Source organism: Notothenia rossii (assembly GCF_949606895.1).
Source record: "Notothenia rossii genome assembly, chromosome: 1".
In the NCBI taxonomy this organism is placed as follows: domain Eukaryota; kingdom Metazoa; phylum Chordata; class Actinopteri; order Perciformes; family Nototheniidae; genus Notothenia; species Notothenia rossii.
This window is the reverse complement of record NC_136912.1, coordinates 25,561,764-25,628,420: the sequence shown is the minus strand read 5'-3', so window position 1 is coordinate 25,628,420 and position 66,657 is coordinate 25,561,764. Positions and strand designations below refer to the sequence as shown.

Sequence of the window (66,657 nt, the reverse complement as noted above, 5' to 3'; positions counted from 1 at the left end):
AAACATTCCCAGTAGCATTCGTTCAGTCCAGTGGATAATATGGGCTGGGGAGCACACTACAAACTAAACACAAACCCAAAATAAATCCCCCTTTAAATTAAACTGCAAATCTGAGTGGAAGTCACTGCCAAGAACAGTGTGCTGACTGTGGGATACATTTCAAATTAAGATCGAGTCAATACGACCAGAAAAACTCTATGGCTCTTCTAAGTATAATTCCTTTCAATGCTCCAGTCACACAAAATCTCAGCATGCCCTGCATCCTCCACTCCAATCTACTGCAAGTGTAACAAATGTCCTTGTTTTTTAACTATCATAGGGCTTCTTAATTCACTTAAAGATACTCCAACTCCAACTGTTATTTGACTCACAATGGACAACAGAAGTACTAAAATGGATGCAAAGAATCAACAAGTGGAAAGTAAGCTCTGTCAACACTGACACAATCTGCACTTTACAACGCTCTGTTTGTACATGTGCCTTGACCTGTTGCTATCTGTCTGCTTTGTGAATATGTATTTTATTTTTGTTTTTATGTTATATATGCTTTTATCCTAATATAAGCATCTCTGTTGAATGTTGTTTTACTGATTGCATTTACCTGTTATTTGAAGTGAATTTTTGTTTAGGATGACTTTCAACATCTGTCCAGGGACTACAGACGAAAAATAGCCTGTTGGCTAACTCTGGTGCATTTACAGAAATGTCAATCAATGTGCACTGTCCCTGTCAAATAAATATATACATAAAAATAAAAAATAAAAATAAAACACCTTGTTTTCCATGTTAGGATCTGGCATCTACAATACACCAACTTGTAGACAGTTTAACCAGCTATTCTTGTGTGTTATACAAGAAGCAAGTATTGTTGCCTCAAAACAGAGATAAGGATCGAGCTATAGAAGGTGGTTTGTAACTACAGACTGGCCTTTAAACAGACTTTGATGTGTGAAATTAATGGAGTTCCCTGCCGATGTCTATTAACATTCCTTGACCTGCTTTAGGGTTGAGAACCTACACCTGTTTTACCAAGAATGTCTGCAATTGAAACCATCACTCTAGTTGCCATCAAAAAGCAATTGCTGCCTGGACTCAAAAAAAGAGAAAATTCCATTAAATAAAAGTAACATGTGTAACATTTTAATTTATTGTTTTTGTCATACTGTATGTCTGCAGTTGCACACAATCATTACAACTGACACAGTATACCTAAATGTGTGTACGGTTTCTTTACACAGGCATCAGGCAATTTGCAAGTTGATGAGTCCTGAAATCCTGTGAGGTCACTAAACTCATAATGGCACTCAGCTACAGCAGCCTGGCCAGTCAGTGATGATTTCCTAAATACCAAATATACCAAAGGGAAGAAAGATATGCAGCTCAGAGGGCTCACTCGCCATTCAGGAATTGGGATTCCTGAGTTTTAATTTGTCACTTCCTGCTGGCTCAGAACATTTCCCAATAGAGTATAATACTCAGCACAGGAATTTCATTTGGGTAAATAGGGCAAATCTACTGAATCTGCATTAGCGGTGACAAGATGCTGTTGCCTGCTGAGTCTTACCTTTTAGGATGGGGCTATTTTCACTACAGCTCCAACCACGCCTTATGTCATATTTCATATTACAGCTGAGTGTAGGAACTATGTATTTCATCTTTTTTTAAAGTAATTGGTTGCAATTCCCATTAATTTGCTCTCCGTCAATCATCATCTGTGTTTTCGCCACAGTCCTCATGTCCGTTTCATCAGTTGCGAAGCCTGTATGCCTCTGTTTCCACTTTCTAGCTCAATCAATCTGTACCAGGGTGCTTAGAGTAAATAAAGACTAGCACACACATACATACACACACACACACACGGAAACACACACACACACACAATTTCTTGCACAGTGTCTTCATTATAATTTCTGGAAACTTCAGCGTGACTCCTGACTCCACTGTAATCTTCAGAGCAATTCATTTGAAGTACAGCAGGAAGTGAGAGTGATAGCATGGCACTGGGGACTACTGCCGCTACTGCTGACAATGTTTGCTACCTGATAGTAAACCAGAGAGAAGAAAAGAAGGGCAGAGAGACAAAGGGAAATAAATCATAAATCAGAGGAGAATAAGGGTTGCATCGATGGGACGGAAAAGGCCCAGTCTCTCTGCATTAGCATTACCTGGTTACGTCTGCTGATTCACCAGACATGCAATCTATGGGTCATCAGTACAGAAAACAAAAATTGATTTATCTGATGTTCAATAACAGGCAAAAATAATCGCAGCAGCCATTTAATTTATTGTGCAACACAGTCTCACATAGCTGGAAATGATAATAATTGGGAGACCATGGTCACTGCATTTCACGAGTCATATTGAAATAGAGAATACAAAAGTGTGTTTGTGAAAAAAGAAAACATTTGAAAACACAAAATACAGAGATGAGGTTGTAAAATAAGATGGGAGAGAGGAAAAAGCTGGAGATGGTTAAACTGATGAGTAGAAAAAAGAGAAAAATGAAGGCGCAAGAAGCACGAGACATGTAGAAGATACACCTTCACGTCACCTCCTGCCGCAGCATCTGGGGCCTGTCAATGCTGCTTGACTTAAAATATTCACACACACAAGCCTGTAATATGCACACACATACACACACACACACACCTTAAAACTGTATGTAAAAGCAAGGGGAACAAGGGAGATATACCACACCAACACACATACACATTAATGTGCTGTCACATATGATAAATGTCTGTTTCTGCAGCCTCTGTGACCCACTTGAAGACGACCACTTCTACCTACTGGCACTAATTCACAGAAAATATTACCTATACACTTCCTATCCCTCGTCTTTTGTTGTGTCTCTCTTCTTCTCTCTTCACTCTCCAATTTACCCCTCCATTCTGTATTCTTGGGTCTGTCTGATCTCAATGAAAGTAAACCACTTCCTTCGACTTTTCTTTGATAGTTTTTGTCCCTCCGTCACAACTTCTCCAAACATCAGTCCGTTTGATGTCATCCCAGAACAGTTTTTCTATTTTGTGTTATCGTTTAGTCTAACAATGCATCACTGCTGAATTACCTTGTAGGAAGTCTTCAAAAATATTCCCTTCAATTTGTATGCAGTATACTGAAACGCCATACAATAATGTTCACAGTTGCTCCATGTTTTCCTTTTTGCCCACAAACACAAATTCTCATGCATACCACTCTCTCTCTTGCTGCCATACCTTTTCCTGACCACCTATTTCTCCCTTTCTCTCTCTCTCTCTCTCTCTGCTACATCTGTATCAGTTATATAGTATGTGCCCTGCGATCTGACTCACAAGCCCCTTCCTCTCAATCCATACTACTGACCCCTGCACTTCTACACCCCTTTTTTTGCATCTTTTAGCTGCATACATTCATTCCTTTTTTTCTCAGGTGGACATGCTGCAGCCAATTCACTGAACAATACACCCTGCCTACCCACACACATACACACACTATTACCTCGCTGTGTATGTTTTGTACAGCACTCATTCTCTACCGGCTGTTCTTATGCTTTATCACTGTGTTCTTCTCATGCTCTCCTAGGTATGCCACAGCTGAACAAGAAATCTTCTCCCCAACAATCCCTACATTCTCTTGTTAACTCCTGTTGGCTTATTCTTTGCTCCTGTCTTCTCACAATATCCAACTGCTCTGCCTGTATTTCTTTATTCTCTCTTCTGGGCCTGCATTGTGACAGGAGAATCATGCCAACCTTGTTTTTCTATCCGGAAAAGAAACCCCCTCTTGCCCATGTTTTAGCTTTTTATCGGCTTTCAAAGCATCTTGTATCATATTTCCCTCCCTCTGTGTTTGCAATCCATTCGTTCCTCCCGGTTCTCCAGCCTTTCTTAGTGTGTTGCCGCTACAGAGGATAAACTAATCAAAATGCTGAAGGGATTAGGTTTACCGATATGCTTTGCACACACATGCTCACAGACAAACAGAAGCATAGCGTTGAAAACTTCTCACCTTGTTAGTGAATGGGAGTCAAATAATAGGACAATGCTGCCATCTGCTGGAAATGTATTGAAACATCAAAGCTATTTTTTCTCACAAAATACATTTTGACTTCACACTAGGACAATCATAGTTGTAGATAATATACAAATATTGTTGGCTGAATTCCAATCATGGTCACTCTGACTGTAACAATTGCAATGAAAGCAGTCATCGTTGTGCCATTAGTTACCAGTGCTTTTCCTACGATGACAAGTCCAAATGTCTGCTGTGAGAACTGTCTATCTGCCTTTCTTAAGGAGACATTTGACATGTCACAGTGGGAAAAGCATATGTGAAATTCATGACAGTAGCAATGGCTCAGTCAGTACCAAGTGTCAGAGTAAGCTATTCCAGCCAGCCCAGCATGGAATGCAGCTATCATTCATGCTATGAAATACACCTTTGCTTTTTCTGTGAAAAATGCCTATTAGAAATATAGCATCAGACCACTGCAATGAATTATAACAAATGCTAAACCTGATACACATTCTTAATTACTTGTATTATTGTTTTCCTAACAATATGACATTGACTTAACTAATACTTGTAATCAGTGGGCAGAATCTTGATCAATATTGCACTTAATCTGTTTCCATACTTCCATACAACTGTATAACAGAGATGGTTTTTATAAGTTTGTTCTACTTGTTTATATAGCATTAGCTAAATGGCGTCCACCAGCAGCCCAAAGCAAGAAACTTTTTGTTGAGTTGAATCAATGTTTTGAGTTGCCTCTAAGCAAAGAGGTTTCTGGTAAGCAGCGATATATTTTTGTTTTAGGTCCAGACCTTGTGAAAGGGCAATGAGAGTTCTGCAACTCGATATAATTGCATAAATAACCATTCTAAACATGAACAGTGTATTTTTCTATATTACATTGTGCAAAAAACTTTTACTTCATGATGATAGTGTAACATGTACTTGATCAAAACAATGTTTTCACTGCGATTGAAAAGCTGTTTACTGTACTATGTTTTTGATCTTCAGATAGTGGTTGGTTTATTCAGATGTTTCAATTCTCTTAGTTCATCCTCCCAAATACAGCCTTGTGTTGCTTGTATAGTTGTCTGTTAAGTAAAGGTATATTTAAAATGTCCTTTCTTTACAAATTCACAAAGCTTATCTGTGTTTGGACCCATGTGAGATTGTTTTTGTCTAATATGAAATAATACAAAGCATTGATCCATTGCTTATGTTTGAAACAGGAAGTGTTGCATCTCAACATAGCAGTGTCTCTCTGAAGAGAGAGCCAATTAGAGCTGATCAGCAACAGCTGTGCCACCTGCATGATGGGGTATTTAACCTGACATGTGGCACAGACAGCATTTTCTCCTGTTGACTGAAGCGATGGGAACAGTTTGGGCCTTGATTATTTGTGTGCTGACGGTTTGGCTTGCCAAAGGTATTTATTAGTGATGGGCAAATTAAGCTTTGAATAAAGCATCGAACCACTTATACAATTGTTTCGAAAATAGGTTAATTTATCGAAGCTTCAGTTTCCTCTCCTGGCGAAGTGCAAGGCTGCAGTGGGATTAACATATTTTTGCCTTGAAACATATCCGATGCACCCACACACTGAGACTGAATATCATGTTATATTTGCAATTTAAAGATTGATAATTGTGTGTATTGGGTTATTGAGAAGAGAGTGCGGGAAAAAGTGGCATTGGTTTGGTGTGCTTGCGTAATTATGGCAGGTGGTGATTTTGTGGGATGGGGAACACTCGAATATCTTTATTGAGATTGAGATACATTATTCTTTTAATTTAGTATTTTGCTAAAGGCATTTTCTTTGGCCGGAGAGAGCCTTTTATCAGTTATAGTATTAAAGTTGAAAAGTGGGCAATGATTAAAAGTTCATCCAATCCAGGACTCGAAACAGTTGCACGGGGTGCGTCGAGGCCTGCGGGCCGCCTGCTCTATCCACTGGGCTATCTATTCTTTAAAGTTGTAGACATTCTCATAATTGTGGGCACACACAGACTCACAAATGTCTTGCAAATGTTAAGTAAACAGCAACTTTAGTTCCCTTAAAGTCGTGCAGAAAATAATTTAATCCCAAATGTAAATACTGTGACACCAAGAATGCAATAAATAGCCTAATATGTGCCTGTTGACAAATACATATCTTTTTTTTTCTTTTTCTCTCAGTTCGACTGGAAACCAGTGAAGATTAATCAGAGGCATCAGTTGAACAAATGCAACTTTTAAACGTTTTAAATGTCCTTTAACGGACCAAAAGTGCATCAAATGGAGAGCGATAACAATTCACCACACAGGGGCACCAACAAACCTGATGGCTGCTGACACTTTCGAAGAGGCTTTAAATGAAATTGTGGCTGCTGTGGCAGACCTCCCGATTACCTTGATCGGGAGAAACCTGACTTTCTCAGACAACCTGACCGTGAGCGACAACGTCAAGGTGTCCGATGCCAACAGCAACCTGACTTTGACACGACACACAGGTGGCTGATAATAACAATGGTAATCCCAAAGACAACGAGTCGCATGCTGGCCATGGAACACGGAAACTTGAGGAAGAGCGACGTACTGTGTTGGGCAAAAAAGTTACACATTTTACAAAAATAATAAACAAGTTTCACATTTTACAAAAAAATACACATCCTGTTACAGTTCTGAGTATTTAGCAGCCAGGTATACATTGCACCGTGTTGGCATAGGCCTATGTATTGCACATAGATGGAAATGTTACCACAAGAGGCGTTTTATAGTCGTGTGTGTGTGTGTGTGTGTGTGTGTGTGTGTGTGTGTGTGTGTGTGTGTGTGTGTGTGTGTGTGTGTGTGTGTGTGTGTGTGTGTGTGTGTGTGTGTGTGTGTGTGTGTGTGTGTGTGTGTGTGTGTGTGTGTGTGTGTGTGTGTGTGTGTGTGTGTGTGTGTGTGTGTGTGTGTGTGGGGGGGGTGTCTACTAAGTGCTGTGCTCGTTATATAGCCTGAACGCCGCAGGAATGAAGGGCCTGCGGTCTCTCAGGACAGCGGGGGTGCAGCAGCCTGTCGCTGAAGGAGCTGCAGAGTGCAGACGGGGAAGGTTTCTCAATCATCTAATTTTCCCTCCTCGACTCCTATCCTCGTGTCTTAGTCCTGCCCACAGGAGATGCGAGCGGAGGAGTCGAGGAGGGGGACCGAGGAGAGAGGAGTGGAAGCAGCAGGCGTTTAGAAAAATTAGAAATCCTCTCCTCCGAGCGGTCATTTTAAAGAGACGTCCATTAATGATGACAGGAGGCACAGCAGCATGTCTGATGGACAGATGTGTTCATGACGACTTATATATTTACTTTTAATTCATTCACAGTGTGGAATAATGAGACAATAACAGGCTACAGATGCGGACATACACACATAGCCTATATTTATATAAATATATACAATTTCATAATCAAACAAAAGTATGAGAGCTCACTCTCATAATAACGTAACACAATCAGAGCCAAAAGTTTTATTTACAAGTAGGCTATTAAAAGTAAGCATAGGACACCAAACCAACTGAGACCTGTCTGTCAGCCGCATCTACGCACTGTAGCCTACAACAACACACCCCTACACACTGTACAACACACACCTACACTGTACAACACGCACAGCTCCTAATACATGGAGTAAAGGGCACCATCACAAAGCAGTACTTAACAATAACACCAACCGTAATGCTTCAGCCTCAAAACACCATAGACTGTAAATGAGTCATTCTACAGAAACGCACACTTTTGGAATAGCAACATGTCTTAAAAAGTAGTTAATTTTCCTACATTTAAACTTAAGTTACAATATTGGTTAACCCTTTGACTTTATGAATCCACATAAATGAGAGCTTAATGATTAAAAACTAAAATGTACTTTGACTTAAAGAATGCTTGTGCCATCTTTTTGTCACTGGTGTTACTTCATACCTTTAACAATATTAAAGGCTTTTTATAAATGTTTTTTTCACAATCTATTCTGCACATATACTGTAGTCAGAGGCACAGTAGGATAATTATAATGCAGAAAATTAGGAGATTATGTATTTATTTATTTTAATCAGGTTTGTGAAAAGTGTGATTGTGTGACGTTTGCTTATTAACACCATCATATATTTTCTATAATAATAACAATATTTGAAGGACAGTCATACAAAAGTAATGATAGTATCCTTAACATCCTAACTCTTGAATGAAGCAAAGTTCAATTGATATAAAATAATTTACAAGTCAAATGTGACACTTTTGATTTCATATGACCGAAAAAAAACACAGTAACACCAGTGACACAAAGAACACTAAAGATTGTTTTATTCAATATTAATTACTTATTTGAGATAGAAAATTGTGTATTTAGTACAAACCAAAGATTATCACTGACATTAAGTCAAATAACTTTAACAACAGTTAAAAACACATTTGAACTACTCAGGAAACTACTCAGGAAATCACTCAAATGTCCATTAAAGTACATTCTCAAGCTCATGTGCCATTGGCTGCTACTACTACTATGTTGCTGGACTAAAGGGGGAAACTTAACTTGGAACTGTCCTCTTTATGTCTGTAACACCAGGGGCTTCGTTTTTATCCAGCTGCCCCATTATGAACTCCCAGAGTTCCTGTTCAATCTGAACTGATCACTTGTTTACTGCCAACGGCTCTGGGATTAGGCACATGATCTGATCATCCCCATACCAGTTCACATCTTCTCTGGGGCTTGGCCAGAAGAATCTATTGATGCCGTTCCGGTGCATGCACTTTACTTCAGGGCCGTATTCACCATATACATTGGGGGGGGGACACATCCCCCCCAATATTCAGATACACACAAAATGTCCCCCCCAATAAATAGCACCAAAAAAAAAAGTTTTAATTTTTTAATTTTTAATTAAAAATAAAATTGCTATTCTATGACTTCTTTATTTTGTTTATTTGTATACTTGAAAATCTATATTTTCTGTTATTGTGAACTTCACCAAAATGATTTTTCTTTTCATATGTAAATTGGTTCCTTATTTTGTACCCGGGGGTGTATTTCGCTGTTGCACGTCTGAGTCCACCTTCAGTTAGCTTGATGCTCCAAGCAGGTCAGTCATGTTTTAATTTGCCCTCCATCAGTTCTGGTATCTTTTCTAGTTAGCCCTAAAGTAATCTATATTATTTTATTTCGTAATAGTAATGTTAATGAACCCTCCGGTTTAGCTTCTTTGTGTAAGTAACTTGTAGTTCTGATGTTAAAACCGAACTTTTCAGGAATAGTAGCTAACTAGCTGTGGGCTAGCTGGTTTCAGTTGTTAGCCAGGGTTTGGCGGGCTAGTGTCAGCTATGTGGAAAATGACGGTGTCGTTTTGGATGTAATCCAATAGATATTTATTCATGTGGATTATTTCTATTTTATTTTGTAATTTGTAGGGTGTGGAAAGATTTAAAACGTTGATGTGTGACACCTATGGAATACCAAAGGTGCCAGAATTAATTAAATAATAAATACTCTACAATTATTATGAAATAGTATTTCATAATCGTCAGAAGCATTTAAAAGATACTCACACGCAGGAGGTATGCAGTGTGCATCATAGCTTGTGCTGGGTTTAGAATGCTCAGAATTGCTAATAAACATGTTTAATTATCTTATATCCAGCGCTGCTGACCCGTATTCATCGCATCAGCAACTGCAGATCGCAGAGGTCAAGCTGTAAGCATGAGCAAGAGGAAGGGTGGCAGTGACATTAGACAGTTTTTTGGGCAGCCTCAGAAAAGAAAAAAAGTAAGTTAAGAGCAGTGAGAAAGTGAGTATTGTTACCAGTCAGATAGCTTGTTTACTGATAATATTTCTTCCATGTTCACTCTGGTGTGTTCAGAGTAAAGAGAGAGAGGGAGAGAGAGAATGTGAGCATGGCGACCAGACAGGGAGAGTGTGCGCTGGTGACATGGAGGTAAGTCAGAAAGGAGCTATATTGATGGTTAAGACAGAATAATGACAACATAGCCGTCTAATGTTAATGTACAGACTCCTGTGTCCCCCCATGTATAATGTGTATCAACAGTCTTTCTTGTCAATAGTTTACTGATATTTCTTCCATGTTCACTCTGGTGTGTTCAGAGTAAAGAGAGAGAGGGAGAGAGAGAAGGTGAGTATGGCGACCATACAGGGAGAGTGTGCGCTGGCTACATGGAGGTAAGCCAGAAAGGAGCTATATTGATGGTTAAGACAGAATAATGTCAACATAGCAGTCTAATTGTTAAAGGGGACCTATCATGCAAAATGCACCTTTGTACGTCTTTTAAACATGAATATGTGTCCCCGGTGCGTCAGGGAACTCACCAAGAGTCAGAAAACACAACCCTCTCTATTTTTCTCCGTGCCCAAATCTCTAAAAAAGTGGCTGCAACGGATCTGAAAAAAACGGATCCAGATTGAGCACCGTCAGGACGGTGGCACTACGGCTATTGTGCCAACTCCACCAATCAGGAGGAGACAGCCACTTGCTTTGCCGTTCTAAAGCGCTGGAGAAGCTGTAGAAGCTGTAGTACATTTAAAAGGCCAAAAGATGGTGCTGTTCTCATTGAATCCAAAATGTCAGGCTCAGTGTTGATTTGAGCGAAATGAGGAATGGCTAAAATGCATGATCTGTTTTTTTTGTTTGTTTTTTTAAAGTATAAATATGCCTTATATAGGTATGGTCCTACACTATATTATTCAAATATAGCATGATAGGTCCACTTTAATGTACAGACTCCTGTGTCCCCCCATATGTATAATGTGTATCAACACCCTTTCTAGTCAATAGTTTACTGATATTTCTTCCATGTTCACCCTGGTGTGTTCAGAGTAAAGAGAGAGACGGAGAGAGAGAATGTGAGCATGTCGACCAGACAGGGAGAGTGTGCGCTGGTGACATGGAGGTAAGTCAGAAAGGAGCTATATTGATGGTTAAGACAGAATAATGACAACATAGCAGTCTAATGTTAATGTTAATTTAAGATGAGATCATCCTCATATGTATTTCAGATAATACCATCAAGCAGGGAGAGTGAGTTTGACAATGAGAGAGAGAGCAGCCAGGCAGGCAAAAATGACGGTACAGGAAAGGAAGGGGAGGAGCTTGGACTTTGCCCAAATCATCCAAATGTGAAAGTCATACCCAGTCAAACCCTATCAAATAGAATACTCTACTTTCAGGAGAAGTGGTTTGAAGATCATACATGGCTCCATTACAGCCCCTCTGTAAAAGGGGTCCTCTGTTTCTATTGTGCTAAATACTTTCCAGCACAATAGTCTAAGCTTGCGTCAAAAGCAGATTTAGCGTTTGTGAAGACTGGTTATAACAATTGGAAGAAGGCATTGGAGAAATTTAGTGTGCATAAACACAGCCAGTGTCACAAATTAGCTGTGATGACTAGGATTCAGGAGCCAGAGCCTGCTAATGTGCAACTTTCACGTGTGCTTGAAAGACGGCAGCAACAAGCAAGAAGAAATCTGATGAAGATTGTTGAGGGTGTGAGGTACTTGGCGCGGCAAGGTCTGGCTTTTCGAGGCGATCAGAAGGAGAGTGGGAATTTAAGCCAGCTTCTAAAGTACAAGGCAACGGGCGATGCAGAACAATTGACTATATCTTCGCTTCTAAAAATGGTTAAATGAATAATCTTTTTTCTCAAAGCAATGATAAACCTGTGAGTTGGATGTAGAAAAAGTCAGAATCAATATAGATGTTTTTAAAGTAAATTCAGTTTGAACATAGTAAAAAAATGTAAATGATAGTGTCCGTGCAAAAAATAAACCATTACTTATTGTGAAAACCACTCTTGAATGATGGGATAGTAGACTAAAAGCTTTAGGAATCCAAACTATAACATATAATAAGTACCCTGTATCAAGATTGATGCAAAACAAGTATTTCCAAGGCACACCTTTATATGATCATTATAGTTATACAAAATAAGAGAATAACAGAATAACAGGTATGAAATCATTCCAACTCATACTACAGTTTAAAAAGGGAGTGATTTGTAAAATATGCATAAAGAAAAAGTAAATCTGTTCAGTTCTGTTTCACATGGGTGTTGTTGAGATGTATCCATAGATTTAGTCCCTAATGTTGCTCTCAAAGTGCACCAGATTGATGCTTTTAAATTCAACATTTAAAAAACAATCTTCCCGGGGGAGCATGCCCCCGGACCCCCCTAGAGGAGGTTAGGTCCCCCGCCCGCCCACACCCACCGTCAAATTGTCCCACCCACATTGAGGATGCTTCTCAGTTTCGTGACTATTGTTGTGTTTTGCCCCCACGGGCAGGGGCATGGGGTTAAACAGGTTTTAAAGTATCCAATGTGTTAGTGATTTTTTTATGTATTTTTCTTTAGAGTGGCAGGAAATTAGTATTCAAATTTTTATTGAATTTTTGTTCCCCCCCAATGTTGACTCCATGAATACGGCCCTGCTTTACTTTAACATTGTGCTCCTCCACCTCCAGGATTATGCCTGGGTAGGGCAGGTCATCATATCGCACAACACACCACTGCCCACTGTGGTGGTGTTTGATGACATCTGGTCTGACATCCAGAGCTTTCTCTGCGTGTTCCGTTGCCACTAATTTAGCCATACCTGACAAAAGGAACAATAACAATGACAATAGGAAGTTGTGATCATGAAATGGGTACTAATGAGTTATACTTTATGCATAACAACTTCTTTAAAAGCTTTTACTAAAGCTTATTTACACAAGATAGTCACTGGTGTTACTGGTCGTCACTGGTGTTACCATGAGGAGCAGTAACACCAGTGACGGTAACACCAGTGACCATTTTCATGAAATGTGTATTTTACAAAATGGCAGCTACAGTACCTCAAACCACATGTTGCTAATCATGCTAAGCTCACTAAAATATGTAATTTAATCAATTTGTATTATATATTTTTTACATTTCTCTTCTTAAAAAATTGGTCATACCAGTGACTCTAACTAAATGTCTCGTATGAAATTATGAGATAAATGAGAACATTTCCAACATTTGAAAAAAGACAGCAGACTGACAACGTACCTTTCTTCACAGTTCTTCAGGAAGTAGGACGTAGAAAGTAGGAAGTGATGTCACAAGTCTTTGGTTTTTTTCAGAATAGGGATTTTTGTTAAGCGGTAACACCAGTGACATGACACCAGGGGACAGCTATTTCCATTATATTATTTATAATATTTAGTTGCTATTTTATTTTTTTATGTTATCCACTTCATAAATGTGATAGTGGTGTATACATTATTCCATTTAAAATTGGAGAGAAATATATTTGTAAACTCTAAATATGCCCCTAAACCTTAATACATGACATTGGGGACAAGCACTTTTCTTGTACTTGGAATTTCATATAAATGATTAAAAACAAATATTGCCCAATTCTTGGCTCAAATAGGTATAATTGTTCAAAGAACATTTTACATTATTCAAATATATAAATTAAATGTGACTACAAAGTATGTTTAAAGTGTATGCTTTCTGCAAAGGCTGGTGACAGAAAAGTGTGCGTTTCTATAGAATGACTCAAATATAAGGAAAACACAGACACTCATCTCCGAGGATGCCGCACACATTGAACACAAAAAGACTCTGAGCATGCGTGGTGTAGTTTTTACTTCACCCATTCATTTTGACACCAGAGAGAGGGGCTTGCCCCACATTGCTCAACACGGCTCAATAGGCACACTGTAGACACTAATCAGAAGAACGGAGACTAAAACAGCAATGTAGAGATGAATCAGATGACTAAGCATGATCTTAAAATGTATTTTTAAGATATATATCTTTTGTATATTTTTGGAATTATTATATTAATTACTTTCTGCTGACAATAGGTGACGAGTCGCCTCTGATTGTAACAAATAAAAAATGCAGGACTACAAACTGAGTTTATCAACATCATTCTTAATAGCCTCAAACTGAATTAATCTACAATTTGGCCTTAATTGAAAAGGTTATTGTGTTGGAGACACACCAAAAGAACACTGACATATTTCATGCTATATCGTGTGAATGTGAAGTATATAACTCTGTGTGGTTAAAGTGTGAAAGAGAGCATGATAGAACATGAAGGTGTGAAGAAAGCTGTGCGAACAACTCTGTTATGAAACTTTCCTGTGCTTACACATTATTAGAAACATAAAAATATAGTCCAGAGTCTCTTTTTTGACAAAGATAAATGTAATCTTATCATTAACCCCTTATAACCACTCTCCTTGTTAATCAAGGAATATACAGATCTAAACTTCAGAAACTACATGAATGTATTGAAAAAGTGCAAATTGTTTGTAACATATGTATAATTAAATGTTTTAATATGTTTTGATGTCAAAACATAATAAAACATTTTAAGTTATTCCCGTGTCACACAAAAAAACACAAGTTAGGCATGATTTATATACATTTAAAACTACTTTGATACTACACTACAAAACTAACAAAATAGCATTTACATCTCCAAGACAAAGAACCAAGTATATAAATGCAAAAGATACAACACATACTCTACAGTATATAGACAAAAGTATGTGGCCATTGTAGTGCTGAGAGATGGGAGTCAAAGGTGGTGTGTCAAAAGACAAAGCTAGTCTTTTATTATACATGGAACAGAAAGTAAACAACTCAAGCCCGGGAAATCACTCACCTGAAAAACCGGAAGTGCTATAAACTAAAATATCCTTGCGGAACAATACCCCCGCCCATAGTTCCGTGGGTGAATTATGTCAACCCACCACACACGCCCCCCCAGAATAGTCAAAATCCTCGCATCGGGGAGGAAGGACCACCCGACCCCGCCGGGTAAGGACCAAAGGGGCCGAGGAGGGCGGGGCCGCTGGCGAGGGCAAGGGCATTAACGAGGGCGAGGGCACGCCGACAGGGGACGGGGCATAGGAGGACGAGCACATATGAGAAGGCTTAATCCTAATTAACTAACTAATGAAAACAAAATCTGCCGACCGTAGTCCGGGGGACACCCGGAAAGCTGGGTTGCTGTGCTGTGACGTGGTGACGGGTGTGAATGTCCCGGCGGTCTCCAGAAGGGAGGAGCGCTGCCTGGCCGCAGACCAGGGCACCGTGGGGGCCGGAATGAATACCACGGGGACTCATAGCGTCTGGCCATACACGAGCTCCGTCAACGAGGATTGCAGGTCTTCTTTGCGCACCTGAGGCAGAGCATAACTCACAGAAGCTTATCTACCCAGTTGCCGTGGATCGGTGGAAACGCTCACATAAGCCTTTAGCCTGGGGGTGATAGGCGGTGGTGCGGTGCAGCTTGACCCCCAAACCCTCGGCAACAGCGTTCCAGAGCTCCCAGGTGAACTGAGAGCCGCGGTCAGAGGAGAGGTCAGTCGGGGTCCCAAAGCGCGCCACCCACGTGCCAATGAACGCGTGGGCCACGTCAGAAGATGCCGTCGAGGTGTTTTCCCTCATGTGTCTGATTGTCTGATTGTTTTCACCTGTTGCCCTGGTGTTTCTGCCTCCCCTGCCCAGCTGTGTCTTGTCCTGTGATTACCCTTCTTTGTATTTAGTCTTCCCATGTGCTCCTGGTCGGTTCATTGTCTTTCCTACCACCCTTCATGTATGTCACGGTTAGTTTTGTCTGGATTCTACCTCGTGTTACCTACTCTTTGGATTCATGGTTTTGTTAAGTATTTTTCATTGTCAACAGCTTTTTTTTGTAAATAAAGCTCGCTTTTTGTTACATTTTTAAACCCGCTTCCCTTTTTAAACTGCATTTGGTTCCTACCTTTTCCCTAATCGTAACAGTATTTCCGAGGCATACGTTTATATGATCATTATAGGTATAACAAAATAAGAGAATAAATGAAAAACAGGTATGAAACAAGAATACAGTTTAAAAGGGGAGTGATTTCTAAAATATCCATAAAGAAATAGAAAATCGGTTTACAGTTATGTTTCATATTTAGAGATGTGTCCATAGATCTCTAAATGTCGTCTCAAAGTGCACCAGATTGATGCATTTAACTTAAAAAAAAAAAATTAATCTTCCCGGGGGAGCATGCCCCCCTAGAGAAGGTTAGGACCACCCCCACTGATAAAATCGCACTTTACCTCTGCCTACACCTATATGCCGTGAGCTGATATTGAGCCTTCATTGTAACAGTCGCGGGTATACTGTGCGTGGAGAGTGTTACAGTAGAAAAGTCAACTGTAGCCCGGTACGTTAATGGGAAACCCTACATGTTTGAGCACCCTCTATGAAACGTCAAGCTACCCCACAGCACCCCCAAAAGAAAATCTCTGGCAGCGCCACTGTGTGCTGTCAAAAGCTGCTTCATAATTTCGGTTTCGCAATCTCTGCTTGAATAACATGTTTGTTTGCTGTGGTCCACCACACAAACACTCATTTACAGGCACACCAATTCTTTGACACCTCCACACAGTTTTCCGATACGCTTAAGACGTATGAATGTGGGCGTAAGTGTGAAAATGTGTGACCTGCCTGTCACGAAGGCAAGGTATAATATATAAAGTTCTATGAGTCCTGAACACATGCTGAGGGCCGGTTGTCTGAAACCTTTGACCTGAGGACTTCACCTAGTGCACAACATCTTCCCATCCTTAAGGCTGGTGAGTTGAGATTTTAAATCATAATTTGATCATAACTTTTTTTCTGAAATAGTTTTTTTGCATTTGCCATGCCACTGTCCTAACCTATATGTGTTACTGGTACAAATGATGATGCAGCTCATTGTTTGTGACTTGCTTTGAGTAGCTGCTTGGATTCAACAGATTTCCTGACTGCAGTGATGGAGGGCAACATGTGGATCTTTGCAACACTGGGTCTAATCATATGCTGGGTGATGCCTGTTGACTCCATGGCGGTGAGTTGAGCATGTGGAAGTGGGTGGACATTCCCAAGAATGGCAGGGAAAGATATTTACATATTTACCATGATTTTTGGGTGCAAAAGTACTAGAAAATATGTTCTTCATTAAGAGATTTAGTGAAATGTTAAAATAATGCTTAAGATAGCATAAATCTTTATCCTAAGGATACTTGAGGAAGCAGTGATCTGTGGTTTATGCTTTTAATATCTGTGCATCTGTTTTGATTAATCCTCTATTATGCACCTGAACAGGTTAGGGAACAAATGATCATTAACAGTGCATTTTGCATTAACTTATTAGTTAATGGACATACAATTTATTTTGCTTAATATTGTATTCTTGAGAAACTACAGCAACATGGATATTGCTCAAGTGTAAGCATGTGCTATGGCAGTGTTACAGGGTTCCCACGGTACCTGGAAAACATGGAATTAATTTTTTCATTTTCCAGGTATGGAAAAGTCATGGAAACTGAGCAAAAAGTGAACACTTACATGGAAATAGAAACAGTTGTCCTGGAAATTTTTATTGGATGAGGTGTAAAATAGTAATAAAATGAAACTACTGAGCACAGAATTAAGATGACTTTATAAAAACCCTTTACATGTGAACAGCTTTTACTGTAGATATAAATGGATGATCCCATGTTGTAGAGCTTTCATGTTGGATCGAATTCAAGGTCTCCGTCCTCACACACCAGTGTATCTATGGAACAGCCCCTCCATACCTCAAGGAACTCCTCACCCCCCTTACCTCCGTGCGGACCACCCGCTCCAGCAACTCAAACCCCCGAGGACTAAGCTCCGTACCATGGGAGACCGGGCCTTCTGCTCGGCTGCCCCCAGTCTGTGGAACGCTCTCCCCGACCACATGAGAGCATCAGAGACCGTGGAGGTTTTTAAAAAAGGCCTCAAAACCCACCTCTTCAATAGAGCCTTTCCCTAGACCTTTTATTTATTTATTATCACCCTTTTATCTTATTTTATTCTTTTTACTTATTTATTTTTATTTATTGCTTTTTATTCTTTTTACGATGTTAGCACTTCGGGATTTGAATGCAAATATGAAGTGCTTTATAAATTAAAGCCATTATTATTATTATTATTAGAGCATGCTCTTGGCATCCTATATGGTATATTGGATGTTGGAATTTGATGCAGGCAACTTGGTGATATGGACTTTAAAAGTATAGTTTCGGATTGGTGGACTTCAGGAATAATAACGTTACTCGCGATCTCAATAGAAGGGTCAAATACATGCTTTTCCCAGCCAACACGGGAGCCTTGACATCTACAGTGAAACTTCTTATGCAAGTTTATCCTCAAATGTAAGTAGCTGTGTTTTAACTGTGGTAAACTTGGGTTTATCAACGTTAGTTAGTAAGCAGTGCAATCTTGCTAACTAGCTAGAATTTGGATTTGTTAATGATGGTTAGCAAGCACATGGAGTGCAATCTAGCTCGCCAACATTCAGTTTGCTAACTAACTAGCTAGTGTTGGCTAGCTTGCATTGCGAGCTAACTACAAATACATTTTCACATTAGGCTGTGACATTAGTTCTATACTAGTTGACATGAATAGTCTAGTCTTGATACATTTTGTAACATTCATTCTTATATCTACTTTTAGCTATTTTGTGATTTTTCGTTTTTTTCTTAAAAACAATTATACTAATAAATAGGAAGATTTGGGGTGAGACATTTTTGAAAAACCATTGATCATGCCTAGACTGATTCTATACATCTATACTGTTAAGATAAGCTTACTAGTGGGGTTGCTGTACTGAGGAACCACAGGGGAACCAGCCTTATGTTTTCCCTTTTAGGTTCATTAGTTTGATTTCCAAAAGATTTTACAGAGTAAGAGTAGGCATACCTACCCCTTCTACGTTTCATTGACTTTTCCTAAAACCGTGTTATTCACCACATTTAGGGGAGTTTGTTTTGAATTTGGATTCGTTAATGATGGTTAGCAAGCACATGCAGTGCAATCTTGCTAGCCAACATTCAGCTTGCTAACTAACTAGCTAGTGTTGGCTAGCTTGCATTGCGAGCTAACTACCAATACATTTTCACATTAGGCTGTGACATTACTTCTATACTATTTGACATAAATAGTCTAGTATTGATCAATTTTTTAACATTCATTCTTATATCTACTTTTAGCTAATTTGTGATTTTTCATTTTTTTCTTTAAAAAAAATGATACTACTAAATAGGAACATTTGGGGTGAGACATTTTTGAAAAATCATTGATCATGCCTAGACTGATTCTATACATCTATACTGTTAAGCTAAGCTTACTAGTGGGGTTGTTGTACTGAGGAACCACAGGGGAACCAGCCTTATGTTTTCCCTTTTAGGTTCATTAGTTTGATTTACAAAAGCTTTTACAGAGTAAGAGTAGGCATACTACCCCTTCTACGTAAGACTCATAATCTCAAATGTGTGATGCATTACAGGAGTGAGTGACAATGACACGCGGCAGATTCAAGTCACATTGGAAAGATGACTCTCAATACAAGGACTGGATTGGAGAGGTACCAGGAGATGTCCACAAGGCTTATTGCAAGTTTTGCCCCAAGTCATTTGACATCAGCAATATGGGGGTCGCTTCCCTCAAGAGCCATTCAAAAGGACAAACCCACACCAAGTTAGCTGGACAGCTAAATAATGAAAGAAGAATGACAGATTTCTTGACTACAAAAACAGGAGAGGGAAGAAGCGGTCCAACAAGCCAGGATATCGAAAGTGACAGTCAGGTGCCCAGTACCAGCAGTGAACAGCCTACGGAAAAAGGCTCTGGAGCTCAGGGGAAAACATTTTTTTCAAGCCAAGCTGTATTTGAAGTAGAGTTTCACTGGGTCATGAAGATGGTCAGGTCACACTTCTCGTTCAATTCCAACTCTGACATTTCAAACACTTTTGCTCAGATGTTCCCAAACAGCAAAATTGCCAAACAATTTACATCTGGCGCAACAAAATCGGCTTACCTTATATGTTTTGGCTTGTATCCTCATTTTAAAGAGCAGCTGATCGAAGACGTAAGAAAAGCAAAGTGTCATGTAGTGTCTTTTGACGAATGCCTTAACAAAGTGACACAAACAGAACAGATGGATATCATTCTGCGCTACTGGAGTGAACGCGAAGGGAAAGTAGCTGTGCGTTACTTCACTTCAGAGTTCTTAGGACACACTCAGGCAGAGAAGCTCTTGGAGAGTATCAACAGATCCCTGTCACCTCTGGACCCCAAGAAGCTCCTGCAAATATCGATGGACGGCTACAGTGAATTGGAAGTTCTTAAGAATATTCCAAGAGGACAAGAGCAAAGAGGACCCAGATGCACCAAAGCTCATCAACCTGGGAAGTTGTGGTCTGCATGTTGTGCATGGAAGTTTCCAGACCGGAGAGAGGGAAACAGGTTGGAAAATCGGAGATGCGCTGAGAGCGCTTTGGCAGGTGTTCCATGACTCGCCAGCAAGGCGAGAGGATTTCAGTGAGCCGAATAAAACGGCAAGATTTCCTCTGAAGTTCTGTGCCACTCAATGGGTTGAAGACTTCCAAGTTGCTGAGCGGGCAATCGAAGTGTGGCCAGCTGTGATGGCGTACATCCACAGCCACAAGAAACTTCCGAAGAGTAAAGTGCCAACATCTGCGTCCTACTTGACAGTCAAGAAGGAAACCGAAGACCCTCTTTTCCTGGCTAAACTTGAGTTTTTCGCTTTTGTTGCAAGACAGCTGAAGCCTTTTTTGAAGGTATTTCAGACAGATGCCCCAATGGTGCCATTCTTGGCAAAGGAGCTCCAAAGCACCCTGACAGGCCTGCTGTCATGCTTTATCAAGAGAGAAGAGCTGGCAAAGATCAAGACACCTCTCCAGCTCACTAAACTGAACCCCCAAGAGAAGCAAATCCATGTCCCACTCAAACACCTGGACATAGGATTTTCAACCAAGCAGGCTTTGCAGAAGGCATCTGAGAAGCTCGAGGAAAATCCAGTGAAAATCGTGGAGTTCAAAAAAGAATGTGTCTCCTTACTCGCAATGACCTGCAAGAAAATTATGGAGAGAAGTCCTCTCATGTATCCAGATGTGCGGCATATGAGGTCCCTTGACCCTGTGATGATTGTGACGGAAACCGAAAGTACAACAGCAATGTTTGAGAAACTCCTTCAGGTTCTCCTCAATGCTGGATGGTGCCCTGCCACTGAGTGTGACAAAGTCCTTTCTCAGTATAAAGCATTCTCACCCGATGTCAACACAAACCACAAAGCAGAGTTCCAAGAATTTGTTTACAGCTACAGACTTGAAGAATTCGTTGGAAGATATCTCAGTGGCAAAGAAGAGTATGCAGAACTGTGGAACATCATGCAATGTCTCTTCACGCTGTCTCATGGACAAGCTGCAGTAGAAAGGGGGTACTCTGTTAACAAGGCTATGCTTGTTGAAAACCTACAGGAGAAGATGCTAATAGCAATGCGCTTGGTCCACGATGCAATGGCTGTTACGATATCTGAGAGGACCCAAACGCAGGACACGGCAGAGTGTTCAAAAAGGGTTTATTAGTGAACAAAAGGTGCGGGAAGGATAATCCGGCAGGAGTGGCGAGGAAGTGGAGGCTGGTGACGACAACACGGCGGTCAGAGAATGATCCTGGAGCACAGGAAGAAAACACGTTAGCGTCAGAACATCCAGAAATAAGGTAGCTGATAATGCTGAGTAGCCTGGAGGTTTACCACTGTGGTTTAACAACGATCTGGCGCCGACAGGTTGTGGAGCCTCTGCTGATATGCCGTTGTAGATGGCTGATGAGAATCAGGTGTGAGGGTGAACAGCTGATTACAGCAGGTGAGCCGGGAGCCAGAGTGACAGCCACCACGCCCACACAACAGGCAAAGGGAAAACATCCCCAAGGAGGCGGCTGGAAATGGACAGCCACCACAATGGCTGGGCACACAGATGGAGCTCTTCCAAAAGACCTCAAGCAACACTGCAGAGGAGCAAGGACAAGATATGAGATGTATCTGGAAGACCAGAAGAAGTTGAAAGAGCAAACCACTAAAGAGAAAAAAAGAAAGGAGCTCTCCCAGGAAATCCAGAAAGTGAAAACAAAGCGGCAAAAAGTAATGACTAGCGCTGAAACAATGGAGAAAGAAGCACATGAAATGGCAGTCATGGCAGAGAAGAAGCACGATTTTATACTGCTGTCAAAATCAAATGCCTATCGGAAAGGGGTTGCTGATAAAAAGGAAGAGGTGGCAGCTCTAGACAAAGCCCTGAAAGAGCTGCAAGAGTCTGTCAATAAGTTAAAGCAATGAGGTATGCGCAATAGCCTTTATGGATGTATGAAAGATTGTAATATTTATTGGTCACCCTCCTAAAGACAAATATAACACCATTTTAGCTTATGGAGATGACCAATTTTAACTCAAAAATATCATTCTGTTTCAGATTTTCAGACTGTAGAGAGGAGGAGGAAGAGGAGTGGAGAGGGGGAGGAGCCAGGAGGGCACAGAAGGAAAGAGGGAGGAGGAAGAGAAGAGGGGTGAAGATGAAAGAGGAGAAGAAGAGGGGGATAAGAGAGTAGAGGATGACAGAGGAAAAGGGAGAAGAGTGGAGAGGAGTTGAGAAGAGTAGGAAGAGAAGACAGGAGCGGACACAAGAGGGGAGGTGTGGAGAGAAGAGGACAGGATGAGATAGGAGAGGAGTGGAAGAGAGAACATATATAAATCCCAGTGCTCATGTGTTTCAAAGTTCCAGTTCAATAAATTGTTGTTCATCTACAGCTTGTTGCATTATTTCATGCATTGATATTATCAATAAGACATAATATCTAAGCATTTACAATGTAGACTTGACTGGCACATCTTTCAAATCAAGTCAGTATTCAGGTGTCCTAGGGGGTTGTGTGTGTGAGGGGAGGGGGGGCGCGGATGGGGGCGGAAAGCTTCAGGGGCCTATCGATCATCACTTAATATGGTACCTGGAAAATCAGGTGGTAGCGTGGACATTTTTTTCAAGGCAAGCGTGGGAACCCTGTGTTACTTACCATTATTCACTGATTTAGGTTCACTCAATCAAATATGTGATGGTGGGTGTGGCATCACAACGCAATAACATCCACCACAAAACTTTTTTTTAAAGATTGTAACAAAGTTCTCCTCTCTTTTCCCATTTTAGATAAGTTTTAACTTCACTCTGCGAGAAGCCAACATCCCATTGAGCATGGTTGAAGATTCGGTTGATGACATGTATTTTGGCTGCAATGAACAAATGATGACAATTGTGAAGGACAAATTCCTTCCAGAAGAAAAATCTGAGAAACATTTTGGAAAACACTGGAGTGCGGCACAATCTTGTGCAAAAAAGAAATTTAATCAGAGAGAGGATAAGGCTCTAACCATAGATCACATTAGTGCAATCTGTGTTTACACAGCTAACAATGTTTACGAGGAATTTAATACTGCAGTCCGGACAAAAGGGAGGTCCTATCTCTCCTTATTCAAATACCACTATTTACATTACCTGCTGACATCTGCCATACAGATCTTGAATAACAACGACTACTGTCACTCTACTTTCAGACGAACCAAATATATATTTACTGGCAAAGTCAACCAAATAATTCGGTTTGGCTTCTTTACCTCAACATCTTACAAACCATATTTGACGCGCTTCGGTAGTGAGACCTGCTTCAAAATTAAGACCTGTTTAGGCGCATCTCTGAAAAAGTATCCACTCCTAAATGATCATGAGGCAGAGGTTCTCATTCCTCCCTATGAGACATTCAAGATAACTGAGATAATCAAAGGTCGGGACAAAATTCAAGGTCTGGGGGATTGTGAAGTTGTCTTTGTCTTGGTGAGTGCAGGGACCAAGAGCTCTCTGAACTGCAATGTTGTGCATTTGAAATGAAGCTGTATTGGTCCAAAAATGGAAAATGCGATGTCCATCTTTAAACCTTCTAACTATCTTTTCATAAATGAATGAGTTACACAATGTTAAACATGGCTGCTTAATTGTAATGCTCAGGCTTTGTTCAATCATTGTAGATTTGTTTAATCCACTTCTCCAGCAATGTGGTATATTTTCTTTGTCCAATTACTAAGATACTTTTAAGACTTGTATTGTTGTAATTGTCAAGAAGAAACCTAAAATAACTGCTTCTGTTTAATACTACTCATTAAACTGCCAAAAATCCAATATTGTGACTTCTGTTCTAATTGTTTTGTCATGTTTTATTAAAATGTTTCCTCTAACATTTACACCCTAACCCTATCAGCTGGTAGTAAAAAGCGTTTTTTACAGTCACATTATAAAATATATATTTTAACATGTTATTTTTGTATGTAAATAAAGAAGGTGTGATCTGTTGGTATGTCAGCTTTGGCAACGCTGGGGGGTATACTACGAAGCAGGATTTTCGCTTAGCCGGCTAACTTCAGGGAAAACTCTGGGTTTCCGGTCCTACGAAGCTGCTTCTCTTTTTAGCAGGCTAGATCTCCATGGTAACTTATACCGTGCGGCTAACCTGGGGGGTATACTACGAAGCAGGATTTTCGTTTAGCAAGATAACTTCTGGGATTTCCGGTACTACGAAGCTGGTTCACTTTTTAGCGGGCTAGATCTCCATGGTGACTTATCCTGGAACCTAGTCTGTGCTTCGAAGCAGGATAGGTTCCAGGATAAGAGATCAACACGGTTAAAGCACCACGCCTGCTGACCAATCAGAACTTGGACACAGTGTTAAACATGACTGCTTAATTGTAATGCTCAGGCTTTGTTCAATCATTGTAGACTTGTTTAATCCACTTCTCCAGCAATGTGGTATATTTTCTTTGTCCAATTACTAAGATACTTTTAAGACCTGTATTTTTGTAATTTTCAAAAAGAAACCTAAAATAACTGCTTCTGTTTAATACTCATTAAACTGCCAAAAATCCAATATTGTGACTTCTGTTCTAATTGTTTTGTGTCATGTTTTATTAACATTTTTTACTCTAACATTTACACCCTAACCCTATCAGCTGGTGGCAAAAAGCGTTTTTTACAGTCACATTATAAAATATATATTTTAACATGATATTTTTGTATGTAAATAAAGAAGGTGTGATCTGTTGGTATGTCAGCTTTCGCAAAGCTGGGGGCTATACTACGAAGCAGGATTTTCGCTTAGCCGGCTAACTTCGGGGAAAACTCTTGGTTTCCGGTCCTATGAAGCTGGTTCTCTTTTTAGCAGGCTAGATCTCCATGGTGACTTATCCTGGAACCTAGTCTGTGCTCCGAAGCAGGATAGGTACCAGGATAAGAGATCAACACAGTGAAAGCACCACGCCTGCTGACCATATCACCTCCCATCTTCAGAGCAATCAGACTATTATAACTATTATTATACTATTATGTTAAGAAAGCTTAATTAAATATCTTCCACAACATAAGTAACCGGATCAAAGTAACATTACGTAGCCTACAGATGTGTCCCATTATTATTCATATCACATCATAATGTATCATATATTTCCTTATCTGAGTCAGCTGAGCCGTATCTGGCCGTGCAACACTCACAGTGTCACATACTGTATGCAGAAGTATTATTTTAAGCAACACATTAAGTTGACGAAACACTCGAGTCAAATGTAATTAAAGTCAGATCCACTCGTGTCTTAGACGGGGCAGTGATATCATAAACCTGTTAATGTACGCATTCAAACACTTTTTCTTTTACCAGCTGTATTCACCTTGCAGGTGCAACTATGTGGCTTTTATCCTGGATAAAGTATTTAAGTCATGGGTGTTTAAAGTTTAACTTCTTCATATTTGACTAATATTATAGTTGACTTTTCATTCAGGAAGTATGACGCTGCGCTGTCAGTACGCTTCTCCATGTTTGTGATTGGTCGAATGCTCCAGATACCACAGTAGTAATATTCATCCCGCTTCCAACACATTAGTATGCATAAAAAAGTGACAGGTCACACCTCCCCAAATTATGCAAATGAGCTAAGTCCCGCCTCCCCTGTGATCGAGGTGTGAGATCTCAAGGTGTGATATCCCAAGTAGGTGTGAGATCCCTCGATAGGAGGGGGGTGATGTGTATTCACAGGTGTGAAAAGCCTCCATTGTTGCACCTTATGATGTATAATAAAAAATAAATAAATGCTGTTTCAATCACATTCATTAGTATGCATTAAACTGACAGGTGGGCCTGCCCCAAGTGTGTGTGTGTGTGTGTGTGTGTGTGTGTGTGTGTGTGTGTGTGTGTGTGTGTGTGTGTGTGTGTGTGTGTGTGTGTGTGTGTGTGTGTGTGTGTGTGTGTGTGTGTGTGTGTGTGTGTGTGTGTGTGTGTGTGTGTGTGTGTGTGTGTGTGTGTGTGTGTGTGTGTGTGTGTGTGTGTGTGTGTGTGTGACGGTCTCCCCTAACCCCCGCTGTGGACCGGGGATACATCAAATCTTGTTTTAGCCCCTAAAGAAAAGCCCACCATAATCATAATAATTAAAAATAGTATTACTGTATGTTACCACTTTCCTTCTTCATCAGACAGCGGGGTGACTGTGTGAGCCTGTGTGAACAAGACTGAACTGCTTTTCCTTCCGGGAAAAGATTGTCCCACTCTTGACCTAACAATCAACATCGGCACCTCTGTTGTTTCCCCGACTCAGACTGCAAGGAATCTGGGTGTGATCCTAGATAACAAACTGTCCTTCACTGCAAACATTGCTGCTACAACCCGCTGCTGCAGATACACGTTTTACAACATCAGGAGGATACGTGCCCACCTGACCCAGAAATCAGCGCAGGTTCTGGTCCAGGCTCTCGTCATCTCATGCCTAGACTACTGCAACTCCCTCCTGGCTGGTCCACCTGCATGTGCCATCCGACCTCTGCAGCTCATCCAGAATGCAGTGGCTCGTCTGGTCTTCAACCTTCCAAAATTCTCCCACACCACGCCGATCCTCCGCTCCCTTCACTTGCTTCCAGTAACTGTTAGAATCCACTTCAAGACACTGGTACTTGCGTACCATGCTGCGAATGGATCTGGCCCTTCCTACATCCAGGACATGGTTAAACCGTACACCCCAGCACGTGCACTCCGCTCTGCATCGGCCAAACAGCTCGCTGCACCCGCACTGCGAGGGGGACCCAAGTTCCAATCAGCAAAAACACGTGTGTTTGCTATCCTGGCTCCAAAATGGTGGAATGAGCTCCCCATTGAAATCAGGACAGCAGATAGCTTGCTCATCTTCCGACGCAGACTGAGAACTCATCTCTTTCGACTCCAATTCGAGCGATATAATTACTAACAAAGCACTTATATACTAATAAAGGACTGGCTTATCTATAGCCAGTTGAGTAGCACTTGAAATGTTTGGCTCTATGAAACCTGATGTACTTATATGATTCTGTTATCTTCAAGGTTGTATTTTCCTGGTCGAATGTACTTATTGTAAGTCGCTTTGGATAAAAGCGTCAGCTAAATGCAATGTAATGTAATGTAATAACAATGACAGCTTGTAAAGGATGGTGCTCGTCTTTTGTATTTCCAAGTGGGTGGGGACATCTCTGAGTCTAGTAAACTGACATCGCACTGGTTTTCTTCCTCTCCCATACCCACTTTGTTGGTATGTGCTGCAGGACCATCCTGATAAGCTCCCCAGTGTGTATCAAAGTCGTCTAAAGATTGTATTTAGAGAGCCTGTGTATATAGTTATAAGGTCAAAGGTGTTGGCGAATAGGATCATTTAGTTTGATGGCTATGATAAGCCTGTTGCATTATCCTTCTGCACCTATTGGAAACTGATGGCACTGGATCAAAGAAGGCCCCTGTTTAGTTAAGTTAACACCAGTGTTTCCAATCATGTGTGTATGGTACATCTTTCTGTCAATCATGGCAGGACTGGGAAGAAGCTGTTTGGGATTGAAAGCAAAATATGCCCTTTGGGTCATACAGTAGGAGATAAACACAACTCCATATGCTTAATATTTGTAATTAAAATATGCTGGATGTGCAACAAGTAATTTTACCATATCAACTTTATAAGGTGATAATTTATGTTTACATGAAAAAACACAAGTGATTGCTCCACAAATGTTCTACTATATTCCATTCTTTATTTGATTATTTCTTCATTATGTATTAAGATCACAGTGATTATATGCAGTGATAGTGCATGAGTTGAGCATGGAAATGAAGAGAATACAGTTTATTATGGTGTTCAATGGCACAAAACCCAGGTGATACTTATCAGCTCAGGCCTATTGTGTGAGACATGGAGGAGGTAAGCCATTTTTTTAAAACATGTGCATCATACAAGAGCATTAAAAAGGTTTCTCAGGATCCTTCATAAATGCCATCAGTATGATATGACAAGGTGGGCCCAGAAGAAAAGTGAATATTGAGTGTTTGTTGTTCTACAAGGGCCCATTGTGTTGTGAAATGGTATCCCAGTTATCTTTTGAAATCAGCCGGCAAGCTTTAAGTCAGGGTTAGTCACTGGTAATATTTACAAAAAAAAAATGTTAATCCACTCCTGTTGTTTTCCGTTTGCTTAAGTGTATTGTGTAGTATATAAGCTCACAAAGATTGTTAAAAAAAACAAAAATATTTCACTTTGATACGTCTACAGTATATGAATGTCATGTATGGCAGAGGTATGTAAAATATGTATAATAGCACACAGTTTAAATTGTACACTTGCTTAGAAACCAGTGTACACTTTAAAAGCTCCAGGATCTTAAATGTGGTTTGAGAGGATTCATAAAATGTATACTCTTACAATGTATGACTCTTAAGATTCTCACATTCACTTCTATTATAACACATCTTTCAACCTTACATGACCTTGGAGGAAAATAAAATTGCATGAAAAGATACGTTATATGAGCATCAACAATCACAGCATAATGTTGTCACTAAGAAAAACATAAATGGATTAAACATGATGTATCCTGTACCGTAGCTTCATCAGCTCAGTATGATTACATGTTTCTCTTGTTAATGTAGTTGTCATTTAAATATATGTATATATCATGAATATTTGGGAGTGTTTTGTTCCTGTAGCTACGTGATAAGCTTAGCAAGTGTGGTTTCTTGAAACCAGCAAAGGTTACGTCCATTACATCAAGCTAAGTGGGAATAGCAGCACATTGCTGTATAGCAAAGCATTCATGCTAGCGGCTACATCAATACTAAGGCACGAAGTTTCTATAAAGCATGCTTGATTAGAAGTACAGTTTTATCTTTTGATCCCTGTAGTATCATCGTGTACAGAACACTATCACATATTCATGCTTCATCTCATTAAACATGTGTGTACTTACGGCATAGTATTTTGAATATCTTCAAATTATTTTCAGGAAATCATGTCTTTAAGTTATTCATCCTGGTTGTCACTTGTGAAAACCTTGAAACTCCAATTATATATAGTTTTGTTTTTACGGACCCAATAAGTATTATAATTGCAAAAGGCCCAAAAAACTACAGTATATTTGTTCCCTTCTTAAAAAATATAATGTTTCTTTAACATCTCCTGATTTTCAGTTATTGAACAATGTTTCCATAATGTGTCAGCATAATTATGCGTCCTTCACTTTTTCATCATAACTGCCGCTGCCCTTGTAGGCCCCCACGTAGCCACTGTCGTCTGGGACGTCCGCACGCCCGACCTTTCCTTTTCCTTTGCCTGACTCGTCAAACCGTTCCTTGTGTGCTCCAGTGTACTTTGTGGTGTCGGTCAGTCTGTCCACTGCTGCTGCCTTTGCCACTTTCTAAAAACAATATAAGAGTTAACAAAGTGGTAATTTCAATCAAACACAACACATGCGCTTTTCTATTCATTTATTTTATTTATTCATTTGTTTAACAAGGACAGTGCACATGAATCAACATTTCTGTAAATGTGCCAGAGTTAGCCAAGAGGCTATCTTTCATCTGTAGTCCCTGGACAGATTTTGTAAGTCACCCTAAAGACACATTTCAAATTGCAATATTTATAAAGTGTCAAAATAACCAAATTATATTGTTATATTGCTTTGGCACCGTTCAGTGGTTTAACCAATAATGGCTCCAGCAGAAAACAATGTACATTACTGTTTTTGCCATGGCACAGATCTGGTAAGATATGTAAACTTCATAAACAAAGATTGAAGTCCTTCTAGTTTATTACCTTAAACTTACTTAATTTGTTGGTTGTTTATTTTAGTGGGGGTTGTGTCAAGAAAGCAACGTAGGCAGTTGCATTGTTGAAAGGTGAGGTGTGTGGAGGTTAGATTTGATTAAATACTCACAGTGACTCCGATGTTGGCAGGCTCCTTGCCAACAATGAGACTATAGAGCTGCTGAAGAGACTCCTCTTTCCCTTTAAAACGTTTGGGAGCCAACTCTGTCAGGGCCTGGTTGAACTGCTCAAATGTGATTACACGAGCTGACTTGGCCCTGAGGAAACAAAAAACAGGTTTCCAAAAGTTTTCTAAATTAAAGTAACAAAATGATATAAATCATGTGTTGTGCCTATTATTAAAACGCCATTAGGCTATAAAGGAACGGGGCTACAGTAGCTATAGATACTCATATTGCCAAGAGGATCAATCGATGACCCCCTGACTGTTTCCTCTGCACCACCAATGAGGTTAACATGCAGGGGTTTTGTGAAATGCTTTTATTTAACATTTAATGGATTCCCATGAAATGTAGTATAAACATGGTGTCGAGAGGATGAATTGACTTTGATGATATCCCACCTCCCATCCAGCATCCTGGGGTCATCAGGTACATATTTGTATTTGCTCCATAGTTTGGTTTATGACCAAAACTACCATCTTTCTTAGCATGCTAAGATTAGTATAGATGCATTTGTTTTAGTAACAAAACAAATTAGTGACTGCATATTTTTTTGAAGTTCATGCTGGCATATGCACATCTTGGCTGTTTTAGCTATGCATAGTTGGGCTTGACTGAAATCGTACTTGTTTTTGCTGAAAACGATGTCAACATCTGTTGTGGTGACGTTCTTGCCATCGATGATTTTGCAGTCCTTGCAGAGCTTAACAAAGTTTTTGCCGTTCATCTCTTTCCCTGTGGCCTTACTGTCTCCATGGACCGCAAACTTCTGGAAGGCGGTCTCCACCTCTGCTACTGACACTGTGCCCTCAGCCATACTGACAAATACACATACAAAATACATAATGTTCACATATCAGTATAAAAAGCTCATAAAAAAGATGAGAAAACGCCCTAACGTAGCTGATTTTCACTTCCTATCCTTGTGAGGACATTTTGTAAAATTAAAGAACATAAATTCATGATGACTGAATTAGCTGATTGGTAGTCAGCTTGCCAAGAAATGGCTTCCATTAAGGTCAGTTTAAGCGAACGTTTCACTCTCTCTCTCTCTCACACACACACACACACACACACACACACACACACACACACACACACACACACACACACACACACACATACACAATAAACGCAGACACACTTTCACATCCATCATTCATGATCGTGTTACTCAAGCGGCTCTCAGGCCAATTTCATTAAATCAACTCAATTTCCAAATGGCTCCTCTGCTGTTCATTCTGAACATGTTCCTTCTCTTTCTGTTCTCCTCTTCTCTCACATACAGTCAATCGCACACCGACACATACTTGTCCATAACTTGTATCTGCTTTTTGCTAATATTTACGATTTACATTTGGTTAGGTTGAGCAATAAACAGAGATAAAAAACAGATGTATGCAGAAATAAAAAAACATTTGACCTTTAGTTCAATAAATATAAAACATGTTCGTAAATGTCACTGAGGTTCAGTTTGGCATTTTGGCATCGTTTTATGTACTTTGTAAATTACATTGACTCTTTTTGAAAATCTAATATTATGTTATTATTAGATTTACTGCATCTAAAAAAAATTCCTCAGAAATATAACAAATTGATTGTCATTCCTGAGGCATGAAATAAGACATCTAGTGCATCTGTTAAATATTTAGTCATGCTCATTTGTTTTTGCTGCCATTAAAATTGCCGTGTTGTTTTATTAGCTGCTCTGAACGGTGATGCTGAAAAGAGAGAGTAAAGCGTACCTGCTGCCGTGAATGGAAGGATGCTCTCAAAATATTCAGGGAAATCCTGATTCGCGTACAGCTGCTCGACCTCTTCGTCTTCCTCCTCCTTCTTCTTCTTCTTCTTTCTTCTCTTCCGCTACTTCCTCCTGCCACTCCCAGGCTTTCTCACAATGACGTCACAGATGGAGAGATACAGAGAGGGAATAGGAGAGAGGGAAGGGGGAGGGGGGAGGGAGAGAGTACCGACCAGCACAATGACATCATGGGCACTCAGCTCTTATTAGCTCCTCGCACTGAGCACAGACTCCGTGGATAGATTTATCATCTTCCTTTCAATTAACTCGTTTATTCATTTTGTCTCATATATTTCAAATGTCCTCTTGTAAAGTTCTGGGGCAGGTGCTTCATCATTTAAGATTAGTACACTATCCATTCATCCCTCTATACACAACTCATCACTATCTGTCATGCCCGCTCTCCATTGTTCTCCCACCCTCTTTCTTTCTCTCTTACTGTCATTGCCACAAGAGCACTCTTGTCTGGATAAAGATGAGAGCGGCCTTTCAAAGGACAAAGAGTACTGACAGCATGAAGCTGACACACTACAGGAAAGATTATCCCTTCTCTTTGCTTGACACCAATCAAACTGAATACAAATACAAATGTTCCACCCTGATGACATACTGTAGTGTGATCTAGATCTTGATCCTATTCCTGCATAATCATGTATATGCCACAACTGTAAAACACTTAAACAATACTCTTCCTTTAGTACTTACTAACTATCGACAACTATTTTACTAAACATCATCCTGGCATTATTTACATCTACAGTAATTGATAGAGCATACTATTCTTACTAAGTAAATATGGTAGTCATTGAAGGTGACTGACATTTGGAAACATCAATCACTCCACAAGTACTCATTTGCATTAGTTATTCATTAAATCATCATTGCTTTAAATAAAAACATATATATATATTTGTATAATATTCTTTCAGTAATGTCAGTATGGCACTGCCTTGTTTTGATTGTTTTTCAGGTTTTCAATGTGCACCTGTGGTTACCCACATGGGATGTTCAGATGCACGGATGTTCGGATATTTGTTTACAGGATAAACAGCACATGTTTTGACATCATGCACCACCATGAAACTCGCTGTGCAGTCAAATGGAAAACACAAATCACTTACTGGTTTCTGAGTGCTGTGTTTTTATCCAATTGGCAAGCACCTTGTGCTGACATTAGATGGTATGATGAACCTTGTTTTGTAAATGTATAAAATGTTGATGCTAAAACGGGATAAAGTGCTAAAGGTCATTCACATTTGAGTACAACATAAATATAAATGGTGGAACATGTTGACACCTCTTAAATAGGATTTCTCCACCAAGGAAGTTACGTTTTTGGTTCAGTTTGGTTTTGGTTGTTTGTTTTTTCAGCAGGATCACGGATAAAAGCCACTGGCATGATATGTCATAATTTCCTTGGTGGATAAGTCTAAACAGGCAAAGGGAGAAACCATTCAATGTTGGAGTTGATCATAATTCTTTCGTTATGGAAAGCTCCTTAGCACCGGTCTGCACTTTAGGGTTGTCTGGGTTTTAGTTTTTCTTTGCTGACAACTTGACCTTACTTTGTGAGTCAACCTGACATTCTTGTTTGTTTAGCAGATTCCATCATGGTTGCAGACCTCGGTACTTTCACTGAGATACTTGGAAAAGTGTTCTGTGGGAAGACATCACCTTGTATTTACACAATAAACAAAGCCTTCCCTTCAATAAATATCACCAGAGAACAGCATTGTCTCTGGTTTGCAATGAAATTGTCGAGTCACAGTAACCTGTGCATGGACTCTCTCTGGACCTAAGAAACAACTTTATTTACCATCGCTTTGCACACTAAGTTATATTATTTTTGGGGGTTTGACCTCGGAAACAAATCAAGTTCATCTAATATTTGTCTGGATCAACATCATCATGGCTGAGTCTGGTTTCCCTTTACCACCAGAGGACTTCTGTGCGCTGTGTGCGGACACACTAAGAGACCCGGTCACCATCCCCTGTGGAGACACCTACTGCCTGGAGTGCATCACGGTCTACTGGGACCAGTTTGACCACATGGGTGTGTACAGGTGCCCACAGTGTCGCGCCACCTATACACCACGGCCTGCACTTAAACGAAATCTCCCCGACGTGAACAAAGAGACACGACGCCAGCTCCCGGAGCTCACTCCTTTCCCCTACATGCAACGAGAATCTTTCTGCGATTTCTGTGTCGGCCATCGCAAAAAGGCTGTTAAGTCTTGCCTCATGTGCTTGGCCTATTACTGCGAAACTCATGTCAAGCCACATTACGAGTCATCCACCTTCAAGAGACACAAGCTGGTCGATGAGATGGGCCACCTGGACAGGAAAATATGCCCCCAGCATGAGAAAGGCCTCGAGCTGTTCTGTCGCACGGACCAAATGTGCATCTGTGTTCTGTGTACGGTCAGAGAGCACCGGAGCCACAACATTACCTCAGCAGAAGAAGAGCGCAACGAAAAACAAGTGAGTCTTAATTCTAAGTTAGTCAAGCTTTGTGACTCTGCCTTTTATGCACTGAATAAGATGAATGACATACTATGGTTGACAGAAGCCATCTAATTGCTGTTCTTCCAACAGAAAGTCCTGGTGGTCACGCAGTCTGAGGTCCAGTACATCATTCAGGAGAGGATGAAGGAATTGCAGGAACTCAGACATAATGTGGAAGTTCTCAAAGTAAGATTAGACATTTCCTGATTAAACATTACTGTTTTTGTACATTTAAAGATAGACATGTGATTTTAGATGATATACAATATGCACATATGAGATATTTTACAATAGTGTCCATGATAAGAGCATTTTGTGTAGAATTGTCATTCATCATGTGGTCTTACATTTGAAAAATATGTTTTTCCCTTTCAGAGTGGTGCCCAGCGAGCACAGGCAGAAAGTGATAAGACCTTTCATGAAATGCTGCAGGCGGTGGAGCGCTGGAAGGCTGAAATCCATCAGATGATAACAGCCAACATGCAGTCTGCGATGTCGCAGGCTGAGGGCTACGTGGACCGTCTGGAGCAGGAGATACAGGAGCTACAGCGCAGAGACGCAGAGCTCCGGCAGATCCTCGAAACAGAGGACAACATTCACTTTCTGCAGGTGCCAAAAGATCTTTCTGGTTGTAAAAAATAAAAGTATTCTTGTCTTTGCACTTCTGGCCTGTTTGCACATAATTCAATCAAATATGCACTTAATCTTGATGCTTTCTTTCCTAATAATGCTAACAGGACTATTATATTGCAAGGTATTTTACTTATATTGCTAAGGTTACGGTTCTTCAAGTAAAAGTGTAATGCATTTTACTTATTATATCTATTAAAAAGTCACTCTTTAGTCCGTCTTTTGGACTGTTTACTGGAGCCCCTATCTCCCGTTCAATAGAATTTTCCGACTCTGTGCATTCCTCCTGAGGCCATGGTGCCCAAAGTGCTCATCAACCCTCAGTTCTCCTTTGGAGAGATGAGCAAGACGGCCACGGAGATGAAGGAACATCTGGATGACATCTGTAAGAAGGAATTGAGCAAAATCTCCAAAACAGGTTTGTTTTTATTAGATCATTTTTGACAAATATCTTTACGCTATGTCAACTTTAAAGCAGACCATTAACAGGCTAACATAATGCTGTATTTCCTTCACAGTTAGTGAAACCCCAGTGTACATACTTTTGCCAAGAAATGGAGACAAACGACTCAAAGGTACACATCTGTTTATTGAAAGATGCACAACTTTACCTATAAATACATGTGAGATTACATAGATGTTATAAACAGAGCACAAGGACGATGCAGGTGTTTTACAGTTTTCAAACTTATATGATAATGTTATTCCTGTATCTCAAAATAATGTGGGTGTCCATGTTTTCATATCCATAGTTCCTTCCAGAGTTGATTTTCAGGAGCCAAAAACCAGGATGGACTTCTTAAGATGTGAGTAGCGTTCGTAGTTGAGTTCCTTGAAAACAACAATATGCTTTTATGTTTAGTAATGTAGTTTTATCAGGGTGTGACTTGTAATTTTAGACTAATTCTAAAGTTAGTCTTTAACTTGATCTGGTCTTGGTCAATACAAATAATAAATGTGCATTGTGTATGTATGTCTTTGCTCAGACACGTGCAAGATGTCCTTTGATCCAAACACGGTCTATAAAGAGCTGGTCCTGTCCGAGGGCAACCAGAAGGTCATGCGGAAGAAAGCAGTCCAGTTTCACCCAGATCATCCAGAACGCTTTGATGGTTACTCGCAGGTGTTGTGCAAGGAGCCTTTTACTGGTTTCAGATTTTACTGGGAGGCAGAGTGGAGTGGCGAGTTTTCCATCGGGGTGGCCTACAAGAGCATCAGTCGCAAAGGGAAGAACTCGCACAGCCTGCTGGGCTACAACGACAAGTCCTGGAGTCTCCTCTGCTCCGATTCAGGCTACTCTGCCTGGCACAACAAAGTAGACAGAGACCTTCCTGAAGCTCCCAGAGCCACACGGATTGGTGTGTACCTGGATTATGCCGGAAACACTGTGGCCTTTTACTCGGTATCAGAGACCATGGCACTGATCCACAGATTCAAAGCTCAGTTCAGTGAGCCTTTGTATGCTGGTTTTGGTGTGGGCTCGTCTGTAACCCTCTGCCAGCTAAAGAAAAATGCAAAGCCTTACTAAATTAAATAAATAAATGAGGGAAGTTCAATTCGATCGTGAAGGGTCAGAAGAACTAAAGCTGTCAACTGGATAAGAGAGAGAGAAAGCAGCAGAAAGTCATCAACAGCAAGACGAACAGATACAAAGCTGCTACCATCAAGAAAACCCTTTTATGTGAATTGGTATCCATACACTGGACAACGTAATCACTATCAGCCGAGAAACACAGCAACATGCCAGCTTGTACCCCAGAGCTTTACACCTGAGAAATATCAGAGTGGACGGGTGCAAGGTATTATTTCAGACAGATGGAGCTCTGCACAAGAGGACGTGTATTCAGGGATATTACATTCAAGAACGTAAATAGGTCTGAAATGAGACTGAGTGATAGTTGGTGGATGACAAAATGCAATAAGCCCGAGACACTAAAGAAAATCTCAACCAAAATTTAATTTGAACTTAATCACAGGGTTTAAAAGCTGAAAATAAGTCGTCCATATTCTCTAAGCTAACATGATTTGCAAGAGAAATTATCTGAAGAAACAACGCTGCTTTACATGTTCGTAACAGACGTGAAAGCACGTCCATGGCCCTATTATGCAAACTTGCAGGTGTTGGAGGCAGTCAATAGTAAAACTAGTAAATAAATGTTGGTGACCGCTATAATAAAAACATTAAGTGCAATAATAACAGTGTATATCATGACAGTTGACCTAAAACTTTAGTTAACATTTATTTCTATGGCAGCAATGCAAATTAAATACAAATATATAATGAGATTAAAGTCACATTTTCATTATGCATGGATATTATAGTATACTTTTTTATTCTGTTTTATTTTATTGTCTCTCTTCTGTACAGTATGTGCTCAATTATAAAATGGTATACAAACATACCGAATGTCAAATGTTAAAGGTAGGCTTCTGTTTTTTGGAAACGCAAACAGAAAAAAAAAAAAATGCATTGTTTATTTGCTTGAGCTTCATTTTTTTTTCATGACATACATTTTATTTTACTCTTTTGAGATGTTGCATTTTTATAGCATATTAAACTATACTCACTGCTCACTATATTATGATTATTTTATGTGACATATTTTTGCTATAATGTGTCTATGATTGTAATGGCATACTATATTATCGTTTCAAAAATCAGCTTGGAAACATGTTGAGCCCTATTATGATAAATAGGTTGGTTGATGCATAACATTTCCATGTATTCATCCTGTTTACTGATTGTTGTTTTGGATTGGATTTCATTGTTCAAACACCAACCAACGTCTGGAGCTGTGCCTCATTGCAGATCTGCTCTTCACTGCTGCTCGACCAGACTACTGCTCTCTGCTCAATACCAGGTTTGAATCAAGGATTGTATAACTCTATATTTAAGGGGTTTGTTTCTTAAGTTATGTACAGTATGCTGTTTTTTGTGCCAATTGTTGAGAAAGGTTAGTTGTTGACAAAGAGCCCATAGGCAAACATTTCCTTTCTGTTTAAAAATGTATTTTCCTTTTCTTCTTACAGACACAAAATGAACACGACAACCAGCTCATTCTTTGGGATACTAGACATAGGTGCAGCTGCCTTTAACAACATTGTGGGTCTACCTTTGAATGTTTATGTCCTGTGGCTGATAATGGCGGGGACCAGAGAGACTTTGGCCTCAGACTTATTTTCTCTCAACGTGGCCATGTCTCAGATCTTTTTTGCTTTATCAACTATCTGGTTTTTTGTTTTTGTAAAGTTAAATGTATTCTGGTCTTTAAAAGCCTATTTGTTTTCACGAGGCCTTTTCTATACAGCCCAACCTCTCTTCTTATGTTGCATCTGTGTTGAGTTCTATGCAGGGGTCGTCCACCCCGTGTTGTTTCTCCGGTTTAAACCCCTGAGGTACAGAGTGGGCTGTTGTTGTGTTATCTGGCTTATTACCTTGGTTTTCTGCTTCTACTTGTTGTACTTTGTAGATCCTATATATCTTTTTGCATTTTTCATCCAATTTATTCTTATCTACTCGATAATTATTTTCTGCTGCTGCTCAGTTCTCAGGGCCCTGAAGCGGCCCGGGCCAGGAGAAAAAATCACAGAGAAGAAGAAGAGCAATAGAATGAAGAGAAGGGCCTTTAAAATTATTTTGTTTATCATGATTTCCTTAGGCATCAACTTCTTTTTTTACATGGCTGTAATTCCAATGCAACTTAGCTTGAATTTTGGGGACTTTGCAGATGCTCTAACAATAAGCACCTTGTTGGGTTTAATGACCGGGTTTATACAACCTCTCCTCTACCTCCACAGGGCTGGAAAACTTCTTTGTTGCAGGGGACTCTAATGATCACTTTTAATGTCTACTGTGTAAAAACATGTAAGATCAATATTGTAAACGGAAGTCTCCGTGTACCTTAATTGTTCTTGAGTCTTGTGGTGGCATCTTTTTTTCAGTCATGTGATTTTTCATTGTGAAAATAGTATAGATTACTTATTTAAAAATGTTTAAATAATGTGTATTTTTCACCTATATTAGGAATGAATGAAAAGTGATTTATAATAAGGTCACCAAAGTCCCAACTGTGTGTGAAACAAAATGTATTGTAATCCTAAAATGAGATATGTCAGTTGATTAGAAAGACTTTATACAAATCTTTTTTTAAATGTATTTTCTTTTATGCAATGAACTTCATGTACACTCAATTTTTACAAGCTTTCTTGTTTTCACATGTAGTGGTTAATTATACATATATAATGGTTGTACTGTATAATGGTTTCCAAATAAAATAACTGCCATTACACATTGTTTGAACAACTGATTTCCTGCAAAGTGTAGTGTTTTCTAGTTCAAAAGGTTCAAATTGCATTCAGTTTACTTTATAAAAGGAAAAAAAGGTGAAAAATGTGGGATGTTGTTGATTTAGCGTTCATAAATAAAGGTTACCAACTGTCTTGGACACTTGTTTCAGTTCAGATTCATTTGCGTTATTCCCCACTGGATGGCACTGTTTCCCTCTTTGTTAGTTTAAGCCAGGGGGGTCCAAACGTTTTTCACTTAGGGCCACACACAGAAACATATACGAAGGGCTGGGCCCCTAGAGGTATTTTGCCTCATAAGTTCGGTTATAAGTTGGAAAAGTCAATCCAATGTACGTAAATTATTCTTGACACTTGAAAATGTTGTTAGAAGAAAACTGCCTACATCAGAGCTCTCCAGAGGGTTTCAGTTATGTTGTTAGTGTTACGGTGTGTGTAGGAAGCAGGACCCAAATGCAGATTAAAGTGACAAAAATAACTCCTTTATTTCAAGGCTATGCGATACAAACAAAGACAAAACAGAACACTCACCGAATAACTAGTCATTGCACAAGACGAACCGACAAAGACAGACAGAAAAACCAGAACTTAAATTCACACAAGACTAATCATACAAACAAGACACAGCTGAGGAGGGAGGAGAAAAACCAGGGACACCAGGTGAACAATCGGGTAAATTAGAAACACCAGGGAAACTAACGACATGGAACCACAGACAGATTTAAACAAGACAAAACACAACGCAGACAGAAAACCAAAGACAGATCTAGACAAGACACAACGCAGACATAAAACCAAAGACAGATCTGGACAAGACACAATGCAGCCAGAAACAGGCAAGACAGGAGGTGAAGACCTTTCAAAATAAAACATGAAACAAAAGACAGAAAAAGACAAGACAAAATACAATACAGACAGATCGTGACATTACCCCCCCGCCTCAAGGGACGGATCCCAGGCTTCCCAAAACAGTCCAATAAACATAAAAAAGAACAACAACAACGTCCAGCAGGGTGGGTGGAGGGGGACTGGAGGAGGGACACAAATATAGGGCCACCAGGGTGGGCGGAGGGGGTCAGGAGGACAGGTTTGGGCTGACAACCCAGGAGCACGGCAGAGGACCAGGAAGGGATCTCGGTCGGACGGCCCGGGGGCAAGGCAGAAGCCGAGAAGGGGCACTCGGGCGGACGGCCCGGGGGCAAGACAGAGTCCAAGGATGGGGTCTCGGGCGGACGGCCCGGGGGCAAGACAGAGTTCAAGGTGGGGGACTTGGGCGGACGACCCGGGGGCAAGGCAGAGTCCATGGAGGGGCTAAGGCCACCGCGGGCGAACTCAGGGGGCCGAGCATGAGGGCGAGGACCGCGGTCGGGAAAGTCAGGGGGCCGAGCATGAGAGCGAGGACCGCGGCCGGGAAAGTCATGAGGCCGAGCATGAGGGCGATGACCGCGGCCAGGAAAGTCAGGAGGCCGGGCTTGAGGGCGAAGACCGCGGCTCTCAGGGGGCCGGGCTTTAGGGTGAAGACCGCGACTCTCAGGAGGCCGGGCTCGAGGGCGAAGAACAGACAGCTCCAGAGGCCGAGCAGAGCCTGGTGTGGGCCGAACAGGAACAGGAGCCGGTGGGATAGGCCTCGGCAGGATCCCCCACAGAAGAGGACCAGGTGTTGGTAGGACCCCCGGCGAGACAGATGATGGCTGGGCCTCCAACGGAACAGGACAAGGGGTTGGCAGTACCCCCGGCAGGACAGGTGATGGCGGGGCCTCCAATGGCACGGGACATAGAGTTGGCAGGACCCCCGGCAGGAGAGTAGTCGGCTGGACCTCCAACGGGACAGGACACGGAGCCGGCAGGACCCCCAGCGGAACCTCCATCGGCACAGGTCATAGGGTTGGGAGGACCCCCGGCAGAAGAGTAGTCGGCGGGACCCCCAACGGGACAGGACATAGGGTTGGCAGGACCCCCGGCAGGAGAGTAGTCGGCGGGACCACCAACGGGACAGGACACGGAGCCGGCAGGACCCCCAGCGGAACCTCCAACGGGACGGGACATAGGGTGAGCGTCGGCCGGTACGCCGACAAGAGACGAGGTGCTGGAGTCGGGTCCATGGCTGGAACTGGGGCCGGCACCATGGTTGTATGGGCCGGTTCTGGAGCCGGAACCATGGCTGTGGATACCAGAACTGAAGCCTGGATCATGGCTGTAAGGTCCTGTTCTGAAGCCGGAAACATGGCTGTAAGGTCCAGTTCCGGAGCCGGAAACATGGGTGTAAGGTCCAGTTCTGGAGCCGGAAACATGGCTGTATGGGCCGGCTCTGGAGCCGGAACCATGGCTGCAGGGCAAGGTACCTGAACACAAATCCATGGCTGTGTGGGATGGTACTGGAGCACGGTACCATGGCTGTGTGGACCGGCACTGGAGCACGAAACCATGGCTGCAGGGACCGGTTCTGGAGCAAGAACCATGGCTGCTGGGGCCAGAACTGGGTCTGTAACCATGGCTGCTGGGGGCTGAACTGGTTCTGGAACCATGGCTCTTTGGGCTTGTGCTGCTAACCTGGCCTTGCGACTCCTTCCTTTAGGAGCCGTTTGAAGGCTCCGTGGACCTCCAAAAGCCAGACGAGTACCATCGAATGGCTCCTGCACTAGAGCAAAAACTGGGGAAGAAGCAGGGGCTGACTCCAGACGGACCACACCGATGCGTGTGGTGTCATAACTGGAGTTGGGAGGCCTGGGGCTGTCAGGCAGGGGAAAACACACCGTGAGGAAATCCAAAAGCCAGGCAGGTAAGAATTTAACTAAGGCTGGTTTCTCCATGGTTATCCGGCGCGCCTCTGCCTGAGCAACTTCTCGCTGCTGAACCCTGGACGCTCCCCTCCATAGATCAGAGCAGTGAGCCAACGAAAAGGAAAAATCCGATATTTCCTGCTCCAAAGGATCTGCTGGGCCCATATTTGGTCGGTTCGTAATGTTACGGTGTGTGTAGGAAGCAGGACCCAAATGCAGATTAAAGTGACAAAAATAACTCCTTTATTTCAAGGCTATGCGATACAAACAAAGACAAAACAGAACACTCACCAAAGAACTAGTCATTGCATAAGACGAACCGACAAAGACAGACAGAAAAACCAGAACTTAAATTCACACAAGACTAATCATACAAACAAGACACAGCTGAGGAGGGAGGAGAAAACACAGGGACACCAGGTGAACACAATCGGGTAAATTAGAAACACCAGGGAAACTAACGACAGGGAACCACAGACAGATTTAAACAAGACAAAACACAACGCAGACATAAAACCAAAGACAGATCTGGACAAGACACAACACAGCCAGAAACAGGCAAGACAGGAGGTGAAGACCTTTCCAAATAAAACATGAAACAAAAGACAGAAAAAGACAAGACAAAATACAATACAGACAGATTGTGACAGTTAGCAGCTCACCCCAAAACAGAAGCTTCAGATTGCTTATAAAAAGAGGAAATATGAAGGGTATATTTCAAGGTTGTTATGTACATTTGATATTGGGCTATTTTCTTATCAACTTAGATTTGTTAGAACATGTTTTCAACTGTAATTGACTGAATTTATTTGAAAATTGGGCTTATTAACACATGAATATACTGTTTAATATATTTGAACATATATATTTAAGAAGTAAGACAAGCAGAAGTTTATTATACTTAAGTTACTATACTTTTTTAATTTGCTGAGTGAGGGCCGATTCAAAATGGTCCGCGGGCTGCATTTGGACCCAAGAGTTCTTATTAACATCTTTCCATTACAAAAATGACATGTTTGTTCCAATATTGTCAGTATCCTGAGATAAACAGAAATGTCCTGTATTACATTTCATGTAGTGAATCCGTTGTTTTAGTAATATTATAATTGGTTGTCACATAACAGATACAGAGCCTACTAAATAAAAATCCATCCTTTTCATGTTTCCTTCCCCATAGTGTGTATGTGTCAATCACCTTTGCTGTCGTATCATACATTTCAAGAGCATGTTTAATTTGCACAGATTTAATTATACATGCAAAGTTGATGCAGTTTTAAAGCATTTCAATACAAACAGTCATGTGATTTACTTTAAACACAAGTTAAGTGGAGAAAAAAAGACCACTGCACTGTATTTCAAAACTAAGTACAAGGCATATACTTTAGCTAATCTGATACCAAATAATTACTAACAAAACAAATGGCTACTATGTCTTTTTCATGAGATACAAGTATTAGCATAGCTAGTTTTTCTGCTATTCAGAATTGTTGGGCTCTTGTTTGCCCACTATTTTCAAAACAATTCTCAAAACTTTGAATGGAAGGCCTCTCAGTAAAGACTAAAGCAGATCTGGAAGCTTACTTGTGTTACATTATTCGTTACAGAATAGCACAGAAAAAATAAAACAAAGGTATGCTGAATGACAGTAACAGCACATTCAGTGTAGTTACCATCAAAAACTATTTACACATAAATCCTTTTTTACAAGGTGTTTCCCAGCTCTTTGCAGGTAGAGAAGAGGATAGATAGCCCCGAGCCAAACCATTACAGCATATGCCAAGGGCTGCCAGATAAAACGTGTGTGCCACTCCATTTCCCTCACCATGAAGAACATAGTGACCAGGGGCACAAGGCACAAGTTGGATCTCCGCCTCTCTCCTTCCCCTGGAGATGGCTGTTTCAGAGCCCTGAGAACTGACAAGCAGCAGAAAGAGTTGACCGTAAAAGCCGCAAAATAAGAGCTTGCATACATGCCCAGTGATTCCGGACGTTCACTGCAAAAGAACATTTCGACTACACCAAGCAGGATGTTTTCCAGCCAGATTGCACAACAAAGGCTCATCGTGTACCTCATGAGTTTATCCCTGAGGTACAGCACAGGGTGTACGACTGCAAGGTAGCGTTCAATACAGACCGCACTCTGGAGTTGAACCCTGACCGTGAATATTAAATTGATGAGTATGAGCACTTTCTCTGCAACCATATAGTAGGAGAAATGCCTTATGGCCATTAAAGGTGGCCCCAGGAATCCTAAAAGTAGCTCTGTAAAAACCAAGTGGAACTCAGACACTTCCATCCTGTCTGTCCAGAAGACAGGAGATGATACCATCAGCCACAGAACCCGGCCATTAGCAGGCAAAGAGATTAGGATATAAGGCAGAATTGCAGAAGATTTGAAAAAAAATGTATTTAAATAAGTAGGATATGTCAGAAGCGTCCTTTAAATATAGTTATCAGGGTCAAAGTGTGAGATATGTTGCCAACTTTCACATATCCTTCTTTGTATGAGAAGGAAATGCTATCTTTATTTATTGGCAATACCAAAAATGTGTTGTTTGCAATCATTCACAAACCAGTAACCTCTCTTTGCCTGAGACACACAATTGTACTCACCAAATAAGTCTGCACTCAAGTTCTACATTTGTCAAGAATGGTCATTATTCAAATCAATTGTAACATTTTCTATGACGCTCATGTCTATAATGCATTAGAACCTGATAATATTGATGTGTAATTATAGTTATGCATCGTATTTCACAAATATGTATTACTTTACTTTACCTGATGACCATTAAAAGTAACTTACGATCAGAGTGTAATGTTTGATAATTTCCTTAGAAATAGTAAAACATTAAATTGTACAATGTAATTTGAATATCAGTGTGATACCTGTTCTTACTCACATAGGAAGTGTTACAAAATGATCCACAAAATGAAGCCAGCAACTCCGGTAATCTATTTCAACCAATTAACAAAATATGTTAATTTAATTCATACATTGTTTTAGATATTAACTTGAAATGTAAAGTGTACACATTTGAAAGCACTAACCTTCTCGTGGTCTGAGTGTCTTGCAGTTGATTCTGTACACTGCAGGAACTCCAGCTCACAAAACACCTGTACAGTATCACCTGGGCCCAGGAGTTCAAAATGTTTAATCCCGATCTGATCCGATCAGATTTTGGGTAGTTCAAAACCAAAAAACAGGATTAGGATCACTTTGATATGCAATCAGATTAGGAAATCCAATCCAAGTTTTAATCTGGATACAATCTTCAAAATGGGTTGTTCAAACCGACAACACAGGATTGGGATCAGTTTGATCCCAAAAACCTGGATTATCCTGATCCCACCCGAGGGGTGGATTTCCAGTGGATTACCAGAGCAAAATGTACTGTACAATTTATTTTAAAATATGTTTCAATTTAAATAAGATGGCAAAGTTTGTTAACTGAAATAATACACAATTTTAGCCTTCATGGGAAATACATGTTATTTTTCCATTCTTGTTCACGTTTGTGGTGGCCTATTTTGTTTTCAACCAAATGTTGATGAAATAAATGTTTATGCTCATAAAAGTATCACAACAAAGATTGTCGATCACAAATGTAATTTAGATTAAAGTAAAAATATCTTCAACAATAAAAAGTCGATCATCTGTCATCACCTTTCAAATAAAAATATATAATTAGACATTATAGATGTCTCTGCAATGTGGTCTCTTGTCTTCCTTGTATTATTTTTCATGTCCACTAGATGGCGATCGGTAGGATTAAAGCACTGATATTCAGGATCTAGTCATCTTGAAAAGTACTAATCTGGATCAGGCTGATCCTATCCTCAATTGCTTTGAACTACAGGGACAGAATCTGGCCGATTTGTCTGATCCTGGATCACAAAAAAATGGGATTTCAAAATCTGATCGGATCTGATTGAGATTAAGAGGTTTGAACTCCTGGGCCCTGGATCACTAACCAAATAATGTCCATGAGTATTTTGCTGGTAAATTCATATGTGTACATGATTTGACTAAAGAGGGTAAAGTATTGATGAGCTGTTGTTGAGATTACAATTTACCAAGATAGAATAAGAAATCATGGAAATATGGAGTTGTATATGCAGGAAATGCGTACAATGCAATACAATTTATTTGAATATATAAACAAGGTTAAATGTTTTCAGATTGCTATGCCAAAGCTACTGCAAGCACAATATACAGTACAGATAACGTGTTATTTTTCAGTGTAATTGTTGGATCCCATGCTCATTAAGATTTTCTAACTCGCAATGACTTAAACATCTCTGTCTTTTTTAACAGACCCAGAAGGGCCATAATGGTTGTTGTGCAGGTGTTTGCACTTGTATCGGAAATTAGACCTTTTAATCCACCACAGTAAAGACTTTCTAAACAAGTATTAAAGGCAGTTGTTAACAGAGATGATTTCAGGGATTATCGGTTGGTGTGTTCATGGAAGCACAAATTCAAATTGATTTCAAGTGTAACAATAAACAATATGGTGGCTGGTGATGACATTTGAGTGTGAGAATTGTGTAATTTCTCCAGCTGTCCAGTCTGTGTCATTTGCCGTTAAAACAAAGCCTGCACTTACTGTTTCAGAAGCAACAAGATGTGCAGGCAGAAACATGAAAATGCACAACAACAAAAAAAGATAGATCTAGTGTCATAGTTTTTCACATTGTGAAATTAAAACAAAAAGAAACAGTTCTGCATCGAGCAGTTTATTCAACACACTCTCACTCCATAATCGTCCAGGAGCGACGTTTGGTCAGGGTCCCGTGGCGTGCAGTTGTGACGCTCCTCGGCTCCTTCGGCTTCATAAAGGGACGCAAATAGCTTTCAACTGATTGCAATGTATTCACATCTGCTGCGGGATTTGACGCTCATGGAAGCACGGCATTCGTTTGTGTCGGCTGCTCTTAAAAGGCAATGTGAGCGTCCATTCCCATTGGATAACGGAGAATTTTACACCCGGAAGTAAGTATTCCCCTTACTGTCGATTGATTTTACAGTGATATCTGCACTACTCATCGACTAAAAAACACCAGATTATCCTTGTTAATTACACAACATTGATTGGTTTAAATTGTGTGCAATGCTTTTGTATTTTTCCCCTTCGATTCGGAGAAACAAATATTTTTTCGGAGTAAAGGATGGCAGAAGACACTACACTACCCAGAATCCCCAGCTATCGTTTAGGACTACACCATCTGCTCTGTTGGACAAACCCCCTTCATTCCAATAGAGAGGCGAAGTCCCTCCCCTTCCGGGAGCCTCCATGGGACCCCGGAAGCGGAAAATTATACATTGAATTCAATGGAGAGAGAAAACGTATCTTTTGATCCCGTTTGAATTATGCCACGAATGACACATATGATGTTTGTCAATTTAAAAGAACATTTTGCAAGTCAAAACAATTAAAATGTGTCGTAAAACTGTGAAGTAACACATTTTTTTGTGTTAAGCCGCTCAGTGAACTACATGTCTCTGGTCCCGCACAATACGCGTCACCAACACAAAGATGACCGTCACATTGGCACATTTCACCTCATTCTTTCAGAATGAGAATAAAAGTATAAAACGAGGTGAAAATTACTACAAGTCTGGGCACGTTGAGAGCTGTACATACACGAAAGGGGAGTTAGTCGGTTCTGTAAGAGCCAGCATGCAGGACCGGCTTTACAAGGTTTCGGTGAGTAATATGAGTGCAATGTTTAACGTTAATGTCAGTCAATAAGGAGGAGAATGAAAAAGAAGATGATGAACCACAGACCCGGCATATAATGACTGCAGTGTGCAGGGCTGTGTTAATTTATGTTACTGTTATCAATAGCATTAGTTGACTGAGAAAACCGTCAAGAAAAAAAGTTTAGCAATGTTACGAGTCGACTAGCATAATATGAACCACGGCTGTGATTGACAACCTGGACAGCCAGTCAGAAGCTAGAATGCCAACCTAGAGAGCCAATCAGAACCTAGAACGGGTGTACTGTATACGGGTGTGTATGCTGTGGATAACATTAGTGTTCACAAGAACAAGGTACACTCCCGTGTTTTGTTTTAGTTGCTCTTCAGATTGAAGCGGCCAGTTTTATATCGACTATATGTGTGATCTCCTTTTTACATCTCGTTGTGTCATTTGAGTTTATTTGCTGTGTGTAGATTCAAGGATTTTGGTTATCTTGTCAATTTGTTTGGTTATCTAGGCACAGCTGTGTGTGACTCCCTCTGGTACACTGGTATGTGTTTTCCTAATGTAGAGAGCATTGATTAATTCATAAACTACACACTGAGTCTAGATCCTGACCAAATCCTTTTTTGTTGATCAAATGTTTTTCAAAAATGTAATACACATTTAAAAAAATACAATGTACAATCACAACCAATACAACACAAATTACAAAAAATTCAGAAAAAACAAACAACAACAATCAGACAAGAGGACAAAACTATGGAAAAATAAACCCTCCCACCCCCAGATCTGGACCATCCTTGTATTGCTCATTCAATCTATTATAGCATGTTAACAAACATGGTACTTACTTTATTTGTACAGATCTACATGGGAGAGGATGGCGCGATGCAGAGCGCTGTCTGTGGTTGTGCATGGGGGATGTACAAATGCAGCCACGCTGCAGCGTTGGCAATATTTACCATGTGGCAGATCAGCTCCACAGAAGTTGAGTGCCAGTGGAGGAAGCCCGGCACTTCAAAAGTAGTCCAGCCGGTGTCTCAACTCTACCAACAGCAAGAGGAGACATACAACCCACTGGCCAGAGACATCGCCACTGAGGAAGTAGACTGGTTCAGGTCTGCACTGAGGGGCGCAGCGTGGCATGGCATGGCTTTTGTCACCTGAGCCAGAGCTGCAGCCTCAACATCAGGCCATTTTCAACGTGCCGGAGCTGGTGAAGGAGCATGGGGGTCGGGGGCTTGAGGCAATTCTTGCCTCAATGCGACTGAGCAGAGACCAGCAAGCTGCCATCCAGACAGCCACCGTAGGACAGCAGACAAATCCTCAGTGGCAGTTACAAAGGCGGGGCAGGTTGACAGCCAGCAATTTTGGTGCTGTGCTGAGGTCGGGACTTTCATCCACTCCATGCGCGTCCCTCATGAAGAGGGTGCTTGGGGGGTACAATTTAGACGGAGTCATGGCTGTCAACTGGGGAGTTGTAAACGAGGTGTGTTTGGCCAGTGTTTGGCCTTTTAAGTGTGACACATATGTAGTGATAAATGCTGCACCTGACCACTGTTCCTAAATAAAAAAAGTTTTCTGCATCGTCAGTCATTTTTTCCAAATAATTACCAATATTTCACAAATTCTTCATGTCAACTTAAGAGCACAGCTTTGTGTCAGCTTTGCTTGGTTCATCTTACTTATCATTTTGCAGTTGAAGGCAGAATTTATTTATTATTGACTCAGAATGAAGCACAACTTCATGTCATACAATACATTGACTTTATTTGTAATTTTGTAAAAACATATGAGCATTGATTAGCAAGCAGGACCTGCAGGAACAGAGAACGGTGATGGATGGAGCTGGGAAGAGAGAAGAATAAAGAAAATAGATCAACTTTATTATCGGATATTAAAAATTCAATTTCAAAACAAGTTGCCGCTCCTACAGTTTTCTAGTATGTAAAGATGATTTCACATGACCAATGCAAAATATCACACTCAATACATGTGTCTCTCTGGGGGGTGCATTGTGCCTTTGATGTATATAAATAATATACCATAACCAAATACTATTACGTACAGTGGAAATCAGGTTGCCAGAGCAGGTCAGTGTGCATGTTCCTCAGGGTCTCAGCAGTTATAGGTGAGGTAAAGACAATAAAAGAGAAAAAGGTCAGTAACAACACTTTAAAGTAACAACACTGAATAATTATCTCTTTGAATAATTTTCTCTCAGTAATCACTCAACTACTGTCTTTCCAACAAACAGATTGACTCACTCTCACTATCATCACAATGAAACACGTCCAGAAGAATGTCATGCAAAGCTCCCTGCCTGCCTGCGTTCCTTCGACTCTCCCTGAACTGCTTCCTTAGCACCCGGTGGAGGGCGCAGTTGGCTACTCTTCAAATGTTTCACGAAATACTTACCATGATGACTACTCTTACTGTTTAACATTTTGGTTTACTTCATGTAATAAAATAATAACTTCATGGTAAGGCTACTAAAAATGACAAGGCTAAGTAATGTAATGCTAACTAACGTGCTCGCTACTCGTCGCTACTAGCTAGGTAGCTAACTTGACTATGTTCCATGCATAACATGTATATTACCTATGATATTACCTGATATGTCTGATCCAGCGACTCCTGGTCCTTTCTTAAGACGGGAAGCGATAGAACGAGCAAGTGGTATGATCACTTTTGTGATTACAACATGGTACAAAGCACACAGGCATCTTGTAAAAGTGAATGTATTGGAGCAATCTCTTATATTTATTGGAGGGAATAAATCAGTTATGAAATCTTCTTCTTCGCTTTAATTACGAGTCGCAACCACTTGGAGCATTATCGCCTGTGACATCACATGCGCGACCCAGAATGGGATTTGGGATTTGTAGTCTTTGTAGTCGCGTATTTTTCATAGTCTTATATTTCAACAGTTTTACGACAAAATTTGACTTTTTTGACATGGAAATGATTGTTTAAGATTGACAAACATCATATGTGTAGTTCGTGGCACAATTCAAACGGGATCAAAAGATACGTTTTCTCTCTCCATTAAATTCAATGTATAATTTTTCGCTTCCGGGGTCCCATGGACCGGAAGTAGATGGGCGTGACTTCGCCGCTCTATGGCTTGCGTCTATGTCACGTGATCTTCAAATTTCTCCCTGCAGAAAAAAAAACATGGCCGAACTTCGTTTTATTCTCGGTGGAAAATGCCTATTTTAAAGTTAGTTTGGCCATTAAAATGCGTTTTGATGTCATTTGATGCGAGAAATATGAGTTGTTATTTCAGATTATGTGTGCAGTGGATGTACATGATCTTTAGTTTGCTAGTTATTACGAAGATTACTTCAGGAAATTGCGTCCATAGAACGTTTTCATTGTTACCAAGGTGGTTGCTAGGGACGCTGCTATCGATATTATTTCTGTTATGTTGTGTAACTGTTTAATGGTGTTATCTTTATTGCTACCCCCTTCCCCGTCACTGTATAGTGTTGGTCCTCAGCGCAAACGTATTAGTTTAACAAAATCCGCATCTAAAGATACGTTATTTTCCCCTGTGCAATTCCAGTCTCACATCTCACATCACATCGTCATTAACAAATACCGGAAACAGACCGAAAACATTTTTAAAAAATAAAATAATACTTTATTCCGAGTGTGCTTGCTTTTCTCTTTGAAAGTCATCACATAGCGGCATTGTAATACACGGTTCGGCTGCATTAAATATTACATATCTGCCGTAGTTCTCTATTTATAGAGCCCTGATGAGAAGACTTCTAGACAAACATGAGGAACTGCCGCCAACACTGAAAACGTGACGTGGATCATAAATATATCAGCAATTACACAACATCTTACATTTATTTTCACACAATACGTCTCTTCGCAGGATCAACACTAATTCGGCTGACTTTTATATTTGATCCAATTGGTAGATAGGCTGTATTTACACCATAAAGGTGCACTGCTGATATAAACACCTTGTGGTTAAAGCATGTTATTGAATTTCATTATTTTTATTATTAGATATTAATAGGATCCCTATAGTATATTCATTACTCGTTATTCTCTACTAATAGTTAATTAAAGACTGTATATAATGACTATTTTACACATCCCTTTCAAGATTTCAAGATTTTCTAAGGTTTATTGACATATATACACAAACGGTATAGTTATGCAATGAATGAAAAACTTTGGTTGCAGGTTCCTCAATAGTGCATTACAAGACATTTATCAATATTTGTGCATACCTCCAGCAATGTTAACTATGTTGAAGCACTTATTTTAACTGATATTATACATATGTATTATACTCTTATAGGATGTATATAGATATTTCATCTCCGGCCTTGTCAGGTATTGAACAATCAATAAATAAAGAACACAGAATTATTCAATATAAAACACAGAATTTGTGTGATTATACTAAATCATTTACAAATAAACACCACTGCATATTTACTGTACAACTGTTACACATGCTGATGTAACGCAAATATTTCCAACTTGGGATCAATAAAGTATATCTTATCTTAAGATGATCGATGGCTACTGCCATATTTGCAAAATTTGCCTCTGAACCTTGACAAGTACATGTTTCAGGCTTATCAATTAATGTAATGTTATCAATTAACAACAGGAGGGGTCACAGATATAAGACCAGCTGTTAAATAAAGCTCTTCTGACATAGCTGGCATGTGGTTATATACATTAATGCTGCCCATTATGGGCACAAGCAATTTTCACCCATTTATTAATTATATGTTTTAAATTTGAGTGTTTCCTATCCCCTAAACCTCCAGGGATGTACACAGTTTAATACTGGCAACTTCTTATTATGGGAAATAGGAAAATGTATTTTAAAACTACAACTCCCAGTAGAAACGTGCCATAGATAGAGAACATGTTGCGAAACATAATAGCCAGCATGTGTAGTTCTGGGGACGGGGTGGGGGAGGGGGGGACGCGGTGGACCCGTTCAAATCCAGTTTTGGACAGTCTGCCGTGGTTCCATCCCATTTCAAGCAGGTAGCACAATCTACCTGCATTGCATTACTCTAAACGTGTAATAACGTGCTTTAACCAGTAGGTGGTTTTGGTTAAAAAGCTGTCAAGTTTACAGTGTTAACAAAATAAAATATACTGCTGTTTCTGGTTTAGTTTATGACGGATATATTTAGTTATTGTTTTGATATTTTTAACACAAAAGCGATGGAAAAACCCCACAGCAGCACAGAAAATATGGTCTTAACATGACCCAGCGGTCTAGTAGTTAATTAAAAACAATAATACCAAAACAAAATATTACTACTAACTTTATTGTGAAATTCAAACTGAACGGTAAAAGAATAGTTTCCGGTCTATTCTAAGCCCGATCTCTGTAGATAAATAAAAATAAAGAACTACGACAGATGTGTATAATATATTTAATGCAGCCAAAACCATTTATTACAATGCATTCATGTGATGACTTTCAAAGAGTAAAGCAAGCACTGCTGAATAAAGTATGATTTTATCTTTTACGAAATGTTTTTTTTTCATATGGAATGCAGTTGGAGGTCAACCAATCACAGAGCTTGAGAACTAATCACGGGGTTGGTCAAACAGAGCAGATGGTGTATTCCTAAACGATAGCTGGGGATTACTCCGAAAAAATATTTGTTTCTCCGAATCGAAGGGGAAAAATACAAAAGCATTGCACACAATTTAAACCAATCAATGTTGTGTAATTAACAAAGATAATCTGGTGTTTTTTGTCGATGAGTAGTGCAGATATCACTGTAAAATCAATCGACAGTAAGGGGAATACCTTCTTCCGGGTGTACAATTCTCCGTTATCCAATGGGAATGGACGCTCACATTGCCTTTAAGGGCAGCCGACACAAACGAATGCCGTGCCTCCATGAGCGTCAAATCCCGGAGCAGATGGGAATACATTGCAATCAGTTGAAAGCTATTTGCGTGCCTTTATGAAGCTGAAGGAGCCTAGGAGCGTCACAACTGCACGCCACGGGACCCTGACCAAACGTCGCTCCTGGACGATTATGGAGTGAGAGTGTGTTGGTTTATTGACTGGTAGTCATTTAGCATTCATAAACCCACAATGACCAAACAACCCTAAGCATGAAGTTTGTCGATCATGCAGTTAAGATCGCTCTTTGCTCCTCGACCCTCCAAGACTCAACATAACAATCTTCCAGACCTTTCATTTGTACCTGTTACTCATTAATTATATTAGAAATGGTTAACATCTCATATGGAGGGATGAGAACCTCGGCCTCGTGTTCATTAAAAATTGAATATTTTTTCAAAAAAAGAGCCTAAACAGGTTCAGTGCAGTAAGTCATTCTGCAGGATATATGAGGTGTTTTGCACTTTGTGGTTTAGTTAATTTTGTTACGTGTTTTGAGAAAATTAGCCATGTTTTCAAAAAGACATGTAAGCAATTGAAAAAAACTGTAATGTGTTATCGTCAGCAGCCAAACATATTACTAAAACATTACTTATTTTACTGAGCCCAGCTTTGTCAAAGCTGACATACCAACACATCACACCTTCTTTATTTAACATTTAGAAATATATATGTTATAGTGTGACTGTAACAGATGCCTTTTACCACCAGCTGATAGGGTAAGGGTGTGAGAAGATGACCTTTATTAGTCCCCCAAGGGGGATATTCAATTTTTTTGTAAATGTTAGAGTAAGCATTTGAATTAAGCATGACACTGAAAAATAAGAACAGACAAGCCACATTATAGCATTTAGCAGCTTAATGACTAGTATTAAGCAGAAGCGGTTGTTTTCTTTTTAACAATTACAACAATACAGGTCTAAAACGTCTCTTAGTAATTGGACAAAGAAAATATACCACATTGCCTGTTCTACTCTTCGTTTTCCGAATGCCAGGAAGTATTCTTGCCTCGCTTCTGAAGCAAGTGACTCGGAAGGCATGTGCTACCAAGCAAGCGTACTCGACATTGAGAAACACCCAGTAAACTCACTTCCTGTTAAAATGTAATGGATAAGATGGTTCTGTACATCTGGCAATCACACATAAGCCCAAGAAAAGAAAAGCTAAACACCCAAGGAGTATTTTAGTTCAACATAAGCAAAGATTGTTAAAAAAAAACCTTTTGGTATGGTCTCTGCTGTATTTACTCTTTCTATAAATAGTTTTCAGCGGAATTATTAGTGTTTATATCAACAATTAACAGAAATGATTTGAGAGTTTCTTAGTATTTTTTATTTCTTGTATTTGTTTAGTTTCAGTGACATAACATTTGTATTTCCTTATTACTTTCAAACATAGATTGTGAATTCTCTCAGTGACCAACAACACATGAAAAAGTACCCCAGATACACACCATCTACCGTCTTTTATCAAATAGCAACTCTCCATATCACCAGAATAACTATCATTACCAGAAGAGCCCCCAGCACTACAGCCACAAAACGCTTCTGCCTGCGTTGTACAAGGACTACAGAGATTATTATTAACAGCAATATGTATGCTAACATCATCCAAGCACTCCATGTATACAAGTATCTTAAATAAACTTCAACATATCTTTTTAATTGCTTTTGATTCAATATACAATTCAAATCCCTTCTTGGCGCTTTGGTGCTCTGTAGCTTGTAGACCACACTGCACCATGGGTCGTTTGTCAGGACATCAGTGACTTTGAAGACCTCATAAGGAGGAATGAGCACCTGTCCCTTTTGTTTTGTAGCAGAGTAATGTGTTATATCAGCACCAAAGCATGAGTAGATCTCAAAACAAGAAACATTGCCATTAAAGTCAAAAGACTGCTTGCTTGAAGCTGCCCAGGTAAAAGCACCAAAACGCATGTTAGTGTTGATGACATTGTGGTCAAACAGTTCCCATGTCCTGTGATATGTGGTTCTGCACAATGTCTGGTTTTCACGCAGAACTTGAATTGCATCAGTGAGGAAGAAGTAGAAATAGTGGAACCTAAATGTATATGTGCTGTACTTGTGTTTCCCTGTTTTCACTGCTTGGTTAAAGACGTGTTGTATATATTTCAGCTTTGTGTACATGTAAAGTACTATGGCATGGTCTTCTTTCAGCTGTGTGTGGACAGGTTTCTTTGCACTGCTTTCAACTAAAGCCCAGGCAATGCTGAAGTTTCTGTTGTAGTGCCACTCAAACACGCCAAACAGGTCGATCACTGAGGCTGTTTGAGACCGGCAACCCTCATACATGTCGTCAATGGAATCCGTAGCCATATCCAGAGGCAAAGCAACACTTTTCTACAGGGACAGATAAGAAAAGCCACAGTGAGCAACACTTACAGAAGGCTTTAGAATATATAGTGTATATCTTCTGACACAAGAGACAGGTCAAATGTGAATGTATTGCTGCATGTAAAATGAAGAACTGTCCTCCCACCTCAGCAGGATTCTGAGGCCACCAGATGAGTAGAAATGGGTCATAGATTAATAAAAGTGCCACCGCCAAAAGCAAACAAAGGGTTGCCAAGCTTTTGTGTGACCTCAGCTTGCACATTGGTCCACAGTTGCCAAGCGTCATATCTAAATGAAAAACACAACCTCTCACTTCCTGAAAAATTGCTCTTAATACCAAAGAAAAAAAGTGTTTTCTAATTCTTCCACATTGTTTGCATTCACATTGATCCAGTTCGTTTGCTTAAATCTGTAAGTTAAAGTACAAACTTAGCTGACATGAAAGAGATAAACAATAAACCATAACCAGGACCAATATGATGAGTCCCAGACCATCATAATACCATTATATTCCCCATCAACAATATAACACCTGATTGTTTTTGACTTACTTTTCTCCTGCCGAGGGCTTTCCACAGCAGCATGATATTCTTTAGAAAAAGGGTGGAGCCATTGCTGTTTGTCGGCAATCCTGTTAGTTCCACCTAACAGGATGTATATGGGATTAGTTTTGTATCATAAAGATAAAGCAACACTTTCTCAGAATAAAGCAAAACTATGAGTTTAAAAGAAAAAAAAACTGAGTCAAGCAAAATTAAAAATAAAATAAAAAATTAAACTATAAGTTGCAAACAAATCATTTGTGTAATCATGTAAACTATAAGTATTTTTTCTTTGTTTTAACATAGGTTTTTGTTTACAGTTCTTGTTTCTTCTTTCTCAATGATCAGACTTTTGCTCTCGCTGCAGCTTTCTCTTTTGCGCTCCCTCATTTTTAGTTTGAGATTCTGACACAAACCTCCCAGGTGGGCGGGACTTTCAGGGGTGCGTCCCCATTGGCTACTCAGTTTTTGAGTGACAGCCCAGTCCTCCAGCGATTGTGCAGGCAGCTGCGCTGCGGTGGCTGCCTGAGCGTGGATAGAACACCCCCCGAAGAACCAGCATTTCAATTATTATAATACTACAAGTGAAAATATATGTAAGTATTGATCATTTGTGCTGCTTGTGCTGTACTATACGGTCTGTTTCTTTCTTGTGGTAAGTGAGAAGTAAAGCTGTGCTATGAAAGTTAGCTTTTGCTACCTTTAGATCCATAAAGGCCCAGATACACCGGCCAGTCACCTGAGAAGTCGCCGACGCCGACACCGACACCGACTGTTGCGTCGCCGGACTCTCCTGCGTATTTGCCGACTTCGCGCACTGGAACACACCGCAAATCCGAGCCGAGCACGTATGAACTGCGTATGCGTGAGTGGCAATAACTCTCCTTACCAGCAGGCGGCGGTAGTGTGTATTCATCATTCAAAAGAGGCAACAACCGGAACAACCGGAAGACAGAGAAGAAGAATAGACTCCGTGATATAAACAAACAGCAAATAGCGTTTTTCTTTCCATTTTCACTCTCGTCCATTGAAAACATGAACGAACAGGAGCTCTATAAACCAATGAGGTGAAATAGCCATCCATGTGTGTTCCATCTTCCATTTTAAATCATTTGTTTACCTCCCTCACTTCCGTTAACTTTTCTCATGCACTGATTCGCTAGCTGAACAGCCAATCAGTGTTATCCCTTTATCCGACTTCCGGTGGTGTTACCGACGCCGATTCAACATGTTGAATCGGCAAGAAAAGGCGTCAGGTCGGCAGAAAAGACCCGACGGTGCGGCGCAAATAACTCCGAATAGGGCGTGCCCACGCTCATGTTCGGCCCGACTCCCATTTACTGCCGATTTCGGGCCGGTGTATCTGGGCCTTAACAATGCAAGCTAATTAGCCTAACAGTTAGCTACATAGCTAGCAGTGAGTGAGCATTCAGACACCGGCGCACACACTCCAACTGACTCGTGTGCCTGACTCTACCAACAGGCTTTCATGATTCTGTTTAGATATGCAAGTATAAGCCATGATAGCTTATTTTATTAACACGCTAATTTGATATGCAAATCAATGGAGGCTGAGTTAAATTTGTAGGAAAACCTACCGTCCATGACTGTCCCTGAGCTGTGTTTTATTTGTTAACTTCATATTTTTCATTTCCTAAAACATTTATTTTCCTCTCATATTAACAGTGTGGATCATTGAGACAGCGTGGTGTCCAGAGGTCTTATCCCATTTTCCCACTTCCTCTGAGGGGACAGCACGGAGGGGGGGCATAAAGAAAGACCTGCACCAGCTTCATCCACGCTGGGCGTGTCATTTCATTTGACCAAATGTCTTTACATATACATTTAATAGATTTTATTATTATCCACCATTTAGTTTTATGTCCTTTTATTTAAAACATTCTTTGAGACTCCATCTTCTGGTTCAAATTTCAATACATGTAATTTGTATAATCACTCTTTTGTCTTTATTCTACATGAAAATGTTCGAGATTCCATTCAAATCTGTTGATTATTCATATCTTCCTCAGGCTAGGAATAGTATGTGGAATTTTTTATGCTAAATGTATATCATTTTCTCACAGGATATAGAATGAGACAACACCATTTGTATCCATTGTGTGTGAATGCTTCAGCTCTTCAGACCAACATAGTAAGATGTGAGCATGTTCCTAATTGTGTTGGTATGCAGCCTAGGTCTGGTCTGTTTAATAAAGCAAATCTGCCACTTTTATATTGTAGAATTTGTTAAATTAAAGCAGTCTTTACTTGTTTGTCCTAAACATAGGAATATATGCTTTTGAAATGTAACATGTCTTTGAAAAATAATAGTATACAGTTTATATTGTGTATCACCTTTAGCTTGAAAATACATGGGTTTGTTTTTTTAATCTATAAAATAAATAGACAGACAGTTTATCAATCCCAAATTGGGAAATTATTTAACAGCAGCAGTGTGTTCAGGTATTAAAATATTTAAAGTTGGAATAAGGTGTAAACTACACAACACAATGCACAGCAATCCACAAGAGAAGTCCGATATGTTCATGAAACTCCCCAGGAGACACCAAGGTTGCGTTCCAATAGTCCATTTAGCTTAGGAACCTTCCTAACCAAGTGAAATGACCCGGAAGTACGTCAGTGGCAGCCATGTTAAGTGCCGTTCCAATTCTCCAACTGAAAAGAAAGGAGGTTTCAAACTTCCTTTATAATCTCCTTTAGCTGAGGAACCACTGGACCTCCCTAACCGAAAGGAGAGGAGAAAATGCTGCCCCACAATGCCTTGCAGCCGCAGCATTTGCCGTCACACAACAGTCGGACGTTCACGGAAACAAACGATTATGACGGAGAAATTATATCATGAAAGTTACGGTGCTTATTAAGCATTTTAAAACGTATGTGGTAAGTTGCCAAAGTGCTTTGTTTTGAACGTTCATCAGTATTATAATCAAAAAGAGAAATAAGAACGTTAGTTTTTACTGAAATGATCAAATAAAGTAAACATTTCACTGAGCTGTGTGGGGTTTGTTCAACTTTTAAAATATGTTTGAATGGTGATATACAGTGATAGGTGTTAAGGACTAACGTTTATAATAAATACATTTGTATTGATTTTCAGATATTTTCATACAATCATACGTATTGGGATCATTTGTATTAATGTGGACCGGAGGGGGAGGGTGACGAGCATAAATTTCACTTTCCTTTTTTATTTCAGTAACAACTTTGGTCATGAAGAATATGTTTCTCTGTTGTCCACGTTCATAAAGCATAAAACAACAGCATCAGAGCACGGTGCAGAGTCTTGAGATGAGTCCCTCGTTCTTATTAAACATCCATGTTGTAGTCCGTTGTATAGAACACTGTAGTTTCCATAGTTTCACCACAGCAGCAGACGCACACAATGACGTCCGCTGGCGCATCATAAACACGTCAGATAGTGAAAGTGCATTCGGATTCTCTAAAGTACCGCAGTCTCTTCTCCTAAGTCCTTTTGAATTCTCCTATCCACTATCCCTTAACCCCGTGACGTTTCAAGGAATAGGAGATAGGGTGAGAATTTAGGAGCTGATTTTTGGATTATCGGAACGCAACCCAACACTAACGTGGCCGAGTGGACTCCGGAGTTTGCTGAATGAGTTTTACTGTATGATCTGTGGTGTAATGGGCTGTCACTCAAAAACTGAGTAGCCAATGGGGACACACTCCTGAAAGTCCCGCCCACCTGGGATGTTTGTGTGAAAATCTCAAACAAAAAAGGAGGGAGCGCAAACGAGAAAGCTGCAGCGAGAGCAAAAGTCTGATCATTGAGAAAGAAGAAACAAGAAGTGCAAACAAAAACCTATGTTAAAACAAAGAAAAAATACTTATAGTTTACATGATTACACAAATGATTTCTTTGCAACTTATAGTTTAATTTTTGAAATGTATTTTATTTTGCTTGACTTAGTTTTTTTTTCTTTTAAACTCAGTTTTGCTTTATTCTGAGAAAGTGTTGCTTTATCTTTATGATACAAAACTAATCCCATAGCTGTACATGTATCACTATACAGCGAAATGTAGTTTTACAAGCATTTAGTAGAAAATAAATGATTTACCCCTTTACTAGTTTGCATCATATTCTTAAGTTATGTGTAAATGTGTATTTGTCAAATGAAAACATTAAAACCTTGCCCCACACTGGCTCCGTCAGTTCACTGCTATTATTGCAAGAGGGAGGTTCCATATGTGACAACACTCGTAAAACCTGTTCGGTAGCTTGTTCAAACAAACAAAGGTCTTGTATGACTTTTTATTCTGAAAAAGACTGATGACAGCCCCATTTTTCATAAAAGACTAAAGTGTTGCTCAGGATGTGGTGAATTATTTCAAAGCATCTCACATTATTAAAACTTGGATTAAAAAGAGAAAGATTGCAGTGAAAAGTAAATTGCAAATAACTTCAATATGCAGTCAAACATCTCAATTACTATGTAGATGTAATATTTTTGCAGCCGAGATGTATATAATTTGATGAATTAAAATGGGAGTAGATTGACCCTTTATAATAAGGTATGATACATCTGGATGAATGATATACGTTACAGTACAGTGCTTCGTTCCACTGTAGGATTTTGCTCAGTCACTCAGTTTGAGTTATTCTGGTTTACATGAGATGTTCCCTCTGTTTCAGATGCACTATGCCTTCCTCGGATAACCAAGAATGTCAGAGACAAACTGTATCTGCTTCTGCCATTTGTTCCCTTGTTCTTTTGGTGGGACTGCTCATGTTTGTCACCATATATCTGACTCTCAGCTCGCAGGTTATTGTAAAGGAGGTATTTAAAAAGTATTATTTACACAACTACATATTTGACATTGACAGGACTTAATACAAATGTTGATACTCTGATAACAAATACACATTTTCTTAATGTTTTCAATGTTGCACTAGTACAGGTATCCAACATACATGGTCTGTAATTGTTTTGTTAAGGATTGGCAAAAGAGGTTCAAGGTTCCACTTAGTGTATATCTCCATCTACTGGATGACTATTGAACAACATGTTTTTCCTCATTTTTAGCATATCATCCAGGATGTGACCTATGATCTGAATGAAGACATGTATGACGACTGCCAGACCAAAGCTACGGTTGTGACGGATAAAGCTATAATGCAGAAATGGAACACCAGCAGAAACGTCATTACAACCTGGAGCAACGCAGAGCAAAGAGCTAGAGAGCCAGCCAACAAGTATATGGAGAAACATCTTTCAACAGCCATTTACATTTACAAAAAAGTTATGATGCAACCTTTCAAGTCAAACCCTGATAATAAAGTAATTACTGGAAAACTAAACAAGACATTAGAGCCACACTCCCTTTATTCTTCCTTAAGCAAAGCCATTCAGATTCTGAAGCACAGCCAGGTGACATGTCTCTGGATGAATTACCGAACAGAGACACTTTTGAATCTGAGCATCTCTAACAAACTGATTCGGTTCAGCACCTTCATATTAGGCACTGACGGGTGGAATTTTACCAGGAACGCTTCATGTTTTGAAGTATACAAGTGTTTCGGTGCTGACATAACACATTACTCAGCATTACAGCTAAACAGCCAGGTGCTCATTCCTCCCTATGAGGTTTTCAGAGTCACAGACACAGACATGGACACACAGAGGTATAAAGTCTTATACAGACTGAAGAGCAACCTAAACTGTGTTTATGATATAGAGAGCAATACGTTGCATCCTATATCTGCGTTACCTGCACATGGGTTTTGGCTAATCTTTATTATTGCCTGTGTAATTATTGTATCTCTTTTGCTACCCTTTGTCATTGTGAAGGTGTTAGAAAATCATAAGAAAAAAGCAGTATACAGTGCCTCATCTCTACATAACAACTATTACTACACAGCTGGAGTTGTCATCTGAAAGACAAGGTTTCATTTCAGCTGATTCTAATAGCTTTACAGTTGGAAACAATGACATTCATACACCAAAGTGTTCGTGTTTAAAACTTAATGTATAAGTCAATATTGTTAGCTTATTCTGGGAATGCATACATTTTTTTAACTTTTCTTTTCATGACATAATATTCACAAATTTGACTTGCCAAATTGTAATAAAGTTCTCTGTTACTCAATCAATGACTTCCAAGTTTCAAGCCTTTGCAACTCACTAGGAAATGTAAGTAAGTAAGCCTGGGAAATACAATCAGGTCATAACAAATAATTGGACAAATCAAAACACATAAATAATGCTGTTTCATTTGTAGCAAAATAGTCAACAGAGCAGTGTAAATTGAATTGTTCTATTTTTGAGTATAGCTTATTGTCTTTAGTTTAGGATTTTTGTGCTAAGAAATAAGAAATCACTTGGAGTGCCAACCTTTTGTCAATATTGTCTATCCATAAATCTTATTTTATCAATCTTTTGACATAAGAATCAGAACATAAATCCCCATATGAATACCCAGATTATTTGACAGAACATCTAGCAATGAACAATATCAGGACCCTGAGACTAAAAGCAGGAATGATATATTTTATTAAACCTGCGCTTTTTTGCAAAAAAACACACACTTAATATGTTCTGTGTAGGCACATTATACAGAGGGTCATCACAATTTGAATTCTACCATACAATAATGCCTTGTGTAGCTCACATAGTAAAGAGGGAATCACAGCGTCTCTCTGTGACAGCGGGTTTGTCCATGCTTTAGATAAGTGTGAACAAATTGTGGGACTTGACAGAAAACATGTTCAAATTAAGTAAAAAATCCTTCCATTTCTAACACTGGGTTTTCATTCATTTCTTTATTACAATACCATGTGTATTTGTTCATTTGTTCCTCAGTTCAAAGTTTAAATAGATTAAGAGCACCAATTACCCAACCCGATTCCCGTAAAACACCATGAGTATTGATTTTTCTTCATAAAGATTACCCAACGTTGGTCACCTTTACTTTGTATTCATAATTGAGGAAATGTTTTTTGACAACCATTCTTTGTTACACTCATTAATAAACAGATTTTCTCTGATATTTCACAATCTCTTGTTGTTACAGTATAGGCTCCTTTAACATTTCATCAACCCTCAAAGGTGTTGCTTTATCTTTATGATACAAAACTAATCCCATAGCTGTACATGTATCACTATACAGCGAAATGTAGTTTTACAAGCATTTAGTCGGAAAAAAATGATTTACCCCTTTACTAGTTTGCATTATATTCTTAAGTTATGTGTAAATGTGTATTTGTCAAATGAAAAAATAAAAACCTCTCCCCCACACTGGCTCCGTCAGTTCACTGCTATTATTGCAAGAGGGAGGTTCCATATGTGCCAACACTCGTAAAACCTGTTCGGTAGCTTGTTCAAACAAACAAAGGTCTTGTATGTCGTCGACAAAAATAAAGTACACTTTTTATTCTGAAAAAGACTGATGACAGCCCCGTTTTTCATAAAAGACTAAAGTGTTGCTCAGGATGTGGTGAGTTATTTCAAAGCATCTCACATTATTAAAACTTGGATTAAAAAGAGAAAGATTGCAGTGAAAAGTAAATTGCAAATAACTTTAATATGCAGTCACACATCTCAATTACTATGTAGATGTAATATTTTTGCAGCCGAGATGTATATCATTTGATGAATTAAAATGGGAGTAGATTGACCCTTTATAATAAGGTATGATACATCTGGATGAATGATATACGTTACAGTACAGTGCTTCGTTCCACTGTAGGATTTTGCTCAGTCACTCAGATCTGAGTTATTCTGGTTTACATGAGATGTTCCCTCTGTTTCAGATGCACTATGCCTTCCTCGGATAACCAAGAATGTCAGAGACAAACTGTATCTGCTTCTGCCATTTGTTCCCTTGTTCTTTTGGTGGGACTGCTCATGTTTGTCACCATATATCTGACTCTCAGCTGGCAGGATATTGTAAAGGAGGTATTTAAAATGTATTATTTACACACAACTACATATTTGACATTGGCAGGACTTGGTACAAATGTTGATACTCTGATAACAAATACACATGTTTTTAATGTTTTTAATGTTGCACTAGTAAAGGTATCCAACATACATGGTCTGTAATTGTTTTGTTAAGGATTGGCAAAAGAGGTTCAAGGTTCCACTTAGTGCAGGGGTCTGCAACCTTTTTGAACAAAAGAGCTATTTTGCTGCTTTTTCCCAAACATTTTTTTGTCTGGAGCCGCAAAACATATTTCATAGCTTGATAGCTAATAAAGTTGTATTTATTGTTATATCAGACAAAAACTACAGTTTTTTTGCATTTATTAGGCTATTTATTACATTATATGAAACTGTTAACCTCTAATAAGAAACAAAGAACCCCTATAAGGAGAATTAAAAATAATACACAGGCCTACTTTAAAATAAATTAAACACAGCACTTGGGGAGTCCTCTGCACATTTGAAGGAAAAAAAATATTATTAAAATGGGCCCACTTTCAAATAAATAAAACATATAGCTGCACCCTAAAAATAGTTAAAGGTAGGGTAGGTAAGAATGGAGAAACCAGCTCGAGTGCGCTAGAATTTGAAAATACACAACCGGAAAAAATATGCCTCTTCCTTCAGACTTCCTCACAAAGCCCCTCCTCCAACACACACGAACGCGCACATGGACAATGAGGCCACGAGATAAATTTGTGCACAGATGGAAGGCTGAAAGGCTGACAGGCAGGTAGGCCATCCAGTTATTTTAACCGGGCCGGCTCAGATGATTGGTCGTGCTTTTTACAGCGCTACGGCTTCCAGAGATTCATTTTTGTATGTATTTATTGTCAAAGCATTTAATATATTCATTGCTATCGGGATGTTAAGAGCATTCCATGGAATATAACAAAAAGTGTTTTCTGAAATAAATTACATACCCCATTGAATTATGACTTATGATTATGACTGAAGATCGTCAGCTGTCTTCCTCTCCGTGTTGTTCCCGTTGTTCCTCGATACGTAAAGGCTGCAGTGCAGCACCTTTGACAACTTCTCTCTACATATCAAACATACCGGTAAACCAGCATCGTTTGCTGTGAAAGCATATAACTGTCCACACAGAATTAAATCCTGTGTTTCTCCTGTACTGTTCTTTGATTTATCCATTCGCTCATCGAGCCGGGGGTAAGGTTATTCAACCGCAGGAAAAGGCGCTCGCGCGGGACCGTAGCAGGATGTGACGCATATTTTAGTTGACCTAATTAAAACCGTTTTGTTTTTTATTTATGTGTCACAGTATCACCTCAAAATACAAGATGCGAAACATTTTCAACCATGCAACAAAATATAAATAGTCCTACAAATACTTTTATTTTATTTCCTTCTTATTTTTGTCTAAGCTCAAGGGAGCCAGAGCAGAGGGCTTAAAGGGCCGCATGCGGCCCGTGGGCCGCGGGTTGCCGACCCCTGTGTATATCTCCATCTACTGGATGACTATTGAACAACATGTTTTTCCTCATTTTTAGCATATCATGCAGGATGTGACCTATGATCTGAATGAAGACATGTATGACGACTGCCAGACCAAAGCTACGGTTGTGGCGGATAAAGCTATAATGCAGAAATGGAACACCAGCAGAAACGTCATTACAACCTGGAGCAACGCAGAGCAAAGAGCTAGAGAGCCAGCCAACAAGTATATGGAGAAACATCTTTCAACAGCCATTTACATTTACACAAAAGTTATGATGCAACCTTTCAAGTCAAACCCTGATAATAAAGTAATTACTGGAAAACTAAACAAGACATTAGAGCCACACTCCCTTTATTCTTCCTTAAGCAAAGCCATTCAGATTCTGAAGCACAGCCAGGTGACATGTCTCTGGACGAATTACCGAACAGAGACACTTTTTAATCTGAGCATCTCTAACAAACTGATTCGGTTCAGCACCTTCGTATTAGGCACTGACGGGTGGA

The 66,657-nt window shown here is 39.9% G+C and overlaps 7 protein-coding genes across 12 annotated transcripts; 5 read left to right on the top strand and 2 right to left on the bottom strand.

The window, feature by feature from the left end:
* Window positions 1–9,070: 9,070 nt before the first annotated feature.
* On the top strand, window positions 9,071–28,227 carry LOC307037141 (uncharacterized protein). Of its 4 annotated transcripts, none has more exons than XM_079677921.1 (6): window positions 9,071–9,082; window positions 9,637–9,762; window positions 9,857–9,931; window positions 10,099–10,173; window positions 10,827–10,901; window positions 26,394–28,227. In XM_079677921.1, exons 2-6 carry the CDS (start codon window positions 9,697–9,699, stop codon window positions 26,403–26,405), a joined length of 303 nt encoding a protein of 100 aa, XP_079534047.1. In that variant the 5' UTR covers window positions 9,071–9,082; window positions 9,637–9,696; the 3' UTR covers window positions 26,406–28,227. The 4 variants fall into 4 exon arrangements, with proteins under 4 accessions (XP_079534047.1, XP_079534044.1, XP_079534045.1 ...); XM_079677918.1 differs by lacking the exon at window positions 26,394–28,227 and adding an exon at window positions 11,008–16,031; XM_079677919.1 differs by lacking the exons at window positions 10,099–10,173; window positions 26,394–28,227 and adding an exon at window positions 11,008–16,031.
* On the top strand, window positions 16,039–24,059 carry LOC307037115 (ecto-ADP-ribosyltransferase 4-like). Its single transcript, XM_079677885.1, has 3 exons — window positions 16,039–16,601; window positions 16,764–16,855; window positions 23,037–24,059. Exons 2-3 carry the CDS (start codon window positions 16,781–16,783, stop codon window positions 23,769–23,771), a joined length of 810 nt encoding a protein of 269 aa, XP_079534011.1. The 5' UTR covers window positions 16,039–16,601; window positions 16,764–16,780; the 3' UTR covers window positions 23,772–24,059.
* On the bottom strand, window positions 27,944–32,099 carry tppp2 (tubulin polymerization-promoting protein family member 2). Its single transcript, XM_079677947.1, has 4 exons — window positions 31,938–32,099; window positions 30,819–31,010; window positions 30,141–30,288; window positions 27,944–29,621 (listed from the first exon to the last, which is right to left on the bottom strand). The coding sequence occupies exons 2-4, from the start codon at window positions 31,007–31,009 to the stop codon at window positions 29,430–29,432; spliced, it is 531 nt and encodes a 176-aa protein (XP_079534073.1). The 5' UTR covers window position 31,010; window positions 31,938–32,099; the 3' UTR covers window positions 27,944–29,429.
* Window positions 32,100–33,650: 1,551 nt separating this feature from the next.
* ftr84 (finTRIM family, member 84) lies at window positions 33,651–37,705 on the top strand. The gene is made up of 7 exons (XM_079677858.1): window positions 33,651–34,474; window positions 34,589–34,684; window positions 34,874–35,107; window positions 35,390–35,546; window positions 35,647–35,703; window positions 35,881–35,934; window positions 36,115–37,705. The coding sequence occupies exons 1-7, from the start codon at window positions 33,902–33,904 to the stop codon at window positions 36,654–36,656; spliced, it is 1,713 nt and encodes a 570-aa protein (XP_079533984.1). The 5' UTR covers window positions 33,651–33,901; the 3' UTR covers window positions 36,657–37,705.
* LOC307037121 (uncharacterized protein) lies at window positions 36,684–39,417 on the top strand. Its single transcript, XM_079677894.1, has 2 exons — window positions 36,684–37,989; window positions 38,159–39,417. Exon 2 carries the CDS (start codon window positions 38,166–38,168, stop codon window positions 38,958–38,960), a length of 795 nt encoding a protein of 264 aa, XP_079534020.1. The 5' UTR covers window positions 36,684–37,989; window positions 38,159–38,165; the 3' UTR covers window positions 38,961–39,417.
* A 15,730-nt stretch (window positions 39,418–55,147) lies between these two features.
* On the bottom strand, window positions 55,148–65,925 carry LOC307028133 (ecto-ADP-ribosyltransferase 4-like). Of its 3 annotated transcripts, XM_079662934.1 has the most exons (4): window positions 57,053–57,072; window positions 56,744–56,836; window positions 56,338–56,480; window positions 55,148–56,198 (listed from the first exon to the last, which is right to left on the bottom strand). In XM_079662934.1, exons 3-4 carry the CDS (start codon window positions 56,476–56,478, stop codon window positions 55,308–55,310), a joined length of 1,032 nt encoding a protein of 343 aa, XP_079519060.1. In that variant the 5' UTR covers window positions 56,479–56,480; window positions 56,744–56,836; window positions 57,053–57,072; the 3' UTR covers window positions 55,148–55,307. The 3 variants fall into 3 exon arrangements, with proteins under 3 accessions (XP_079519060.1, XP_079519062.1, XP_079519061.1); XM_079662936.1 differs by lacking the exons at window positions 56,338–56,480; window positions 57,053–57,072 and adding an exon at window positions 65,619–65,925; XM_079662935.1 differs by lacking the exon at window positions 57,053–57,072 and having other exon boundaries at window positions 56,744–56,922.
* On the top strand, window positions 59,568–62,826 carry LOC307013335 (uncharacterized protein). Its single transcript, XM_079640697.1, has 3 exons — window positions 59,568–59,635; window positions 61,407–61,551; window positions 61,798–62,826. Exons 2-3 carry the CDS (start codon window positions 61,414–61,416, stop codon window positions 62,647–62,649), a joined length of 990 nt encoding a protein of 329 aa, XP_079496823.1. The 5' UTR covers window positions 59,568–59,635; window positions 61,407–61,413; the 3' UTR covers window positions 62,650–62,826.
* Window positions 65,926–66,657: the final 732 nt, after the last annotated feature.

Excerpts from the sequence above, each read along its gene's own strand:
- tppp2 (XM_079677947.1), bottom strand. The coding sequence starts at position 31,009 with ATGGCTGAGGGCACAGTGTCAGTAGCAGAGGTGGAGACCGCCTTCCAG. Across the intron at positions 30,289-30,818 it reads ATCGTTTTCAGCAAAAACAA|GGCCAAGTCAGCTCGTGTAA; the intron begins GTACGATTTCAG and ends TTGTTTCCTCAG. Across the intron at positions 29,622-30,140 it reads CTGCCAACATCGGAGTCACT|AAAGTGGCAAAGGCAGCAGC; the intron begins GTGAGTATTTAA and ends TATTGTTTTTAG.
- LOC307037141 (XM_079677918.1), top strand. The coding sequence starts at position 9,697 with ATGAGCAAGAGGAAGGGTGGCAGTGACATTAGACAGTTTTTTGGGCAG. Across the intron at positions 9,932-10,098 it reads TGTGCGCTGGTGACATGGAG|AGTAAAGAGAGAGAGGGAGA; the intron begins GTAAGTCAGAAA and ends TGGTGTGTTCAG. Across the intron at positions 10,174-10,826 it reads TGTGCGCTGGCTACATGGAG|AGTAAAGAGAGAGACGGAGA; the intron begins GTAAGCCAGAAA and ends TGGTGTGTTCAG.
- LOC307028133 (XM_079662934.1), bottom strand. The coding sequence starts at position 56,478 with ATGACGCTTGGCAACTGTGGACCAATGTGCAAGCTGAGGTCACACAAA. Across the intron at positions 56,199-56,337 it reads GGCCTCAGAATCCTGCTGAG|AAAAGTGTTGCTTTGCCTCT; the intron begins GTGGGAGGACAG and ends CTGTCCCTGTAG.
- ftr84 (XM_079677858.1), top strand. The coding sequence starts at position 33,902 with ATGGCTGAGTCTGGTTTCCCTTTACCACCAGAGGACTTCTGTGCGCTG. Across the intron at positions 34,475-34,588 it reads AAGAGCGCAACGAAAAACAA|AAAGTCCTGGTGGTCACGCA; the intron begins GTGAGTCTTAAT and ends TTCTTCCAACAG. Across the intron at positions 35,704-35,880 it reads TGGAGACAAACGACTCAAAG|TTCCTTCCAGAGTTGATTTT; the intron begins GTACACATCTGT and ends TCATATCCATAG.
- LOC307037115 (XM_079677885.1), top strand. The coding sequence starts at position 16,781 with ATGGAGGGCAACATGTGGATCTTTGCAACACTGGGTCTAATCATATGC. Across the intron at positions 16,856-23,036 it reads TGCCTGTTGACTCCATGGCG|ATAAGTTTTAACTTCACTCT; the intron begins GTGAGTTGAGCA and ends TTCCCATTTTAG.
- LOC307037121 (XM_079677894.1), top strand. The coding sequence starts at position 38,166 with ATGAACACGACAACCAGCTCATTCTTTGGGATACTAGACATAGGTGCA.
- LOC307013335 (XM_079640697.1), top strand. The coding sequence starts at position 61,414 with ATGCCTTCCTCGGATAACCAAGAATGTCAGAGACAAACTGTATCTGCT. Across the intron at positions 61,552-61,797 it reads CGCAGGTTATTGTAAAGGAG|CATATCATCCAGGATGTGAC; the intron begins GTATTTAAAAAG and ends CCTCATTTTTAG.